This window comes from Callospermophilus lateralis, chromosome 4 (genome assembly GCF_048772815.1).
Source record: "Callospermophilus lateralis isolate mCalLat2 chromosome 4, mCalLat2.hap1, whole genome shotgun sequence".
NCBI classification, from domain to species: Eukaryota; Metazoa; Chordata; class Mammalia; order Rodentia; family Sciuridae; genus Callospermophilus; species Callospermophilus lateralis.
This window is the reverse complement of record NC_135308.1, coordinates 5557630-5627816: the sequence shown is the minus strand read 5'-3', so window position 1 is coordinate 5627816 and position 70187 is coordinate 5557630. Positions and strand designations below refer to the sequence as shown.

Here is a 70187-nt window from a genome sequence, read left to right as displayed (position 1 = left end):
CACACACACATACACACACACACACACACACACACACCGATACACATGGAGGAGAACTCCAGAAATGGCTGGAGAGGGGGAAGACTTCAGATTAGAGGTGCAACTACCATTTATATTTGGGTCTTCAGAATCATTCTGAGGGCCCTGAGTTCCTTGGCAAAGTTAATGATGATCTTGGAGGCAGAACATGGTGCCTTGCCCACTTACACAGCTCCAAATGTTCTGAGCCCTGCAGGGACCCCTGGGCTTCCCAGCCTCTGTGTTTCAGGACTGCTGGTTAGGCCTTCTGGCTAGGCCTCTTCCCTTCTCTGACCCCCGCCCCAGGCAACCCTTTTTAAAAAAAAAAAAAAAGTATCAGTGAAAAATAGGTAGGAGCAGAGCTGCCAGGGCATTGTGGGTCTGGTAGATTAGAATAGAAAACAAAAAGCTAGGCTGCCTCCTGCTCCTCCCATTTCCACTGCCTCCCTGAGTCACTCCTGTGCAGCTCCAACCACCGGCTCCCCAGTCTAGCTGCCAATATTTGAAGGTCCTACAACATGGCAGACATGGACAACAAAGAACGGTGTGGACTTGATCAAGATTTGGATGATGTTGAAGAAGTAGAAGAAGAAATGGGTGAAGAAACAAAAATCAAAGTGTGTCAACTGACTGTTCAGATGATGCAAAATCCTCAGATTCTTGCAGCTCTTTAAGGAAGACTCGATGGTCTGGTAGAAACACCAACAGGATCACTGAAAGCTTGCCTAGGGTGGTCAAAAGATGAGTGAGTGTTCTCAAAAACCTTCAAGTTAAATGTGCACAGATAGAAGCCAAATTCTATGAGGTAGTTCATGATCTTGAAAGAATACGCTGTTCTCTGTCAGCCTCTGTTTGATAAGCTATTTGAGATCATTAATGCAATCTATGAAACTCCAGAAGAAGAATCTGAATGGAAACCAGATGAAGAAGAGGAAATTTCAGAGGAGCTGAAAGAAAAGGCCAAGCTAGAAGACGAGAAAAAAGATGAAGAAAAAGAAGACCCTAAAGGAATTTCTGAATTTTGGTTGACTGTTTTTAAGAACATTGACTTTCTCAGTGACATGGTTCAGGAACATGATGAACTACTCTGAAGCACTTGAAAGATATTAAAGTGAAGTTCTCAGATGCTGGCCAGCCTGAGTTTTATCTTAGAATTTCACTTTGAATCCAATGAATATTTCACAATTGAAGTGTTGACAAAGACATACAGGATGAAGTCAGAACCAGGTGATTCTGATCCCTTTTCTTTTTTTTCCTATGTTAAAGTGCCGCAGTCTGGCTGGGCACAAAATCACGAGCCACTCACAGCCTTGTAGATTCAAACAGCAATTCTTTATTCCCAAACTCTCACCGGCACTCTACATGCATGTTCTGGGGAAAATCCACTGGCACTCTACATGCACGTTCTGGGAAAATCCAACACCTCCACTGGGCTCTGCATCCCAGATACTCTCTGAATCTCGTGAGAACTCGGCCGCCTGAGGCAGCAGGATACGCCCTATTCCCAGCAGGATCCACCTTAAACCTGGAACCACCCTATTCCCAGCAGGCTCCACACCCTAAACCTGGAACCGCCCTAAACCCGGATCAGCCCTGGTCCTTGAGCAGGGTCACCTTTCTCAAACATTCATGCAATGTCACTGCTAATGACCTGGGTCCTAGGCAAGCCCATTTCCACAATGGAGAGTCCTCCCTCTAAGCAACATGGGGTAGGCTGACAAGGAAATTGCCATGCGTCATTCCTACTTGGCTATGGCTCTCAGCATTAAAGTTTTATTTTTGACTGACACAATTGTTGCAGATATCTATGGAATACCATGTGATATTTTGATACATGTATACAACTGTGTAATGATCAAATTAGGGTAATTAGCTTATCCATCACTTTAAACATTTAATCATTTCTTTGTGATGAGAGAAATTAAAAATTAAAATCCTCTCTTCTAGCTATTTTGAAATAGATATATTATCATTAACTATAATCACCCAATTATACAATAAGACATCAGAATTTGTTCCTCCTACTTGACTGTAACATTGTATCCATTGACTAATCTCTTCCTATTCTCTCAGACTTTAATAACCGATATTCTCTTCTCAATTTCTATGAGATGAATGTTTTTATTTCACATGAGCTCATGATGCATTTGTCTTTCCATTCCTGGCTTATTTCTTTTAACACAATGTCTTCCAGGTTTGTCTATGTTAAATTGACAGCATATCATTATTTTTATAGATGAATAGCATTCCATTGTGTGGTCCATTTTCTCATCCACTGGAAATGCAGTCTGACTTCTTTATCCATTGATCCATTGAATAAATGTGAAATGCTTCATGAGTTTGTGTGTCACCTATTCTTCTCTGTACCAATTCAATTTTAGTATGCATGCATATTTGGGGATCCAGGTCACCATTGAGTATTAAGGTACATCTTGTATTAATTAGAATTAACTTAACTGGAGTACAAAAGTGATGGGTGGAGCCATAGCTTCTGGGGCTCCAAACCATTGCCACTGGAGCTACTGCAGTTTCCACCATGGGTGTGATGGGGTCACACTGATGCCACACTTTTAGTCCTGAAGCACCATGGGGATCTGAAAGATCACTGTAGTCTGGCATGGTAGTGCCATGACTTGTGACTTGGTCTTTTCCCTCGATGGGATAACCCTGATCCCTTTTCTTTTGATGGACCCAAAATTATGGGTTGCACAAGGTGCCAGATAGATTGGGGAAAAGGAAAGAATGTCACTTTGAAAACTATTAAGAAGAAGCAGAAACACAAGAGATATGGGACAGTTTGTACTGTGACTAAAACAGTTTCCAATGATTATTTCTTTAATTTTTTTGGCCCTCCTGAAGTTCCTGACAGTGGAGATCTGGATGATGATGCTGAAGCTATTCTTGCTGTAGACTTTGAAATTGGTCACTTTTTACGTGAGCGTATAATCCCAAGATCAGTGTTCTACTTCACTGGAGAAGCTATTGAAGAAGATGATGATGATTATGATGAAGAAGGTGAAGAAGCAGATGAGGAAGGGGAAGACGAAGGAGATGAGGAAAATAATCCAGACTATGACTCGAAAAGGATCAAAACCCAGCAGAGTGCAAGCAACAGTGAAGCAAGATGTATGTACCTTGAGGATAACCTGCACTGATCTACCTTCTGCTTTCCTGGAAAGGATCAATCTACATCATGTGATGAGCCTATTTCAAGTTTTTTGTTGTTTGTTTGCTTGTTTTTGTTTTTGCAGCCTAAAATAAAAATGTCAAATATTTTCCTAAAAAAAAGAAAACAAAAAGCTAGATAAAATAAGTCAAATATTTCAAACCTAATATAATTTTCAGATAATTCTGAGATCAGAGATAAACCAGTGGAAAAATGCAACATTTGTACAATTAATGTATTCATTAGATTGTTGGATCTGAGACATTGTTTCAAAGGCATTTGAATTTGTAAATTATTTCACTTGTGTAACAGAGCAAACTAAATGTAAATTTCAAAAGGAACTCATATGCAAGCTGTAATTGTGTACACTTTTATCTTGTTTTAATTGAGATATGACAATTGTTTCTACCTATAGTGTACTTTGCAATGTTTGATACTTGTACGTATTATGGACATCTACTGCCTCAAACGTCTATCATTTCATTTTGGTGAGAATATACGAACAACGTCTTCTTTCTATTTCAAGACATAGAAACATTATTGTTGTCACCTGGGTGGAACTAGAGGACATTGTATTTAGTGAAATAAGCTACATAAAATGGGAGTGATTTTGTTGTGTTAAAGCAGAGCCTCAGCTCTCCATCCTCACAGCACAGATGCTGGACCTGTGGAGTCCCAGAAGTTGGTTTCAAACCTATGTTTCAGTCCCCCTTGCAAATGGAAAGTCAAAATGGAATTTGTGCCTTCAATTCACAAAGAGTTTTCACTTACTGATTTCCACTGTGATGAGGCAGAATTCTTGACTCTAGTGACTCCATTTTGTGAAACAGTCATGACATGTAGAAAGGTCATGACTGGGGCAAGTTGTTTTTTTGTTGTTGTTGTTTGTTTCCCTTTTGTTGTAGAAACCCTCAAAACCATGGAACTATCTACATGGGCTCTGTTTCTGTAACTGGGGTAACTGGGCTTATTCTGATTGGTTAAGCCTCCTACCACCTGACTGCAGTCTCCCACTTCTGTAACTTGGCTGGCTTGCATTGGCTAGACCCCCTAAAATCCCTTTTGTGGTCTTTTTGGCTTAAATATGAGGCACCTCTCTGACTATCTCGCATTTAGAGAGTAGAGTGTTCACCTCTGGACAGCAATAAAGGCTTAATTGGAATGGCAATGTGTGGTCTGTGAGTTATTTGAGGGTTTTGGTATTGGTATAACACCCACTGTAAAAGTCATGCAAAAATAAAACCAATTCCAATGGCCAGAGACTCACATGGTTCTGATCCACCACCCATCCCTGACATCCAACTTTCCTGATTCCCCAGGCCTGTTGAACACTTCTCCACCTGCTCCCATACACAATACAGACTTCAAGAGTTTGAAATCTGTTAAGAAGAAAAATGTGTCTGCTAGGGTTGGGGTTGTGGCTCCACGGTAGAGCACTTGCCTGGCATGTGTGAGGCACTGGGTTTGATCCCCAGCACTGCACATAAAAAAATAAAATAAAGGTCCACCAATATCTAAAAACATATTTTAAGAAAATAAAATGTATCTTCTAAACACAGCACCAGTGGCCTCACAACACTCAGCTTTGACTTGAAGGATGAGCAACCTCCACATCCTTGGTCATTTTTATGTCTTCTTTTGGAAAGTGTTTATACATGTCATCCATACATTTTTATTACAATAAAGTTTGTGGTTTTGTGGTTATTAAGATTTTCTGTTTTCTCATATACCCTGAATATTAACACAGTCAGATGAAGGCTTGTTTAATATTTTCTCACATTCTGTAGGTTGTTTCTACACTGAGGATGTGGAGAAAATGAGACTTTTATTCACTGTTGGTGGGAATATAAATTAATTAAACCATTATGCCAAACATTATGGAGTTCCCTCAAATAGATGAAAATAGATATCCCATATGATCTGGGTACCCCGAGGTTGGGCATGAATCCATAGTAATACTCATCAACACATCAACAAGATACCTGAACATCCATGTTTATAGCACCTCAATCCCACTAGCTAAGACAAGAGATCAGCCCAGTTCCCACCAACAGAGGACTGGATACAGAAAATATGATGCATATACATAGTGGTGTAGTATTCAGCCATAGATAAGGAAAAAGAGCTGTCATACACAGCAAAAAGTGTGATCTGTAGGACATTATGTTAAGTTATATGATCCAGAAACGGCACTTCATGTTCTCTTTTCAAGTTCTGAGCTTCTCCTTTATAGAAAGACCAGTGATTATTAGTTATATAAGGGTTTGTGGGAGATGGTGGGAAGGGGTTTGGATTTGATGTGGGCACACCATGTGCATGTACAGTACAATCAAACAGAACCCATTAATACATACATTTAAGAAGAAGTATGTGAAAACATGCCAAAGACTTAAAGGCTTTTACTCTAACTGCTCTGAGTCATTCCTTCAGGCAACCCCTGGATTCCCGGAAGAGGTCTGATGGATAAACACCCTGGTGGTCCATACTACCACCAGGTGACAGTCCACTCCCAAGATAACCACCAAGCCATCTACCATTGGCCCAAGACTGCCTGACTGTGATTTTCTGTTCCCCTTGTCTACACTCCAGGAGCTCACATCAGCACCCCAAGACAAGGCTCAGAAAGTAAGCCCCCCATCTCCCTGCTCTGGGTGCACTGATGAAGGTCCTTTTCCTACTTTCCCCATGGCTGGATTCTTCAATTAGTCTTCTGGGACAGCAGCAGAACCTAGCTTAATGGCCCCCAGAGCCAGGGACTTCAGCCTAGCTCTCCGGGAACTTTGAAAAGTGTCCCTGAATAATGTTTTCACTTAACAGTAGACTAAGGCTTTTGAAAACTGTCTCAATTATGTCCAGACAACTTGAAGAAACCATGGCCTAAAAACTAAAGGAAAACCAGAAAAATGTTTTGTAAAGTGGAGAATTTCAATTTTAAAAAATTAAGATATAAAGTATAAAAATGGAATAAAACAAAAATTCTGGAACGGAGACTTTTAATAGCTAAAATGAAAAATTATTAGAGGATTCCAGTATCAAAATGGAGGAGGCAAAAGAAATCATCAGTGAGCATCAGAAAAATGAAATGAAATTTTCAGTAGAATTCTATCCACTGCTCACAGAGGTGCTGCATGTTCGGCCTAGGCTGCTTTCTTCCTCTGGGCAGACTAGGCCTATTATTGCCCAGGCTGCTGACTCTGAAAGGTGGCCTCCTGGGAGGCACTGCCCCTCATGGGCAACCTATTGGTAAACCCCTCCTACATCCCTGGTTCTGTGATTCTACCAACTTATGGACAATTTTCCTTGGAAACTCCCCAAGAGCCTTGGCTCAACGTTTCATCCTTAGGACAGGAGAGCCTCACACCAGAGAGAAAGCACATGGATAGCACCCATTTGGGAAAGTCTCCAGTCAGACTTCTACATTAGGACTCCCTACAGCTGCCCAGAATGAGTTCACAGCAGACCCTGTAGATGAGTCCCAGTAGGACACGAGCTCTTCTGAGAAGGGGGCAGTCCTAGAAGTCCCCAGAACTAGAACAAGCTCTGTTCCCAGCAGGCACCAGAATCAACAGGGGACACAGTACGGCAGGTGTGGACTCCTGGTAGAGCCAGCAGATAGGTCTCTAATTTGGCTGTGGACACTGATGTCACACTTGCACAATGCTAAAACCAATTAATGATGCATCTCTAAGCATGTAACACAGAACTACTGATTGATTTTCAGAGAGGGCATTATGGTTTAGATATGAGGTGACCTCCAAAAGCTCCCGTGTAAGACAATACAAGAACGTTTAGAGATGAAATGAGCAGATTATGAGAATTTTGACCTAAACAGTGCCTTGATACCATGGTAGGTATTAACTGGGTGAAACTGAAGCCAGGCAGGGTGTGGCCTAAAGAGGTGTGTCTTGGGTGTGCCTTTGGGTTGTGAGTGGAGTTCTGTGTCTGCTTCCTAATCACCATATCCTGAGCTGCTCTCCTTCACACCCTGCCACCAGGATGTTCTGCTCACCCTCGGGCCCAGGTCAATGCAGTCAGCTGTCTGTGGACTGAGACCTCTGAAACTGTGAGCTACAAATAATTTTCCTCCTCATTAGGTCTTTTGGCCACAGAGATGAGACAGCTGGCTAACACAGGATGTCTGTCCATGTTGCTTAGGCTGGCCCTGAAGTCCTGGACTCTAGTACTCCCCTGCCTCAGTCTCTCAAGTGACTACAACTTCAGGCACACCCTACCCATACATGTTGCTCTACAGCAGAAAGAACAGGCATGCTTATCCTCGGAGCTGAGTGAAAGGCGGGACTAGAGATACCTTCCACTACTCAGTGACTTTGGGAGACAGAGGCCCTCTAAGGAGAGTGGATCTTAATGGTTTAAAGAGGAAAGAGTAAGGGTTCAAACTTACCTCAGATCCCCCTCATTTACTTCAGAAGAAAGTGTGATTTTTCACTGATTGGTACTTACTGAGTTCTTAAGTTTCCATATAATAACGTTTGTTATGGTTCAGATGTGGTGTCCCCTTAAAGCTCATGTGCAAGAAGGTTCAGAGGAGAAATAATTGGGTTGTAAGAGTCTTAACCGCATCCCTGATTTAATCCCTAGACAGAGATTAACAGAGTGGAAACTGAAGTGGTAGAGTGTGCTGGAGGTGGTGGGCGTTGGAGCATGGCTTTGTGGTATACATGCTTATCTGGCCAGTAGAGTCTCTCTCTGCTTCCTGACAACCAGGTGAGCCATTTCCCTCTGCCACACCCTTCCTCCATGTTCTCCCTGCCTCCCCTAGAGCTCTGAGGAATGAAGCTGCTGTCCATGGATGGAGCCACTGGGACTGAGAACCCTAAAATGAACTTTTCCTCCTTACAGATGTTCTGGTTGAGTCCTTTGGTCACAGCAGAGAAATAGTTGACTACAATAATGTTGTGTCTTGATTTTTCCATTTTAAACCAGACAGATTCATTTGTCAACATGAGCAATTAGGATTTCATTCTCTTTCAGCGAACGTGACTGCCACGAGTACACAAGCATGCCTTCCACCCTTATCCCTCGATACCCGCATAGGTCAGTATTCAGGGGCCACCTTGTCATGGCTGCCGGGCCACTCACAGATGGCCTACTTAGCTCTATCCTTCCCAGTTTGATGTTTGCCCTGATGCTATTTTCTTCTTCTTAATATTCATCACTTTATATGTACTTACTTTTAATTCAACCATAAATCATCTACTATCTGAATCTCTACTTTAAAACTTCATTCTTGCTGAGAGCCATAGCCGAGTCAGAATGACACATGGCATTTTTGCCAGGCACCTTTGATACATCACTTTCTTTGATGACTTGCTCTTCAAGTAAAGGTTTTTGTTTCTTTTCCTTCTTCTTTCTTTCCCTAACAATACTTGAAGTTTCAACCACATTCAATGGAACAGGTACAACTTGCTCATCTTCTACAGCCAAAGCATCAGATAATTTAAAGTCTCGAGGTATACTTTCTGAATCAGATTCATGGAGGTTTCCATTCTGGATTTCTTTCTTTTTGTTTTTTTTTTCTTTTCTGCCTTCTTTTTATCTGTTTTTGTAGGAATAAGCTTTTGTTCTCTTTTCTGTTTTGCAAGAACTTCATCATATAATGTTTCTTTCATGAAAAGCCAGAAGAAGAGGAAAATTACAGTAATAACTATTGAAGGAATAAGGACAATAAAATATGTTGACTCATAAAACTCCATGGTTCTTTTATTAATATGAACCTATAAAACCTGTAGTAACACTGTATAATTCAAAAGGTGTAAAGCAAGTCTTATAAGCAACACAGGAAAAATTACTCTGCGCACTGGGGAAGGAAACCGGGAAGACACGGCGGTGCCAACACCACAGCCCGGGCCGCCCGTTCTGGAGCCCTTAGTTTGGGCAATGATTTAGCAGATAAAACTACACATGACATACATATTTTCTCCACAATAGAAGAAGCTATAAATTTTCATAAAAGGTTCCATGTCAATGCTAATACTTTACAAAAGCGCTTTAAAATAACTAAGGAACAAGGCAGACAAATAACAAAACAATGTCAAAATTGATTGACCTTTTTACCACAAGTTTATCTTGGAGTCAATCCTAGAGGACTGATACCTAAACATATTTGGCAGATGGATGTCACACACTTGCCACAACTTGGAAAATTAAAATATTTGCATGTTACAGTTGATACTTCTTCCAGATTTTTGATGGGCTCCCTTCATGCCGGAGAAAAATCTAAAGATATTATAGCTCATTGCTTACAAAATTTTGCCACTGTGGGCATTCCAAAACAGTTAAAAATGGATAATGGTCCTGGTTATACTTCTACCTCTTTTAAACAATTTTGCTCATCATTTGGCATTACTCATATAACAGGAATCCCATACAATTCACAGGGACAAGGCATAGTTGAAAGAGCTCATCAAACTATTAAAATGTACTTATTAAAGAAAAAAGAGGGAATTGGAAAGGGGAATATAACTCCAAAGATAAACTTAAAATAACCCTTTTTACTCTAAACTTTTTAAATTTGGATTCATCAGGGCTTAGTGCTGTGGAAAGGCATATGTGTCCAAAAAATGTACATAAGCCTCAGGTACTTTGGAAGGATATTCTAACAGGACAATGGAAAGGTCCTGACCCAGAGATTGTCTGGAGTAGGTGTTCTGTTTGTGTGTTTCCACAGGAAGAACAGCAGCTTTTCTGTAGAAAAGCGAGTTCTACAGACCAAAAAGAAGATGATTTGACTCAACTCCATAACAGCTGATATCCAGAGCTCCAGCTTGGCTATTGTTACATCTGCAACAGGGGTTCTCCCACACCTGGAGGCTAATAAATAATGAACACCATTAAAGCCTATTTCAAATGTAAAAAACCTTGGGGCTTGCTTGTGGGAATACCTTCAGACCCATTATACAAGTTACAGGAAAAAGGATGGGATACCCAAAAAAGAGTCAAAACCAGGTGGTAACCAGGATGCCTTTTTCAATATCTATTTTATTATTGCCTTTTCCCACATCTTAAAGTTCTATTTTATTTTTTGAGCTCATTAAGACCTAGGTTACTGTTTTTCTGACCAGTTTTATTTTTTGACTGTGGAGTTTTTAAACATTGCAAAGGAGATTTCACCTGTGTAAAGCTACAAGGCCTTTACTATTGTCTTATGTGTTGTATGTTATGTGTGCACACTTGTGTTTTGTGTTGTATGTCTGTATGTGCATATGTCCATAGATCACATATGAGGAGCGCTCATGAAAAAATGGATCCAAATGTTTTTATTATTCATGTGATTTAAATGGATTAATTTAAGTTGGGTAAACAGCTATTGAGGATTGTTTTAATATGTGAACAAATAAGGAGGTTAACAGATCTGTTTGTTTACTTTCATCTTTCCTTTTCATTATATTTAATAATTCTGTTCAGGATAATGTAAATTGTTCAGAAAATTGTTTTCTTAGTACCTGTTGGAATGTTACATATTATTTTTTTAGCCATCATTGCCAGAATTCCTATCTTCATCCCAGTGCCAGTGAAGACAAAGATAAAACCAAACTACAGCTTCTTCGATAGCTATCACAGTAAACTGTATAAACTGATGTATCAATGAATAATAACTCAACAAGTAATGCTCAATCAAGGAGTCAACTTACAGTGGGAGGAAATGGACATATTGATAGATTCCTCCGCTTTGAACTGCTTGCACAACTTGCCTGGAGTATGTATCACTTGTATACAGTGTGAACTATCTGTTGGTGCAGCAAATAGTGATAATACTGGAGTATCTTTGCTAATGGTGTCACCGGTGGTACAATTTTTCCAAAGGAGCCATCAATTGGCTTAGTAGCTTGGCATTTCTGTATCCTCCTCCCTTCTGCTAGTGATGGTCTAAAATTTGGGGGGCCAACAGAGGTGAGCAAAGAACCTCACCCCCCCACTGGTGCATAGGCCTATCCACAAGTATGGCTGTATGCTGGACCAGTAGTCAGTGACAGGTAAGATCCAATTGCAGTGGTACCAACCTAAGACAGGAGGCTGACGCCTTGAGGTCATCTCATCCAATGTCGGGTAAGGGCTATATGTAGTATTGGACAGCCTAACAGGCACGGTCCCTAAGCCACATGTTTGGTGTTTAATTAAACAGAAGGGGGGAGATGCTGAGAGCCATAGCTGAGTCAGAATGATGCCTGGCATTTTTGCCAGAACAGAGTGGTTGAGAGGTGATGCCAGCAATCCATTGAGATGATGATGGTAATGTTAAGCTGTGTATTCAATTGCATATTAGACCCCTGCTGTCCGCCTTGGCCTGCTACTTTGGAGTTCTCCAGGGGATTCCCGGAGAGTTCCCATTGGTTGGGGAAGTGCCGGAGGAGCCATTTTCAGAGGATGGATTCCCGTTGGGGTGTGGTGTGTTCCTAGAGAAGGCTGCGAGCGTGGTGTTCGCCAGAGTGCAGAGAATAAAGGAGTTCCTGTTCTGAACATACAAGGCTGTGTGGCAGCTCGGTTATTTTGTGCCCAGCCAGACTGCGGCAATTCTTACCCTGTGGTCTTCTCAGTCTCATTTTCCTGAGGAGAGTTTGCTGGGGCTTTCAAAACTGTCACACCCCCAGTTGCTGCCATCTCCTATAGTTTGAAACTCCTTTGAGTACCTCCCTCAAAGTTCCCATGCTGGATATCTGGCCCACAATATAATGGTACTGCTGTGGAGGGGCCATTAAGAGATGATGCGGTCATAAGGGACCACCCTTGGGAAGGATGGATGGAGTTTATGGGACAGAGTGAGTTCCTGTGAGCCAGGTTGTTATAAAAGAATAACCTGATCCCTCCCTGCTCTCTTGCTTTCTGGCTGCACACAAGACCCTCCTGCCCATAGGGGAACTTGTTCATTAAGTAGCAGTTGAAAAAATTGGGGTACTGGGTGAGGGCCAAGTTTCCTCTCTGCTCAGGGGAAGCTGGCAGCTGAAGTTAATCGCCCCCTTGCGGTGCCCAGAGCCAAGGAGAGGAGTAATGCAACCTCCTGCAGACCTGTCAGGATGGGTGCTCTTTTGAACTTTGCTGTAGTGTCCCCGTGGACCTAGTGAATTCCAGGGGGACACTACATCAGAACTCAGGGACAAGTGGGTTGAGGCCCATCTCTCAAGTAGCAACCAGGAAAGTTGAGGGGCTAGATGGGTGGTCCACCTCCTTAGGAGAACATGGAGGCTTGGTTTTTATTAAAAGTGTGAGTACAGGGAAGAAGTGAGATGATTGCCCCCCCCCATTCAGCTCACAGAGGACTCGTGACTGCCAGGCCCATTAACTCCCAGAGACAGTTGGGTTAGAAGCCAGGGCTCCAGGCAGTAGCTGGAAAAGCTGGAGCACGAGACATTTGGTCTAACTCCACCCAGAAAGAAGCCACAGTCTTGGTTTTATTGCTGGAGCAAGCTGGGGGAAGAAGCCACCAGAAGCACCCACATACCCATCCAAGATCCCAGAGAACTAATGATTGCCTGTCCCAGGTACAGGATAGATAGAAGCCAGACACTTGGCCAGTAGCTGGCAGAGTTGGGACATTAGGTGTGCAGTCTGACCCTCTCCAGGGAGAGGTGAGGAGCTGAACCTCACGGCCTCTTCACTCTGTTCTGAGCCAGTGGAGAGAGGCACAGGGAGTGCTGGCAGGCCCCTTTATAATCACCTCTGTGTTTGCATGGTCCAGGGGGACAAGTGAGGGTCAATTCCTGGCAACTTTCAGAGACAAGCAACCTAGGAGACAGGTCCTTGGGTAGCAACCATAGTGTAGGGGTACTAGCTGTGCAGTCCCACTGTCACTCTTCAGGGAGGAGAGTTAGAGGAGTGGGAAAGCTGACCAGTCCCAAAGCAACTGCAGTTCCTATCTATGTATCCCCGGCTCTAGGCATGGTGCTGCCCTCCCTTGTATCCTGGCACGCAGCCACTAAGGAGGAAGTGAGGGATAAAGTGTCCAGACCTCCTCTGTTGAGTCTTCCAAGTTCTGTCTTTGGGATCAGTCCACAGTGTGCCTGGGGCGTGTTCGGCCCTGGGGTTGACTGACAGAACTCCAGATTATCCAAATCTCGGAGGTCAAAGAGAAGATCCCAAGAGGTTTGCTCACACTGATATCACAGCTCCTTCCAGTGTATCTTCCCCTTTTTAATTTTTGTAGCTGGTGCTTAGCTTTTAATGTTTCTGTTTCTTTTTGCAGCAAAGAGGTGTTAATTCAGCTCTACAGCCCCCAATCTTTACTTCAAAGGAAAGGCATTCCGCTTCACAGCGACCGTTCAGTTTTGCACAGAGTTTTCTTCTACGAAATGCTCCCCCAGCTAAGTGAAGAAAGCAGTTAGTCTTCAATTATCTATACTTATTGACTGGAAGGAAAAATTGTCACTAAGCCAAATTCAGAATTCTTGATTACAAAGTCTCCTAGAGATAGAGTATGAATCTAAAGTTTGAAAAATTGGCTGTTACCTGAACACCCATGCCTGAGCTCAGAGCCCTGGGGCAGTACATGCAATGTCCTTATTAGATATTCAATTAGGAAGGACAAAAAATGTTCCCTCTGCCAAGATTATGCATAGCTTACCCAGAAACAAAAAGTCTTTTTTTTTCTAATTCCAATAAACAATTATTCCCAACAAGTTATTTTAATATCTCCAATTAATAGTGTCTGATACAGGGGGAAAGGCAGACTGTACTATTTGCAGAATCAGCAGCTTACTGATAGACCCTAATGTGCCTTGTCATGTGATCTTACAGTTTCATAGCTTTAAAGATAAAAGAAACATGGTGCTAGTCTTTCTCACTCTGTCCTGCAAAGAACAGGACTAGAAACTTGCAGTTAATTCTGGCACCCATATTTAGAGAGGATAGGCAAAAGAGTTCATCCAAAATAGGAATTTAGTAGAAAAGAATACAATTTATTTTTGAATGATTTTTTTAAAAATGGGAATATGAACACTCAGGAGAAAGGTTGAATGAATTGGCAGTTACTCTCGAAAGTAATGCTGATTCTTAGAAAGAGTAAATCAAGGGGAAAGGTTACATATTAACCACAATGTACATAAAATATGACCATGTTGGTAGTGCCCAAGTTAGGGTTGAGACCAATGTCAATCTGCTCAAAGTGGACTATTTTAAATAGTTCAATGTGCAACTGAGGATACAAACATCTGAACAGACGATTAACATGACATATGTATGAGGTGTTCAAACCCTGAATTGGGGCAGAGAATAAGAAAAAGTAACAATAGGGACAATAAAGCAATAGTAATTGCCAGCTGTAACAGCACAGGGTGTGTTCCTGGCCCTGTTCAAGCAGTTAAGTGAATATAGAGATTGTCCCCAAGCAGTCACCTTCCCAGTCAGGTGTTCAGTAACAGAATCTTTGGGTTTTGCTGGACACTGAGATACTGAGCTTAGAACGTCAGCTTAGAGCTTCATTTGTCAATATGGCCATGTTATTAAGTTGGGCCCAAAGAAGGAGGAGGGGAATGACAAGCACTGCCCCTGTTTAAACTTGTCCCTCGATGTCTCTACTGAGAGTTCATGCTCGCCTTTTAGAGCGTCTTTTGAACTTGATCAAACAGTGGCATGGTTAGGATGTCGAGGTTGAACTTCAGCCTAATCTCAGCATAACTTGATGGAGAGCCTCCAGCCCAACCTAGTTGAATTTTTGGGCTTTTTGGACTTTTGTATAAAAATAAGACAGATTTCCATGTTTTGTTAGTCACTCTATTTTTAAGTTTCCTTATTATAACAAGTCATCCTGTAATCAATGTAGCAAATTCCTTAATATTAAAAGAAATCCTATTATCACTTCCACTTATAGAGAGGAAACTGAAGTACAGAATTCAAACAGCTGATGGGGATTGAAATGGTGGTTTAACCTTGAGGAGCTGAAACTCCTGATCTCTGTCCCCTTATCTGACCATTAGATGCATGCTCATCTCTGAGACTCTTCACAGTTGTTGTGGTCGTAGAGTCATAATTTGGGCCCCCGTTGTGCTTGTTGTTGGGATTCAAGCACGCCCGGGCTCAGCTCTGGAGATAGCAAGCTCTTAAGAATCTCCTTCTACATACTGACGTGACTAATGTGGAGTCCTGGTTGTGGGTGGAGAGAACAGTTTAAAACGTATTTTCCTGGCTGGAATCCACCTTCTGACATCTGTGGAGAGAGGCTGGGAGCAGAAACTAAGGGGCTGATTCTGCAAGTGAGAACCTGGCATGAGGACGTTGCTCCTGGCTGCCCTTTGGTCTCACCCTACCTGCTTTCAAGAACGATCCTTTAGAAGAACCGAAGGCTCAAGAGCAAGTGAATCAAGATGTTTGTGGATTTAATGATACATTTTTAATCACTATGTGAGACTGAAAGAATGTCTGAAATAATCTAAGGACAGGAGAATTGGGCCAACTAAGGAAACACAGAAAACTGCCAGCTACAAGCTATTAACTTAGCTTAGACTACAAAGGCTTTATTTTCCTGAATTAACAATGTGTTTGGAGGGTACCTCTGGGACTTCCTCTTATATTAAGCAATCACTGTGGCCTGTGCTGAGGATCAGTTGAAGGCTACAAACTCGGAAAGAGATGTAAAAGTAAAAAGAAGCCCAAACCCCTTGTTAAAGGTTTTAGGGAAACAAATGAGATAACTCCTGGTGGGAGACGATCTGGGTCAGTGGGTCCCTTGGCTCTATTTCTGAGCACAGGACAGAATCCCAGGGACTAGTTTGGCCTGGGACCTTTATAGGACACAAGAATGAATGAGGCACTTTTGTAAAAAGCAGACCTTTCTTCTCCAAAGACAGATCCTGAACCAGTTGCCAATTCTGCCTCTCTAAGCACTTCCCTCTTACCTGGGAAAATTTGAGCAACAAGAATGAGGCCAGCAAAAATTAAGGAAAATGTTCTCATGGCTTCAGACACCTGTGGAGAGATGAAGAGGGAGGTGCAGTCGCTGGAGTCCAGCTCTTCAGTCAAGGGAAGTTGGCAAAGATTCACTCTACTGCTCTGAACTGGCTTTAAGTCAGCCTTGGTCTAAAATGCTCATTAGGAACACACTGTTTTCATGCTCCAGTGAGTAGCGTGTGGGAGGACAGGTCAGACTTTGCCTAGTCACATTATGAGAGTGTAAGAAGGAACCTTGTCTGGAATACTCTATTCTGTGACTCTGTCTAGACTTCTCCCACATTTCCTTCAACCCCCATCTGGAGGACCACCAGTTATTCCATAAGACCCAACTCATTTTCTTCTCATTTTAAGAGTCTACATATGACTTACTTTTCTTATTTTTTACATGTTAACTTTATTACAATTATTAGCATGTATCCAGTGAAGAAATGTGGGGTTCACCTCCATATCTGCACATACCTTGCGATGGGAATCCCATCCCCTTACTTCTGCCCCTCCCATCCCCTTTCTCTCCTGCCCCACCCCACTTCCCAGGGCCTTACCACTCCTCTTCTTTATGATCATTTTTCATTTATTTTTCTTTCATTATTGTTTAATTTTCAAGTATGAGAGAAAACACATGACACTTGTCTTTCTGTCTGGCTCATTTGATTAACATGCCATCTTCTAGTTCCATTCACTTTCCTTATTCTTTATGGCTGGGGAATACTCCATTGTATATATATGTAGGGATAGTCTCTTTCTCCATTCATATCTCTCTCTCTCTCTCTCTCTCTCTCTCTCTCTCTCTCTCTCTCTTTAGTATGTTTATTTTACTTATTTGTTTTTATGTGGTGCTGAGGACAGAACCCAGTGCCTCACATGTGCTAGGCAGGCCCTCTACCACTGGACTACCACCCCACCCCTCTATTTTTCTCTTGATAGGCACCAAGGCTGATTCCGTATCATGGCTATTGTGAAGAGAAGTACATTAAATACAGATATACATGTGCTGAGAGCCACAGCGGAGTCAGAATGGCCCCTGGCATTTTGCCAATAGTATTGGTTGAGAGGCAAGCCATTAAGATGATGCTGGATTGTTTCGGTTGTATATTAGACCTTTACTGTCAACCTTGCCTGCTACTTTGGAGTTCTCCCACTACTTTGGAGTTCTTATGGGGATTCCAGAGAGTTCCCATTGGTTGGGGAAGTGCGGGAAGAGGGATTTCCAGAGGAGGAATTTCTGGTTGGTGGTTCCTGGAGGAGCTGCGTGGCGTTCGGGGGAGTTCCCGGGAGTGTGTGTGGAGTGTGCTGGTGGAGTTCAGAAATAAAGTTTGTTCCTGCTTCAGTGGCTCGTGATTTGTGCCCAGCCAGACTGCGGCATTTGGGAACATCTGAAGCTCGGAGGTAAGTGAAATTGCTCGACCCTGAGGGAAGGAGAGAGAATGGGTGACCATTTCAAAAAACAATGTGGGCATGCACAGGGGGTACAGGGATGGCTCATAGAGCACTGTGAGCCTTGTGGCTCCGGAGCTATAGAGTCTTAAGGCAATTCCCACCTGCCTCGTTCTGCAGGTGACTCCTGTGCAAATGGCTCAAAACAGCTGCACTTCAGATGTGTTCTAAAGACCAGTTCCTCCAAGTAAGAGACCTGACTGTGGACTGGTGACACCCAGGCATGAGAAGAGTCCCCCCCAGTTAGTTCCACAGAAGGGACACGCACAGCTGAAGATGAGGCCTGGACAGGTGAGCGTGCAGAGGACAGCCACGACTGGAGTCCCCACTGCCTGTGGCTGGAGGAACCCAGGAGGAGACGGGAGACAGGAACAAGTCCTGGCTGGGGGGTGGGGGGCAGAAGCAGTTTCTCTGGGAAATGGAGGAGCCTGAGGGCAAAAGAGAGTGGGGGCGACGTGCCCTGAGTTCTGCCTCTCCCCACAACCACCTCCCCACTGACGCCCACGTTCACTGAAACCCCAGAGCTGGAGGCCTGGAGAGGGCAGTTCACAGAAGACAGAGCCCAAGCCACAGAGCAAAGTCGGGACGACAAGGAATGACCTGAGCAGAAAAAGACAAAAGGTCAAAAAATACTCAGGGAAACTGTTCTGACTCGCATGTTAAAACTGAGCAATCTCTCGAGTGCCATGGCTAATAATTGTGACCTTTATTTAGTGAAGTTACAAATTGTATCACACAGACTTTACACAGTCACTCATTTCCTTACATGCTGTGCTGAATGTTTCAAATCAATCTCTGACCACTTTCTTTCATAGGTAAGAACGAAAAAACAAAATTTGTGCCACTGGCATTAACTGAATAGATGGGAGTTGTTATAAAAATACACTTTAATACTAGAATCAATGAAGACCACATATTATAATACCAAAAAATGCAGTGGATAAAAGTAACTTATTATGTAGACTCATTACTCAATCACAGATGTGCATCTACTTCCATTTACCTATTAATTCTATGGAAACTGGACCATGTAGCTGGACATGCAGGACTTGACTGTTGTGCCCACATCATTTATTGACTCCCTGCTGTATCTCTGAGTGAATGACAACTCCCCTAGGTCTCAATTTCTTTAAATATAAATTATCATAATGAAAAATATTCTTCAACATAATCTTGACTCCAGTGAGAAAGTACAGAAAAATAATTCATGATACATTCCAGTGCCTGGTTCAGTGAGTAGCTATTCCTTATTCATTCATGTCTTGATTTTTCTGTGGGGTGGGGGATTAAATGCAGGGCCACCCAATCACTGAGCCACATCCCCAGACCTAATTTGTATTTTATTTAGAGAAACTTCTCACTGAGTTGCTTAGCGCTTTGCCATTGCTGAGGCTGGCTTTGGATGCATGATCCTCCTGCCTCAGCCTCCTGAGCTGCTGGGATTACAGGAGTGCACCATTATGCCTGGCTCATGTCTAGATTTTTTTTTTATAAAATATCTTCTGAAAACTAAACCTAGACAAGGAAACCAAAACAAAGAGAGAAAGAAATGAGCATGATCTTGAAACACTCACAATATGACTTGACTAAGCCTCATAGTTCTCTTGACCTTCCTTGAACATCCAACCTGTTCTGTTTCCAAGGCCCAGAGCCTGGTCTGCTATCTCAGGATCTTGGGTCGGCAACAGAAAAAGTTCAATCTGCAGTTTCCATAAATCTTCTCATCCTCCAGGCAAATCTTCCTGCATTTGCCACGACCAAGCCTGCAGGTCTCACAAACAGCAAACTCACCTGTGCCAAGAAAGAGTGGCTGAGAAGGCTTTCCTGGCCATCTGTGGAACAGGGAACAGGTCAAAGCCACCAAAAGGAGAGAGGGTTCAGATGTGTGGTCATAAGGCATATCTCCAAGACCTCGCCCAGATTCTTCAAAGAGCTCGTGTTCTCTGTAGTTTGGAGTAGGGAGGATTATAAGGAAGAGGAACCACGATCCCTCCTGTCCAAATATTTCCAGTCTTGTTCTCATCAAAAGGAAGCAATAGGCAAAGTGTTACAGACCTCGAAAACACCCACCTGAAACACTGAGAGTTTGCTAGGTGTAAATGGACGAGTATCTTGTGGTTGGGAAGGGTCTTTGAAAACAGAATGCAGAGTTTCCGGCTGGATTCTTGTTGGGGCTTCATAAAGGCAGAGCATCCTCAATAAGTGGTTCAACTGTCCTGCAGGCATTCTAGAAACACCTGTCTGCAGTTTTTATTTGTTTAGTGGTTAAATGAAATGAGTGATGTGAGAATGTTGGGTGGTGGTATGCCTGCCTCTGGGCTTGAGATTAAATGACACAATCCTTGTCACAACAGAGTGCCTGGCACCCGGACAGCCAGCACTCAGTGGGCAGCACCCTCAACACCTCTCACTCTGAAATGCCATCCAAACTCTTCTCACAGTTTCCCAGGAATACTCTTCAATTCTGCTCACAATGTGCTGTCCTCCTGTGTAAGACAACTCCCCAGGGAGAGGTCTGGGCTCCTCATTTTGAATGCTCTAGTAAGTGAGGGTCAGCTTTCACTGACCAGTCCTCTCTATCTATTCCATCTTCCATTCACCAGAAACATGTATTTGTGACAGTCCTTGTTAGATCTGGACTGTAGGAGATGAGCAGCCTGATCTCAGGCATGCTAATTGGCTGGTGTGGGATTGACCCATGGTCCAGGAGCATATGGGAAAAGGCCCTGGGTCCAAATCCTCATGGCCAAAGTAATATAGTCCAGAAACAGAGATATGGTTCTGTGAAATGGAAAAATCCAAATATGGTGCTGGGAACAAGAGGAAGAAATGATAGAATTGGAGGACTGGAATTCAGGCCCTTCTCTTCCACTCCTACATGGCTTCCTTGGTTTCTCAAGGCAGAGAGAGCTCCAGAGCCAGAGTTCTCAAGAGAAAAGGAGAAACTATACCCAAAGGATTTCACCTACCTGCAGGAAGTGACTTGTAATAATCAAGACCCGCTCGGCACCCTAAATTTAAAACAGAATACATATTAGAAACAAATATCAACACAGGAAGTAACATCACATAAAACTAGGTTCCCACCCTGGAGCCTGCACATCAGTGTCTACAGGTGACAAAGATGCAATCTGCATTTTGTTTTTTAGAACAAGAATTCCTGTAGCCAGTCAGACCAAGTTTCAAAAACAAAATCCAAACTGGCGCCAGGTGCACCTGGCTCTTAGATGATTTTAGGGTGGGACATAGAAGAATAATCAAGCTTTATGATCTGCCTCATCAAAATTCTATCCATTTTAATTTACCTGATGGAAACTGAGCCAAAACAAATAACAAAGCAATGACAAAATAAAACATCTTCCTGTGTGGAGCCATCTTTGAAGGGAGACTCCTCAGAACAGAGGTTCAAGGTTTCCTGGAGAGGACAAAAGACTCATTTATATTTTATGTAATGGAGTGTGCCCTTGGTCAATGAAGTGAATCAACAAAGAAAGCACAATTGTATGCTCCATTTGCCAGGATCAAGGCTGGACAGCATAGATAAAAATGCTGGCACCCATCAGCCTTCCACTGGGGGAGTCTGAAGGTCTGACCAGTGTTGTGGAGTGGACACCTGTCTAGGAATTGGAGCACCAGGGTCTGTCCCATTCCACTGCTATAACTTTCATATTCATCGCCATACCTTTGCCTAACTTTTTTTAAACACTTTTTTTAAAGTGCATTAATTCATAGTGAACCTTCCCTGACCTATAAATGGCACATGTGATGATATTTTTCTGTCTGCTGCTGTGGCTTGTAGCAGTTCATCTTCGGGAGCTGGGCTAGCACTTGTGTGCGTAGAAGATAAAGGCTTGAGCCAAAGGACTTCACCATTTAGATGTTTTTAATAACCTGGAGCAGTCTAAACTTCATGGGCATATGACCAAGTCACATAGTCCCCTGCCCACCCACTAGGACTTAATGCTCTGAAGCTGCTGTGTTGAAATTTATAGAAATTTGTCTTTAAACGTCTGAGGGGACAGTGCCACTGGACATTACATGCTCTCTTTGAAGAGAGATCTACAGGATAGGGGTTCAAGATTTCCTGGAGAGGACAAAAGAGAGGACTCATTTCTATTTTAACATAATGGGGAGAGCCCTTGGTCAATGTAGATAATCAACAAAGAACCTTTGTAAGGGTCTGCGATGGCCTCTGGTATTCCTTTGTCCAAGAAAACAAATAGCAAATAAATGATATTATGTCATATTGTAAGACCTGCGGAAAAAGTAAAAAGCTTTATATTTTGGTAGTTTAAAAAAATTATATTAGCATATGTCAATTGTGTAAAATAATGAGTTTGGTTGTGACATTTCCATATGAACATACAATATACTTTGACCATCATATCCACTCTCTCTTACCCTCTCCTGGCACCTCCCCTGGGTTTCTACTTCCCTAATAGCTCCTTCTTTTATATTGTCTTTATTTTATTTTATTTTTTTAGATTCCCCACATGAGAGAAAATATGCAATCTTTCTGAATCTGTCTTATTATATTTAACATGATAATATTAAGTTCCATCCATTTCTCAAAAATGATATGATTTCATTCTTTTTTTGGCTAAATAATAATTCATTGTGTGTATCTCCTTTTCTATATCCATTTTGGTAGATTTAAGATAATAATTTTCTGCATTTTTTGAACAAGGGATCATGCATTTTAATTTTTTAATAAGCCACATACATTCAAGCTGCTCTTAAACTGGAGTAAACATCCAGTTTTAGGAAAATAACATGGTGATTGACCCCTGTCATGATGGGGCAAAATTGTGATGTATGCAGTCAAGGGGAGGAATAAAGAATGTCCATGTGCTTCTGCCCCTTTCAATGCTTTATTCATTCAAATTACTCAATACAGCTTCACTCTATAGGTTCTTAATCAAGAAAATGACAATTCCTAATGCTAGGCACTGAAATAGACATAATCAATTCACAGCAAACAACTCTAGATTAATCAATTCACAGCAAACAATTCTAGATTAATTCTGAGCACTGCAAAACACACTTAATCAAGATAAGCTAATGACAGACATTCCCTCTGCATGCTAAGTTCAAAGATCTTAAGTCTTAGGCTTTGAGTCCAGCAGATGCACACTCACTCAGACCACACCACGGTGATCAGGTCTGGAAACAAGGCAGGCTTTTCCTGGCAGTGGAGTGGATGACTGGTTGAGAACAGGGTCATAAGGAGAAATTGTGGCTCTCACCAAGGTCTGGATGAGGCTGGTAGAGTTTGAGAGCAGTGAGGATCACTCAGAGGCTCAGGAAATGATGACAAGTGATGGGATGTCAGATCCTCATCAGGCTCTCCAGCTCGAGTGCACCCTTGTTTTGGCTGGCTGAATCCCTGTTCATCAGCTCTATGATTCATACTAAATTTTGGGGGGTTTGACCCTCCTTTCAATCCTTATCAGCTACCACCAGATTTCTGAGTGCCATCATTTACTCTGGGGTCAGAAACATCTGGTCTGGTGGTCTCCACCCTGTTCTTCTCGCCATTCCCTCTCATCAGGTGAGGACAGCCTGTCAGGGGCTTCACTCTGTTTATCAGGGTGAGGGGAAGTAACTTGTTTGAGGCCTTACTGGAAGGCTCTGTGGGTGTGCCTGGTGAGACTGCAGGTTTTAGACTGGAGTTTTTAAAATGGAGTAAGGCCATACTCACAACCCCCTTAGTGTTGCCTGAATGAAAGACTTGTCCTCACACTGGGAATGGCAGGGCCTCTTTGCTACTTCAGTGGGTCCAACGTGTGCCCTGTCTACTGTTCCCTGTAGCTTACAGCTTCCTGGCCCCAAATTCAAATTTTTGTCATCTCCAATTAGTTTAAATACAGCTCAAATAGGCATATAATCATCCCTTTAGAGCCTGCCAGCTTTACATACCCCCAAAACTGCATCCAACACATGAAAACCACACATTAGACAAACCCTGCAGCTACAAGACCCCATCCCCCTCCTTCAAAGACTCCCTGCTTTGCTGTTGAGTAGAAACATCTAGACACGTAAGCCCCTTGGATTCCCCTTTCCCTGGGGTATGGCCTTGCCCTCTTCCCCTTGGCGGTGATGACCTCACATCACTGTCTCCAGATAGTCTCCTGGGAGGGACACCCCTCTCATGCAACCTTGGTCAACCACTGCTCAACAAAGCAGGCTCTGTCACTCTTGGTGAATTAGACTCATTATTCTATTAGAAACAAAAACAAGTTATGAGACCAAGTATACAAACAAGATAGTATATAATTGAAAGTGGCTGAAAGTTTGTCTTTTCTTTATAAAGAAATCAAAAGGAAACAGAAGCAAGGTACAGAGACAGAATGGACCCTTGTCCAAGCTACCAGCTTATTTGTATCAACAGGTTACATTAGGTCACTGGCATCAGTAGTGCATTATTGTTCATCGTGACATTAGGCAGGTTACAGAGTTAGCAACATTATACAGCTTATTCCTCAGTTATATACTATATGTTCAATGTGCGATGTTAGGAGCCTGTGTAGCTCTCAAGAAAGTCCATTGTTTAAAGTGACTGTTATGGGGACAGGTTCAGGTGCAGTGGAGCTGGTGAAACATTGTGGCTGTCTGACAAGAGAGTTTCTTCATTTCCAGGAACTGAGAGCCTGAGATTAAGGTCAAGGCTAATAAGACTCTAGCACAAAGCCTCCTCATGCAGGGCATTGCACAGCAGCTAGGCATCCTGCATCTTTGCACAGAAGCTTTCCTAGCAGATAGACATCCTGTATTTTGCACAGATGCTTTCCCAGCCACCAAGCATGACACAACCATGAAGTATCTGAGACCGGAATTCCCAAACACAGAACCCTTACATTTCTCCTGGATTTAAGTTTTTTAAGTGAGGTTTGGAAAGAGATGGGGAAGATGTGCACTTGTTAATATGTTATCCCCAGCTAAATCATTCATAGAGTACAATCCATGCACACAAAATATAGCAAACCCACATAGCAAAGAATAAGTGGAAATACTGCATATTAGGTTCTTGAAATGAAATTTTATTTTTTTGGATTTACTGAAAAATTACAGAGAGTACAGAGTTTCCATATACCCTTCCCCAAACTATTCTTAGTGCTCACAATTGTTTTTGTTGTTGTTATTGTTTTGTTTTGTTTTGTTTTGTTTTTGGTCCTGGCAATTATCACTGAGGCACATTCCCAGCCTTTTTTATTAATTTTTTTAAGTTGCTTAGGCCATCACTAAGTTGTTGAGGCTGGCCTTGAACTTGCAATCTTCTTGCCTCAGCCTCCTTAGTCACTGGGAGCTAGTGCTAGCATCTTATAGAACCAGTGTTCTGCTGTGAAAACCAAGAAATGCAAACTGGTACACAACTACTAACTAAAATAACAAATTTAAATTTATCTGCTGTATTGAAGTGATTAACTGGGATTTGGGGTTTAGACTTTGGAAGAAGGGATCCAAAGGGCTGATGTGTCCTTTTACCATCAGTGATTTCAGGGTGTACCTGCAGTATATGATTTAACACTATTAGTGCTGACCTCAATCTTCTGGCTATGGTGCTATCTACACAGATTCTGTACAGTGTAAATAATCACTGTAGAATGATTATATTTTTTCCATATTTAATCATGTATTGATATCAATATGATATTAACAAACAGGTGATCTCACACAGATCGTGTATGAAAACTATACTTTCATCAACACAGCACTCATTTTTTTAAACAGAGAGAGAGAGAGAGAGAGAATTTTTTAATATTTATTTTTTTAGTTTTCAGCAGACACAACATCTTTGTTTATATGTGGTGCTGAGGATCGAACCTGGGCCGCACGCATGCCAGGCGAGCACGCTACCGCTTGAGCCACATCCCCAGCCCCACAGCACTCATTTGTTGCTTTTCAGAGTTTAGTATTTTAACAAATGCTTCCAAGGCATCCCAGCTTGTAGTAGCAGCCATAATAGGGTAAGAAGAAGCAGGATCATTTATCATCCTGATTTTATGTTCTCACACTCTCTCTCACAAAGGAGAAGAATTGGAATGCATAATTCAGGCCTTTCTCTGCATAACTTATAACTGATTTAATCCAAATTAAGGAAAGTAATTAATGGAATTGATGGGATCCTGTAATGTTGAGAGCCACAGCCGAGTCGGGATGACGCATGGCATTTTTGCCAGAAGCAGTGGTTGAGAAGTGATGCCAGCGAGTTCTCATGGAGTTCCCATTGAGTTCCAGTTGAGCTCTCGTGGGGATTCCCGGAGAGTTCCCATTGGTTGGGGAAGTGCCGGAGGAGGGATATTTCTGGTTGCTGGTTCTTGGATGAGCCGCGTGGCGTTCGAGAGAATTCCCGGGGAGCATGTGTGAAGTATGCTGGTGGAGTTCAGAAATAAAGTTTGTTCCTGCTTCAGTGGCTCGTGATTTGTGCCCAGCCAGACTGCGGCATTTGGCAGCCCATGCGGGGAATGCCTGAAGCTTGGGGGTAAGTGAAATTGCTCGGCCCTAAGGGAAGGCGAGAGAATGGGTGACCATTTCAGAAAACAATGTGTTCTTGTTTTGATTTGTTTTGTTTTTGTTTCAAGCTGCCTATCCCTAGAACTTTCTCAGGCAAACTGGGAAAAATAGTTGTCTCAAGGTTTCAAGTTGTTCGCCCCTGAGGAAGAGATAGAAATAGACCAGAAATGCACATGTCAAGAAAATAGGAAAATTGATACAACGATTTTTTGTTCCGTTTTTGTTTCATTCTGTTTTGGTTTTGTTTTGTGTTATCTTATTGGGTTGCATTATCTTTATAGTAGATTAGAAATTAGTAAAAAAACAAACTGAAAGAGTGTTAAGTAAATTGTTAGAGGTTCAGACCATGGAGAAAGACATTTTAGATCAAGCAAAAGAGAAGGTCTCTCAAGGTAGTCAGACAGAGGAAGAAAATTTAAAGGAAAAGGGGCTATTAGGAAAAAAGCTACAACAGGAGGCTGCTACTAAAACCATTCTATCACCAGAGGGCGTAATTCAACCAACAGCTTCACCTATAGAGATAGCTGAGTGGCCCTCAACCCCCGTAGTTGATAGATGGGATCCTGAGACAGGACCTCAAAGATTAGCATGCCCTGTACTTGAGCAGGCAGGAGGCCAGCGAATTCACCCTGCTTTAGATTTCAAAGCACTGAAGCAGTTAAAGGAGGCTGTAACAACCTATGGTCCTCAAGCACCCTTCACTGTAAGCATGGTCGAATTCATTACCAACTTGGACATGACGCCAGCAGATTGGGCTAGCATGTGTAAATCTGTGCTAAATGGAGGAAAATATTTGTTATGGAAGGTTGCCAATGAGGAATTTTGAATGGAGAGGGTTAGGCGAAATGCAACAGCCGGTTACCCTCAAAGAAATCTAGATATGTTGTTAGGAAAAAGATCTTATGAGGGTCAATGGCAACAAATTGAATATGATCCTGCTATATATGCACAAATTGCTGCAGATGCAGTTAGGGCATGAAAGTCTTTACAAGAACATGGAGTTTTACAAGGTCAATTATCTAAGATAATACAGGGAGCTAATGAACCTTACACTGAATTTGTAGATAGGCTTATTCAAACAGCTACCAGAGTTTTGGGGCATCCAGAACAAGCAATGCCATTAATTAAACAACTGGCTTATGAGCAAGCAAATCGTTGGTGCAGAGAGGTCATTAGACCGTGGAAACGTGGAGATTTAAACACGTATATTAAATTATGTAGAGACATTAATGAACAAGGGCAAGTCTTGGTAGCTGCAGTACAACAGGCTTTAGATGGCAGGCCAAAAACATGCTACAATTGTGAACAAACAGGACATTTTAAAAGGAATTGCCCCATAGGAGGAGGGATTAACAAAACTAGGTATCAAAGGAATAGAATACCGGGTATTTGCCCATGATGCCATAAAGGGAGACATTGGGATAATGAATGCCATTCTCAAACCACCATAGAGGGTATTCCATTATCAAAAAACAGACAAGGACCAGGTGTTTACCCACGATATTGTGGAGAAAGGCATCGGGCTCTATTGCCAAAAAATGGACAGGGGGCCCAATGCTCCGGGGCCCACAACCATAAATATATGGGGCACTGGAGGAACCCAGAAACACAATCAGGGTAGTGCCCAGGACACATTATCCATAAAATCTCTCATCAGACGAACCAGAGTTAGCGCAGGGTTGGACATCTGCACCTCCGCCAGAGCAGTACTAACTCCAGAGATGGGAGTTCAAATCATTCACACAGGAGTAAAAGGACCTCTTCCACAAGGTACAGTAGGCTTATTGTTGGGACACAGTTCTTCTACTCTAAAAGGACTTATGATAAGTCCTGGGGTAATTGATCTTGATTATGAAGGTGAAATAAAAATTATAGCTAGTTCTCCAAAGGGTATATCAGTAATTTCACCAGGAGATAGAATAGCACAGTTATTAATAATACCCAGCCTACATGATAAATTTTTCAGTAATAGTATAGAAAGAGGTTCCAGGGGATTAGGCTCCACAAGTGTAGATTGGGCTATGCTGTCTTTAAATTTAGATTCTCACCTCATGCTAAAACTAAATATTCAAGGACATGAATTTAATGGGCTATTTGATACAGGTGCAGACCTTAGCATAATTACAACAAGCCACTCAAACGCTTCGAGGCCTAGGAGTGGTGACTAATCCCCATAGAAGTACAATGGTATTAGATTGGAAGGATCCTGAAGGATGTGAAGGAACTATACAGCCCTATGTATTGGATCATCTTCCTATAAATTTATGGGGACGAGATGTCCTAGATCAATTAGGTTTTACATTAACAAATAACATCAATCCTAACGCGCCCACTACTAGGGCTAGACAAGGCTTTAGGAAAGAAAAAGATTAATAGAACAAGAACAAGGTATAACAGCACCAATTCAAATAGATCAAGGAATAAATAGACATGGATTGGGTTTTCAGAAAGGGCCACTGAGACAATCAAAATTACTTGAAAATCAGAAAGACCAATGTGGGTTCCTCAGTGGCCCCTGACTAAAGAAAAGATACAAGTAGCCCATGACCTGGTCAGACAACAATTAGCGGAGGGACATATACAACCTTTCATATCTCCCCATAATACTCCCATTTTTTTCATTAAAAAGAAATCTGGTAAATGGAGATTATTGCAAGATTTAAGAGCCATTAATAATGAGATGGTTATTATGGGACCTGCTCAATCAGGGATTCCCCAATTGTCTGCTTTGCCTAAAACCTGGTATGTTTTAGCTATAGATATTAAAGATTGGTTTTTTTCAATTCCAATTCATCCTGAGGATAGACCATATTTTGCATTTACTATCCCTGCACTAAATCATGAAGGTCCTGATCAGAGATATGAATGGAAAGTACTCCCTCAAGGGATGGCTAACAGTCCAACTATGTGTCAAATCTATGTTAACAAAGCAATCCAGTCACTTAGAAATCAAAATCCTGAACTACAAATATTTCACTATATGGATGATGTATTATTGGCACATAAATATAAAAACACATTGCTAGAATGTTATACCACACTTACAAATTTATTAAAAATTATAATCTAGAGATGGCAATAGATAAAGTACAATTAAATCTTCCAATTAATTATTTAGGAGTTCTATTATCCTCAACCATGGTCTGTCCACCAAAAATTCAAATACGACTAGATCAACTCAAATCACTTAACGACTTTCAAAAGTTATTGGGAGACATAAATTGGATAAGGCCTTATCTAGGCATACCAACAGGAGAGTTGGGACCTTTATTTGATATCCTAAAAGGTCCATCAGATCCAAATTCACCCCGCATGTTAAGCAAGAAAGGCATTAAAAATTATTGAAACATATATGGAAAATATGCATTTGGATAGAATTGATATAAGTATGCCTTTATTATTTATTGTAATACCAACAAAAAATATTCCTACAGGAGTATTTTGGCAAGAAGGTCCATTATTGTGGATACATTTATCTTATTCTCCTAACACTATTCTTAGTAGGTATCCTGAGGCTGTAGGACAATTAATATTCAAAGGAATAAGAGCAGCAAAGGGAGTGTTTGAGATTTCTCCCAATAAAATTATTACTCCATATACTATGGATCAAATTGATGAGTTAGCTAATGAATTAAATACTTGGGCAATAATCATGTGTAAATCTAATGTTTCATTTGATAATCACTTACCATCTAATCCTTTGTTGTCTTTTTGATCTTCGTATCCTGTAGTTTTTCCAAAAATGACAAAAAAAAAAACCCCTATCATGAATGCTCCAAATGTATTCACTGATGGGTCAAATAATGGTACAGCAGCAGTAGTTACCCCTGATCAAACTTTTACATTTTTAGTACCCAAACAATCAGCCAAAAGGTAGAGCTTAATGCAGTATTACAAGCTTTTGTGATGTTTAAAGATTCTGTATTTAATTTATTTTCTGATAGTCAGTATGTAGTTAATGCTATAGTATCCCTTGAAGATGCTGGTAGGATTTCCCCTTCCTCTACTGTTTTCTCTTTGTTTTCCACTATACAAAGTCTAATCTGGGACAGAAAAGATCCATTTTTATAGGACATATCAGAGCACATACAGGATTACCTGGAGCCCTTAGTTTGGGCAACAATTTAGCAGATAAAACTACACATGACATACATATTTTCTCTACACTAGAAGAAGCTACAAATTTTCATAAAAGGTTCCATGTCAATGCTAATACTTTACAAAAGCATTTTAAAATAACTAAGGGACAAGCTAGACAAATAATAAAACAATGTCAAAATTGTGTGACCTTTTTACCACAAGTTAATCTTGGAGTCAATCCTAGTGGACTGATACCTAACCATATTTGGCAGATGGATGTCACACACTTGCCAGAATTTGGAAAATTAAAATATTTGCATGTTACAGTTGATACTTCTTCCAGATTTTTGATGGGCTCCCTTCATGCCAGAGAAAAAAATAAAGATATTATAGCTCATTGCTTACAAAATTTTGCCACTGTGGGTGTTCCAAAACAGTTAAAAACGGATAATGGTCCTGGTTATACTTCTACCTCCTTTAGACAATTTTGCTCATCATTTGGCATTACTCACATAACAGGAATCCCATATAATCCACAGGGACAAGGCATAGTTGAAAGAGCTCATCAAACTATTAAAATATACTTATTAAAGAAAAAAGAGGGAATTGGAAAGGAGTATATATCCCCCAAAGATAAACTTAAAATAACCCTTTTTACTCTAAACTTTTAAAATTTGGATTCATCAGGGCTTAGTGCTGTGGAAAGGCATATGTGTCCAAAAAATGTACATAAGCCTCAGATACTTTGGAAGGATATTCTAACAGGACAATGGAAAGGTCCTGACCCAGTGATTGTCTGGAGTAGGGGTTCTGTTTGTGTGTTTCCACAGGGAGAAAAGCAGCCGATTTGAATTCCAGAGAGACTAACCAAAGCGATTTCTACAGACCAAAAAGAAGATGATTTGACTCAACTCCATAACAGCTGATATCCAGAGCTCCATCTTGGCTATTGTTACATCTGCAACAGGAGTTCTCCCACACCTGAAGGCTAATGAATAATGAACACCATTAAAGCCTATTTCAAATGTAAAAAACTTTGAGGCTTGCTTGCGGGAATACCTTCAGACCCATATGCAAGTTACAAAAAAAAAAAAAAAGGATGGGATATCCAAATAAGAGTCAAACCCAGGTGGTAACCAGGATGCCTTTTTAAATATCTATTTTATTATTGCCTTTTCCCATATCATAAAGTTCTATTTTATTTTTTGAGCTCATACAGATCTAGATTAATGTTTTTCTGACCAGTTTTATTTTTTGACTGTGGAGTTTTTAAACATTACAATGGAGATTTCACCTGTGTAAAGGTACAAGGCCTTTACTATTGTCTTATGTGTTGTATGTTATGTGTGCACACTTGTGTTTTGTGTTGTATGTCTGTGTGTGCGTATGTTCATATATCGTATATGAGGAGCGCTCATGAAAAAATGGATCCAAATTTTTTTTATTCACGTTACTTTAATGGTTTAATTTAAATTGGGTAAACAGCTGTTGAGGATTGTTTTAATATGTGAACAAATAAGGAGGTTAATAGATCTGTTTGTTTACTTTCACCTTTCCTTTTCAGTATATTTAATAATTCTGTTCAGGATAATGTAAATTGTTCAGAAAATTGTTTTTTTAGTTCCTGTTGGAATGTTACATAATTTTTTTAGCATCATTGCCAGAATTCCTATCTTCTTCCCAGTGCCAGTGAAGACAAAGATAAAACCAAACTAGAGCTTCTTCGATAGTTATCACAACAAACTCTATAAACTGATGCATCAGTGAATAATAACTCAACATGTAATGCTCAATCAAGGAGTCGATTTACTGTGGGAGGAAATGGACATATTGATGGATTCCTCTGCTTTGAACTGCTTGCAGAACTTGCCTGGACTATGTATCACTTGTATGCATTGTGAACTATCTGTTAGTGCAGCGAATTGTGGTAGTGCTGGCATATTTTTGCTGATGGTGTCACCGGTGATACAATTTTTCCAAAGGAGCCGTCAATTGTCTTGGTGTCGTAGCATTTCTGTATCCTCCTCCCTTCTGCTAGTGATAGTCTAAAATTTGGGGGCCAACCAAGGTGAGGCAACAAACCTCACCCCCCCACTGGCACCAAGATCAAATTTAGGGGCCAACAGATGTGAGGCAAAGAACCTCACCCCCCCACACTGGTGCAAAGGCCTATCCACAAGTATGGCTGTATGCTGGACCAGTAGTCAGTGATGGGTATGATCCAATTGCAGTGGTACCAACCTAAGATTGGAGGCTGACGCCTAGAGGTCAGCTCATCGGATGACGGGTAAGGACCATGTGTAGTATTGGACAGCCTAACAGGCACGGCCCCTAAGCCACATTGCTTGTTGTTTAATTAAACAGAAGGAGGGAGATGTTGAGGGCCACAGCCGAGTCAGGATGACGCATGGTATTATTGCCAGAAGTAGTGGTTGAGAGGTGACGCCAGCGAGTTCTCACGGAGTTCCCATTGAGTTCCAGTTGAGTTCTTGCGGGAATTCCCAGAGAGTTCCCATTGGTTGGAGAAGTGCTGGAGGACGGGTTTTCCGGTTGCTGGTTCCTGGACGAGCTGCATGGTGTTTGAGAGAATTCCCGAGGAGCATGTGTGGAGTGCGCTGGTGGAGTTCAGAAATAAAATTTGTTCCTGCTTCAGTGGCTCGTGATTTGTGCCCAGCCAGACTGCGGCACTGTAACATTTGGAGTGCTTTTCCTCATTGGAGATGATCTCACTGTTAAAGGCATTGTTTTTGCTTAATATTACTAAGGATATTGAGATTTCCATAAATATTTGGACAATTAAAATACTACACACACACACACACACACACACACACACACACACACACACATACACACACACATACACACACACACACACACAAAATCTTAGTCACATACCCAATAGTCTCAAAGTTGTCTGGGATTCATATAACATGTAAAATGGGAAGCACTCAGCAAGATCTACATTCCTAAACAATAATGAAGAATGTGCTTAGATCAGGCTCTTTGCCCAGTGCACAGAAACTGAGTCTGGACTTCACCAACACCAGCTCTTAGCTGAAGCCCCGCAGCACCCATTTCCCCGACCCCACACCTGCACGTGAAGCCATCAGGAGTACAGTCGGCATGGGAGCTGAATGTCCAGCCAAGGAGCTGTTGTGTTTCTGCCTCATGTATCTACACCTGGTCATCCACGTGTGCCTGCTCTGTTCTCGCCTCACCTCCATTTTCCCTTTTGGGAACTTCCCAGGGTCGGAGAAATGATGAGCTGCAGACTGACACCCACTGGTCTGTGGACTGCACCTGGCAGAGCACAGAGACGCCTGCTTCTGACAAGCCTCACTGATCAAGATGCCATTCGCTCTGGAGAAATGGATAAATGGGGGTGTTCGCTGCCCTTTTCTCGTGAACATCGTGCTGATCTCTCAACCCTCTCCAAGCCATGAAGACTGGCCTCTTTCTATTTGCTGCTCTCTTCTTTCTGGCTCCAGGTAAATGAGCATCTTTGGAGGGAATATGAGCAGAGGAGGTGGCTCTGACAGAGGGTCTCTGTGTGACCACCCAGGCTGATCACTGCTCAAATGCAAGGGCCCCTGTGGGCTGGTGGCCCTGCGTGGCAACACTTGCTGCAGAAGGCGATGCCTCCTTCTATAATTGCACCCTCTAAAAATCCTTTGCATTTTCCATTATTGTCCATGAAGTGTTGTCACAGGTTGGAATAAATTAAGGGAAGTCAGGAAAGATGCCTTTGGTTCACAATTCCATGCTAACAAACACAAAAATGTCTAAAAAAGATTTTAATACTCTGACCTTTTAAAACCTGGTTAGGCTATAAAATAAAATAGGAAAGAAAGAGAGCTAGAGAGAGGGAGAAATGGAAGAGGATAGGATTAGAAGCATGTATTCACATTCTGATGTCGTGGCATTAGAACAAACTGCACGGTGTAGGTTGCTGTCAGTTAACCTACTTTAGCAAACTACAAGCTGGACACCATGGTGAATGCTTCAATGACAAAACGTATGCAGTTCTCCAAAGCCAGTGACTTTAAGAAAAGTGCGACCCCACCTCTTACTCAATGGAATTCAGAGCTTTTATTTTGGGGGGGGTCTGTTTTACATATATTTTATAGACATAAATATGAACAAGGCAAAAATCATACATGTGTGCAGGAGGGAGCCAGGGTTGGAGCCTGGCTCTGTTTTGCCTCCATGAAAGACAGTTGTGATTTCCTCCCACTCCAAGGCTCACTGCCATGTTCTCCTGCTTCTGAGCAGCTGCAGTGGCTCCAGCTGTATCTCCCCAAAATCAGGGCACAAGGCTCAATTTGTATCAGGTAGAGCTTGTACCAGGGAGCTATATATCTTTATATCTTTGGCTTCTGGCACAAATTCAACTCACTGTGACGAAGTCACAAAATCAAAGATATATCCCCCATGTGCTCTGCTCAGAATTTTCATGCCAACTATTCCTGTGCCCCCTGGTTTGTATTGCAACAAACCTGGGCAAGTAGATTCTGTGTCAGGATGCGGGGACCTGGGCCTATAGGGGACCATGCCACACTCACTTCACTGGATTTGATGCACACAGTAGAGACGGATCAGAGGTATCCTTTTCAGGTCACGCAGACTTATTCCGTGACTAGTCAACACAATGCAAGGTTGCATAAAATAAAATTACCTAACATATCTAAATGAAATCAAATTTTTAACGCACTTTATGTGTTCATGCACACACAGGTTGCACTAAGTCCTACATGGCTATCTGTGATGGTCCATTAGAAGCCCTGTGGGCACAGATGCTCTCTCCCTCTGGAGGCTCCTGGGCCATTACTGTGAACTGGATTCAGCAGGAGGACTCTTTCAAAACAAAGTCCTCTATGTTTAGCCTGAGATGACCTTGCAGTATGAGAAGAGAATAGAATATATATGCCACTGTGGTGTCATCCAGAGTTCTCTGGGCTTTGAAACAGGGGCGGGGGGGCAGTATTTCTATTTGAGCAGATGTGTTGATGCTAGATAATGGTTGGTGCATGGGATGGCACTCATCCATCTAGATTTAAGCTTATCCTAATGTGAATTAGACACTTTAATATGTTGACATTAAATGTAATCTGCCTACATCTGACACTAACATTGCAAAGATCTCTATTAGTCAACTCTAAAATGTTAACCCAGATAAGATGAACTGTCTGTCCTTGAAGCAAGATGCTCTTACTGCTGCTATAAGTACTAAGGTAAGAACTGGAATCTATGCAAAATAACAGAGAAAGATTTAAGGAGCTGGGCACAGTGGTGCATGCCATAATCTCAGCAGCTCAGGAAGCTAAGGCAGAAGGATCACAAGTTCAAAATCAGCCTCAGCAACTTAGTAAGGTCCTGAGCAACTCAGAGAAATCTTGTCCCTACATACAAATATAAAAGGGGGATGTGGCTCAATGTTAAACACCCCTCTGTTGGGTCCCCATACTAAAGAGAGAGAGAGAGAGAGAGAGAGAGAGACTTAAGGAAACAGTATCAACACATTCCCTCTTCCTTCCCTAAGTGCCTGCTTTCCATGGTTGACTTATGGATGAGAAATCAGATTATGTCTTTGTTTGGTTTTTTGCTTGTTTGTTTTGTTTTGTACAAGGGATTGAACTCAAGGGCACTTAACCACAGAGCCACATTCCCAACCCTATTTTGTATTTTACATAGAGACAGGGTTTCACTGAGTTGTTCAGAGCTCTGGTAAGTTGCTGCGGCTGGCTCTGAACTCATGATCCTCCTGCCTCAGCCTCCTGAGCAGCTGGGATTACAGGCACGTACCACAGCGCCTGGCCCAGATCGAGTCTTTCTAAACAGCCACGTTACTCTATCTACCACAGTAAGCTTTAGGGGTTTTCTTTTGCTGTTTCTTTTCTTTCTTTCTATCCTTTTCTGCTCTAGTCTTGAGCCCTTTCTTCAACCTCAGGTCTTGCCATACTTTCACCAGGTAGCAATCTTTTGAGTGTATGAAGGAAACCCCTGACTCCAGAGAAGTTTATAGGAACAAGTTGCTTATTACTTTAATAGATTTGGATAAAAGAATGTTAGCATCTGTTTCCTGAAGACTCCACATAGCGTAACGCAAATGCTGCAAGACAAATGGATTCTTCCTGGTCGTTCACCCCATGTAAAAGACAGAAATAACATACAGAAAATAGTTCCCTGCCACCTCATCTCCTGGCAGGGTAAGGCGTTCTGACAATGGTGTAGAACTCTTGGCTGATGTCTGTGACTACCTGGTCACAGCTGAAAGAGAACTGACCCATGTGGCTCTTTCCCTTGTGTAGCCAAGAATGAGTTTTTTGATGAGAAATGCTACCAGCTTAAAGGGAAATGCATGCGTCATTGTCAGAAAAATGAAGAGCTTGTGGCTCTGTGCCAGAAGTCCCTGAAATGCTGTCTGACGCTCCAACCCTGTGGGAAGATTAGATTGGATGACTGAATCTGGAGACCTGGGCCTCTCGGAGGAGCACAGACGGCCCGGCTGCTGCTTTCACTCTTCATCAAAAATAAATGATTGCTTTGATCAGCTTGTTACGTGGTTCATTTGGAAGGGAAACCATGCCTAGCCGACTCTGCTGGTCTCCCCCTCCTGGCTTATTTTCCTGAAATTCTGTGGTAAGGACACCACCCTCAAAGCCATCCAATATCAATCTTACAGGCTGACCAAAAGAGACCAGCAACCACCCTCTGGCTTTCTCCCAGGCGGCAGAATCCATCCGGCATTAACTGAGGAAACAAAGAGGGAGAGAGAAAGAGGGAGGAGGAAGGGAGGGAAAGAGGAAAGAAATGGATAAGTAGAGAAATGAGCATGCTGCTGGATGAATTAGCTATTATTTATAACATTGATAACATTCACTATGATTTATCAGAGACTGTCGTAAATAGGTATTTATCAAGGACTTTCATGGGTCACCGCCTGCTAAATTAAGATATTCCATGAGATTGCCTGCTACCTATAACTCTGACACTGGTTTTGCAGACGGTTTAGAAACATCCCTGTGATTCTCAGGAGCCCCGTGACCTGGATCCTTTTCACAAACTCACTATCTACCATTTTTCTGGAACTAGCTGGCAAATGACCTTCTGAGTCTCAGCCTAAATGTCACTGCTCTTGTCTGAATGAGTGCCTCCAAAATTCATTTTGAAATCTGATCCCCACTGTGATGGTGTTCAGAGGTGATTCAGTCTTCAAGACTCTGCCCTGAGGAGTGGGATTCATTCCCTTGTAAAAGAGATGGAGAGGACACCTTTCCCTCCCTCACGTGAAAACAGCTTGCCATGCAAGGATTCATCTTAGAGCAGGGACCAGGCCCCCAACAGATACCCAATATGCTCATGCTTTGACCTTAGACCTCCTGCCCCCAAACCTGTGAGCAATAAATGCTTATTACCTGTAAATTAACCAGTCTGCAGTATTTTGTTACAGCAGCCTGAGCAGACTGACTATTTCCCATCATGTTCCTTACACTTAAAAACCAGCTTTGGATTCCTGTGGGTCCTAAATCTTATTTTACTTCTTCTCAATTCCCAAGGGCAATGCGCTTAATCATGTTGGAACCATTGACACTGTTATGAGAAGAGTTTTTTATTTGCACTTTGTTTTGAGATAACTGTAAATTTATATAAAGTTTTTAATAAAAATACCACAGATGTCTTTTATTCAATTTATCCTAATCATAGTGTTTTAGTCAGCCTTTTTTGCTGCTGTGACAAAAAAACCCCACCTGAACAATGGTAGAGGAGGAAATGTTTATTTAAGGGACCATGGTTTTAAACATCTCCATCCATAGGTGGCTGCCTCCATTCCTTGGGGCTCAAGGTGAGGCTCAACATCATGACAAAAGAGTGTGGCAAGGGAAAGCAGCTCACATGAGGATCAGGAAGCAGAGGAGCACTCTCCTCTTGGCAGACACAGAGACATACCCCCAAGCCACACCCCCAATGCCCACCAGCCAAACAGCATGTGGAGGTGCTCAAACAAACAGAGGATGATGGGAGGCGCCAAACACCACAAGAACCAGCAGAAAAGCTCCCAGTGGCCAAGACTGGGTTAACCCGGGCCAACAAGTCAATGAGATAACAGGGAATCCTAACCAAAATCAAACTTCCATTCTGATAAAATAGATAGATTTAGATAGATAGATAGATAGATAGATAGATAGATAGATAGATAAAGTAAATAAATAAGCCACTTAGGGAGAAAAGACAACTTTGCCATGCAGAAGAGCTCCAAATAGCTCCAGAAGGTGGCGCTGCTCACCACTCCTTACTGTGGGCTGGCTGTGACCTTCCCCATAGGAAGGGGAAAGAGTGACTGTGGAGGGGGACACTGGCACACTCTCCAACTGGCAAAGGAGGACAGCAACAGCCGTGGAGCTTTGTGGACAGCACCTTTGATGAACGACAGGAATGGCACCTCCCCTCCATGGCCTTTCTCCCCCACAGAATCCCAGTTAACCAGGAGAGAGTGTCGGAGTGGAGGCCAGGAGAGCCCTGCTGCTCCCTCCCAGGTGGCTCACGCTCAAGGCGGCTTCCTTTGCTTTACTGCCATGCTCATTCCTGAGAGACGTACCAGGAAAACTCAAAGCACTGTGAAAGGTTAAAGATGACACAAATACATGGAAGCACACAGCCACGTTTACGGACAGGAAGATCGGATGTGAAAAAATGTCAAAACGACCCTGTCCAAACTTCTCAAAATCAAACTCCAAACTAAGTTGCTTTGACCTCGAACTAACTTTAGGATTTTCTACATAGGTCCCTGGACGACCTTGAAGAACTTGTTTCATCTTTTTATCAAAAAAGAAATTAGCCTGGTACAGTCGCAATCCCAGAGGCTCCAGCAGCTGAGGCAGGAGGATTGCAAGTTCAAAGCCAGCCTCAGCAACTGAGCAAGGCCCTAAGCAATTTACCAAGACCCTGCCTCAAAATAAAAAATGAAAAGGGGCTGAGAATGTGGCTCAGTGGTTGAGCACTTATGGATTCAATCCTTGGTACTGAGAAAGAGAGTGAGAGAGAGACTAGACAGACAGACAGAGAAAGAGAGAGGGAGATTAAACTAATTGGACTTACCTGTTGGGTCAAACTGTATGGGAAACAGTGAAGAAGAGATGATGTGTCCTCTGGGCTATATTTGCATGGATACATATTACTAATAGGTGTTCTGGAAACTGCATGGAGTGTCTAGAAATCTGATATGTCTGGTTTTGATGTTACTAGTAATATCTATTATCCTCAATGTTTTAAAGCATACAGCAACCACATTTCCTTGTCAACTTCATTATAATGAACTGTGATCTGTTATTTAGTCCTGGCCATTTTAAGACTTTTTCATCCACAAAAGTTGTTTTACTCTAATGCTTTCTTGAAAGATTTCTCAAAGTCTTGCCTTGAAGGAAATTTGTGGAAAAGTACAAGTTTCTGATAACTTTAAAGATCATACCATTGGCTGAATTTTAAAAAAAATCAGGAATTTGGCAAAGTATGGTTTTCATAAACAAAACTGAGATTTTCTTATTTGCTTATAAATTGCCCTGTTTCTAGAGACTTATGATCTGAATCTTGATGATTTGAGATTCAGATCATAAGTCTCTAGGGGCTTCCCCCTGAAATGATCTCAAAAGGCTCCACTTTAACCAAGCAAATATTTTCTTTGCTTTATTACCACAGTCATCCTGTAAACGGTTTTCCCTGTGCCCCTTGGTGCAGCCCAGAAACACTTGTGGTCCATGAATTCCTGTCTGTGTGAGTAAACATTAAAATTTTAAGGACCTAAGTTGATATTCTGGCATTCCATTTACACCAGTTCTTAACGTCTTTCATTAAAGTTTTGATTTTTCTGCATATAGATTCTGGACATCTTTTGCAGAGTTATCCCTAAGAATTCAATGATGTTTACTGTTGTGATACTGTGTATTTTATATCAATTTTTCTCAAAGTATATAGAAAACTATATTTTTTTAAAAAATGATTTTTTAATTGTAGATGGACACAATACCTTTATTTTATTTTATGTTTTTTAATGTGGTGCCAAGGATAGAATCCAGTAACTCACGCATGCTAGGTAAGCGCTCTACCACTGAGCCACAACCCCAGCCCCAGGAAACTATCTTTTTAATTTTAACCTTGTATCTTACAATTTTTTTATACATGATTATTATTTCCAGGGTTTTTGTTTGTTTGCTTTGGCATTTTCTACATAGATCATCACGACATAAATGAACAGAGACACTTTCATTCCTTCCAAGTGTGTGTGCCTTTGATTTCCTTTTTGTGTTTTGCTGCACTTTCTGTAACTTCCACTTGAGGACTGATACCTAGATGGTGCTGTGTGATATTGGTATCTTAGGGGGAGTGAAATTTTAAAACTGTTCTCCCAACCCCTCTCTAAAATGGTAGTAGATAAAGAACATCCTTCTGATATCCAATAAGCATTAAACCAGAAAGTGCTGTCACCAAGGCACTGTGCCTGCAGGTGCACATGCAGAAAGGAATCTCCACTCCCTGCACGGCCCCACCACTCGCCCCATAGCCCCTGACTCTGGGGCTGTTGGTGAAGCTTTTTGGTGCTTCCAGAGGTCTGCTGTGGGACAGGGCCTGACAGTCCTCACCTGCTACACACTTCAACATGAGAATCGCTGTCACTCAGGGCTGCTTCCAGGGGGACAAGCACAACTGGGCGTAGGCTGGGCACGTCTGCAGATGTGGGACTGTCTGTGCTCTGGGTCCCCGTGGGCCGAGCTTGTGCCCACAGTCTGGGTCTCTTTTCTGCCAGTCCCAACCCTCCCACCAGTGGCACCTTGCACCGTGGCCTGAGGCTGCCCTGCCCAGTCTGGCTGCTTCCCTTTCTCTTTCACCAGCCTTTCCCCAAAGGGGTTTCCCTGTGTTGCTCCTGTGCTGTCTACTTCAGGAGGACCACATGGGCCCACTGGGGATCCCTGATTGTCCACCATGCTATTGTGTAAGGTATACTGGTTCTCAGTGGTTGCTCTGTAGGACACACTGAAGCTGAATTTTGCTTAAGCTGTGAGCCAAGCGCTGTCTAACCTGTACTCCAACACAAAAGTTGTGTATGTTCACTTTCTCCAGAAGTTTCCTTAAGTTTTCTTAAAGTAATCATCTAGTGTTTTGCCTAAGGGGCAGATAAATGACAGAAGCCCTGTGCCCTGTTCAGTCTGTTGGTGGAGGTGGGGTCAAGAGTCCAGGTTCTCCAGAAGGATTCAGAGTAAAACTGCAGGGTGTTTGGTGCCATTGGTACAAATAAACCAACTCAACAAATCCTCCATTTGACCTCTCTTCTTACTCTAGTTCTTTTCCCCGTGAACCCCAAGTTGGTCTGATGTTCTGCAGTCAGACACCAGGCCCTCTGAGGATCCCCATAAAGCTCACTGTCCTCCCACCTGCCCCTCCTCATGCAGACCTGTGCAGAGACCCCCGTGTGCGTTCACGCCTCTCGCATGCCATACCAGCCCTCTTCCTGACTTGCTACCATCATGTCTTCCTGTCTATTTGAGAGGGGTGCAGGGAGGGAAGGACATGCACCCCAGCCGCCTTTCTGAAATTTACCTGGAGCAATTTAATGCTAGTTTAAGTGCAGGACTGAAAGTGCCTTCACCAGCATCACGGGGTGCAGTGGCTGAAGGGACCTTAGAGGTCATCTCATGCACTGCTTCAGGTGGAGAAGCAAACGGAGCGCTCGGCTTTCCAAACCACAGTCACCACTTCCTCCAGCACAGCTTCGCTCTCCACTGTGTCTTGGAGAGGCCTCCAAGGAACACTGGCCTTGGACAAGCGTGGGTAACCAGGAGCCCGTCACCCATAATCAGAGCTGCCCCTGTGCCCCGGTGGCTCACTCTGCCTGTCCTGCTTCTCTCCAGCAACTGCAGACAAGGAGGACCTTGTGCTGCTCTTGGCCATTTCTCTCTTCCCTGACCAAGACCGTCCAGGTGAAGAGCCTCTGGGCTAGAATCACACAGCTGCAGAGGACGGGAGGTGGGGACCTTGCTGCAAACAGATTCTGAGGGACTCGCAACCTTCCTCAATCACAGTAGCGTCCTCTGCCTTCGCTGAACCCACAGTAGAGGACTGTGAATGGCACCTTCACCTACCCCTGGCAGCCATGCTCACCAGCTCAAGGAGAGAAACACAACAGAAAGGTAGGGATCAGGACTCACATGTGATGGACAGTCCCTAGCCTCCACCGTGGACATTCCCCTGGGACTCCTGGGTGAGGGCATCACTAACCATATTTACCAGGGCTCCTGCAATTATTCAGTGTTGATTGTGTGAGAGGAGATGCCTTCTTCCATCTGCCTCCTGAACAGCTTTGCTCATCATCACAGAAAGAGGACCTCCTCATCCTCCTAAATTAGACAACTTTTCCTACCAGGTCAGAATGTTAGGATTAAGATGAATGCCATACTTTCAGTAGGTTTAAAAAACAATTAATTTACTATAACTCAACAAGTTCAGCAGCCCTGGGGCCAAACCAACAGTGCCCACTCCTGGAACCCACTGACCCTCTCTTCCACGCTGCCCAGCTGAGTTCCCAGCCTCAGGAGGGTCCACAGCCTGCCCTCCCCACTTTCTAATGCTGTCCTTCTTCCTGGTCATTTCCAACAGATGCTCATATAAAATCCTGATATTACCATATTCTACGTCTGGTCAAAATATGAAAATAATGTATTAATCCAGAAGGAGGGGGAGGAGGAGGAGGAGAAAGAAAAGAAGAGGAGGAGGAAGAAGAAGAGGAAGGAGGAGGAGGAAGAGAAGAGGAGGAGGAAGAAGAAGAGGAAGGAGGAGGAAGAAGACGAGGAGGAATCAGTTTCCCCTCAATCTGTCACAAGATCTGGATCTGGTCTTGTCCTAAGGCCAAGACCCCATCCAGGGAGAAAACCCAGCTCAGGGACACCTCCAGGACCACAGCTGCACCTGCCAAGCTAGTGGCCATGCCTGTCCACTCTCAGGGCACATCCAGGGGGAAGCTGACAGGGAGGAGAGAGGCAGATGCAGTTAGGTGACAGTGGACTGCAGGGTGTGTCCACTGCCCCTAACCTCCTGCTCTTGCTGTGGGTGACTTTGACCTCCACACACATTCAGCCTCTTCCATTCCCACATAGTTGGGGGTGAGTGCCCAGGAGGGCAGCTGGTTACAGAAGAAAGAGACCAGGTGTGACCTGGTTTACCAGGTGTGCTCTGGTTTACCAGATGTGATCTGGCTCACCTGGTGTGATCTGGTTTACCAGGTATGAGCTGGTTTACCAGGTGTGACCTGGCTCACCTGGTGTGACCTGGTTTACCAGGTGTGACCTGGGTTACCAGGTGTGACCTGGATTGCCTGGTGTGATCTGGCTTACTTGGAGTACATTTGTCACTAGGATTCATTCACTGCCTGGTAGGTAGCTCCTGTTCTTGCTTTTGCATTCTGTCACCTCAGACTGGGTTTTTGTTGCAGCTTGAGCACTTATGTTGCTGTGTAATCTCGCACTGGGGGCTTTCCTTCTCTGGGCCCTAATTCCCATGGCCTGTGCAGGGAATTAGGTCTGGCAGTCTGCAGCCTGCTCTCTCTTTCTGGTCTGGCAATCTGCAGCCTGCTCTCTCTTTCTGGTCCACTCTGCTGCTGCCCCCCTCCCCAGCTGGCACGGCTACCTCCCTCCCCTCACTCCAGGAGTGCAGTGGCTGGCTCTGAGGCAGAACTGGGAGACAGCCTTCATGCAGTCACTCAGCACAGCACTGTGCCAGCTCCCTCATGCCCCTGTTTTGCCCTCTCTTCTGCCATGGGCTGCTTTGAGGGCCAGTCACAGCCACGGTGAAGTAGGCTCCTGTCACCAACTGCAGGGACGGCCAACCTGGGGCCTCGTCAAGATCAGGCAGCACAGGATTCCGCTGAATTGCTTCTTGGTTCCTACCGCACCCTGACCTGAGAACCCTGACACCAAAGCATTAGAAATAAGAGGGTTTTCTTCACCAGGACAAAGACAAACATAAAACCCTGCCCCAACCAGGCAGTCTGGGTGTTCCTGCCCCTTCTGCTTTGTGAAAATGGAGAGATGGGAAGGAGGGCACAGGACTCAGAGCAAACAGAGGTCCTTAGGGTCAGACCTCTGCCCTGACTGTGCCACCCAGACCCTTGGCTCCCGAGCACAAGGGCTCTTCCTCAGCAGACCTGGTCCCTGCAGGGTGCAGGGAGAGGCCTTTCTGTAGAAACCCCAGCCGCCCTCTGCAGAGGCCCTTTTTCTTCACTCTGTAGTCCCTCCTCCCCCACCAGCCCAGCTTTGGGGCTTGCCTGGTACTGCTCTAGGGTGACACCAGCTAGGCACAGGAGGCAACTGGGTTCAAAATTGCTTTCCAAATGGCACACACATGACCAGGCAACAAAACCCACCCTCCTGCACAGCTCTGGGAGGAGGGCCAAGGACCAGGATGCCCTCTGTCTCCATCTCCTTTACTCACACCTATCCCAGCCCATACATTCACTCACCAGGGACTTCATAGGCTAGGGATGGGGTGGACAGTGGCAAGCCCCCCACATATGGTCCCCATGCTCAGGGACCTGGCAGTTCAATTGAGAAGAATGAAAAAAGAAAAAAATGTATGCGACTCCAATTTGGCATGGATGGTGTTAAAGAATACAGGGAAGCCAGGCATGATGGCCCACACCTGTAACCCCAGCAACTGGGGAGGCCAAGGCAGGAGGATCACAAATCCAAAGCCAGTCTGAGCAACTTAGCAAGGCCCTAAGCAACTCTGCAAGATCCTGTCTCCAAATAAAATAGAAACAAAGGTTAGGAATGTGGCTCAGTGGGTAAGCACCCCTGGGGTCAATGCCCAGTAGCAAAAAAGGGAAAAAACAGGTGGGGAGAAAACTAGACTGGGGCATGGCCTATATCAGGAGGACGTGGGAAGTGCCCCACACTGGGATCTTTAGGTTCAGAGATGAAGCTCAGAGAGGTCACTCATGGGAAGGGGGAAAAGCAGCCCCAGTGAAGGGGGTGATAGCCCCAGAGGAGGCACCCAGAGAGCAAGGAGCTGGCGCACAGGTTGGGAGGGAGCCTTGCAGCAGGTCTGCAGAGGTGAGGCTACAGCAGAGCAGCATGGCTGGGGAGATGCGGCCCAGGACCAGATCAAGGAGACTCTGTGGAGCTGGTGAGGGGCTCTGTTACCTTTGGTCAAACTGTGATGTCAGCGGAGCTGCCAAGGGATTGTAAGAAGGGGCGGGACATGGACTGGTCTGTTTCTTAGAAAAGAAATCATGCTGGATGGGAGCAGATGTCCATCATTAGGACAGTGGATCGGGTAGGAGTGTTGGGGAGACCAGCCTGTGTCCACTCGGACCCCCTCCCTAGCAGTCTGTGCAATTCCTTGAAACCCTTTGCCCAGACCCCACTACAAGTCTGGCCTTTCCCTCCTGGAGCTCAGTAACCACAGTGTCTTCTCCTGATGTCCAGGGAGAAGTCACCTCGAGACAGACAGAATATGTGGCTATGGGACTGCTCGCTGCCGATGGAAATGTAAGACACAGGAACACGAAATTGGAAGGTGCCCCAACACCTCCACTTGCTGTTTGAAAACATGGAAACAAGGGTTGAATCCTCACCAAATACCAAGTTCTGAACCCAGTGCTGCTACCCACTAGTCGCCAGCAACAGAACCCCTGTGTCTTCCCTTCCTCAGCCCTGAAGCAAGGAGGTCCCCAGAAAGACCACAGACCCAGCCATCAAAGGAGGTTGCTGAGCTGCTGCCCAGGTCACAGCAGGGGAGGCAGGATGACAGGCTGAAAGCCCTCTGAACCCAGGGGCCCATCTGGTTGCAGTGAGGGGCTGTGGCAATGCAGGCTAACCATGAGTTTTGACACTTTAAATGCTGGACCAAATATATATACATGTTGTTATGTCATCAGCCATAAGCCTAAATAAAACATCACTTGTTTATTGTCATTTGAAATACGAATTTAAATGGAAAATACTATTCTTCTATTCCGATCAGAAAAGAAGTTATCTATCTATTGTTAATTGGGATAAAACCTAAATAAATATTAATTGAATCTCGTTTGGAATGTACTATATTTCAAAATGCAGACCTCTGGGGACAAAAACAAAAGAGACGAAAGGGCATGGGCAGCCTGAGGGACCCATGGTGAGCTGAGGGGCTGACCAGGTGGGCACCTGTGGGGTTCCACGTCCAGCAGAGGGCAGCAGAGAGCTCTGGGCTGCTTTCTGCTCCTGATCCTGAAAACTGGTGAAGAAAGCTGGTAGTGAAGCATGTGAACACATTTTCCTGTCCGAACTGTATTCCAGGGTAACAGATGGCATAGGAGGAAATGTTTTGCTCTACAAAGTCATTCAGCTAAGAAATAGGGTGCCACCATGCCAAACCATGTGATGATCCTTCAATGAATGTCAACCACCACTAAAATAAGGAAGAAAGAAAGTATGATGGCTCATGTCTCCTTACTGATGTGCACAGTGCCACGTGTGAGCCACCAGGCAAGGAACATGGCATGGGCCTCACATTTGAGGTGCAGAAACCAAGGCCAGATTGTGTCCCTTGTGCCCAAAACAGTACAGAGAAGCTTCACACAGCCTTTGTCCAGCTTCAGCAGGTGGTCAGCCTGTTTTGTTCCTTGGTCATCACCCTCTCCTAGATTACTTCGAAGAAGGAACAGTATTTCGTGGTTGTCCATATAAACATATTTTGGAACTTAGAATCAGAGAAAAGACTCTTTAGAAAATAGAACACTATTCTACTTATTACCAACAAAGGGGAAAAAAAAGTCAATACAATTTCTTTAATAAAATCTGATACCTGATCAGTGTTCAAATGGCCCTGGTTGTTTCACGAGTGTCTTTTAAGAGTTGGTTTCTTAGAAGATTCTGCAAGGTGCGCACACTGCACAGAGGTCTCCAAGGCCTCCCGCATGGTAGAGTTGTCTGTGGCTAGTCCCCCTGTAACACACTGTGCAAGACCAGCTGCACATTGGGATGAACCTCTGCACCTCACCTCCTCTGTGGTGCCAGGGGCACAGGAATCTGTTCATACCCAGAGAAGCCACACTCCAAAGTGGGGAGCAGAGTACGCTCCAGGACGGTGTAGCTTGTATTGGGTTGCCCCTCATGCTGTGTGGGGTCCCTTCATTATTCTCATACTTCCTGTTTTACACGGTGCTTTTCACATCAGTGATCTCTTCTAATCCTCACAATAAGCTTTTGAAAGAGACATGGAAAACGGCATCTTCTTCACCCTTCACATGTGGAGACTAAGGCTTTCCTCAAGTTCCCCAGACTATTGGGAAAGATCCGACCCAGACCCTGCACCTCCAGTGCAAATCAGAGGCAGCACAGCATGGGGTGTTCACAGGTCAGAAGCCCAGGGTCCCTGCCACTTGCTGTCACCTTGAGGAGGTTGCTTAACTGGCCTGCGCCTTGATTTCCGCATCTGCAGTCCGGCCTTCCTACTAAAGGGCAGATTCAAGCACAGACCCAGCGTCTGGCCCCACATCACAATTGCGCTTTGCCTCCTTTCTTGACTGCAATGTGATGCTTTCTAGAGAGAGGCCACCTCATCCTTCTCAGCATAACAGCACAGCAGAGCAAGGGACTTCTACAGACTTGAATCAGTGCCACCAGTAACAGTGGTGGGGTGACCCCAGGCAAAAAGAAAAACTAACTCATCACCAGGTAGACAGCATGAGCCTGTACCCTGAAGAGCCCAGGCTTTGCTCCCTGCCCCTTGTCCTCCCCCTCACTCTCTAAAGGGGCTAAACTCTGAAAGGCAACCTGTTGTACCAATGCTGTGTATGGCAGCGAACAAACTCACCCTCAGCACCAAGGGAACACCAAGTCACACCACTGGACTCTCTGCTGTGACTGTACAAGAACAAAGGCACGTCACCTATTTCTTTGTTTCCAGAAAAAAATTACCCTGGATAAGAATCACAGAAGAGGGAGACAAATATTCCCACGTGGATTTTCTCACTCTTCTATCTGGATTGTAATGTGCTAATGAGTTCACAGGTGCCAGGCGCTCATTTCCCTGGGCCCACGAGCTGTCTAGGACAGAGCAGGGAGGCCCCTGGTCTGGTCAGCACAGTAGGCTCAAAGCAGGTGTGGACAGGGTGGAGCTGCCTCAGGACTGAGTCCAAGAGAAAAAACTCATCCCCTGAGGACTGACAAGGGGCCAAAACACTTTTCAGTGCAGAGAATTTAGGCAAAAAGGATAAAAGCAACAGGCAGAGAGAAAAGGTACCACTCCTACAAAAACTTACGTTTGTTCCTGTGACCACCAAGAATTGCTACTGTTCTGTTTTTCAGTTGTCACCAAGTGGTATATGTTTAGATGGCACCAGTGATAATGGATGCACGCGTACAGTGTGTATCCTACAATCAGGATGTCAGCAGTGCCATCTCTTGCAACATCTATCCTCTCTTTGTGTTGGGACCCTGACACTCCTCTTGTCTATTTCTCGATAAAATATGTATGAATTCTTGTAAACCATAGTCTCCCTACAGCATGTGGTACCTAGGACTGGTTTCTCCTCCCTAGCTGTGTGCTCGCAGCCCTTATGCAACCTCTCTGTTCCCTGGCTCCCTCCCTCTATTCACCATCGGCTTCTTCCACTCTCTACTTCTGTGAGATCCTACTCTTTTCCAAATGAACTTGGTTCCTCTCCCTTCAGCCCTGAGCATCTCTTTATTTCCTTGGAATCCATTCCATCATGGTGGCAAGAGAAACTCAGGCTCAATTGTAAAACCGTTTCTTAGTAGAATCGAATTGGACCCAAAAGCATCACCAGGAGATGCCCAAAGAAAGGCGGGAATAAAAGGGGAAGGAACATGAGGAAGACTCAGTTAAACTAAAACAAAAGGAGGGAGGAGAAGAGAAGGGAAGGGAAGAGGACAAGAAAACAGAGAGCGCCGGGGAGGAGGAAGACCAGGCAGCAGAATTTCTACTATTTTTGAACAGCTCTAGAACCCAAGTCTAAGTTGCAGCTCCCACAGCCAGGTCACACCTGACATGCTTCATGTCCTCACACAGGATTCGCCACACTAAGGTAAGCAGGTGCCACAGACGCACAGAAGCAACATGGCGGCCTTGTTGTATCATTGTTTTAAAGAACTTCAGGGGCTGCAGAGCTAGTGGGAGACGGTGTTGGAATAACAGCATGTTTATTCCGCCTTTCCATGCCTTTCATCTCCTCCCACCTCTGTCCTTCTGTTCTAATTCACCAAACCCACCCAAGGTGAGGGGAGAACATAGGACTCAGTGTTTGTTCTGCGAATAGTGGGAATATGATGTGTCCTCTGTGCCCTTTGTGACTGAGGACTCCCGGCCCACTCACCCGGCCAGCTCTATAAAGGTACCCACTCGTCTGCCCACTCTGGGGCCCTCAGCTCGCAGTCCCCATGGCAGACATGGCTCAGCAATTCCACCCTGCCTTCATCAGCCTTCTCCTTGTGGCCCTGCTATTTCCAGGTAAAAGTGAAAGATGGCCTGGGAGCCAGGGCCTCCCGCAAAAGTCTTTGCTGAGGTCTGGAAGTCCAGGCTGGCCAGTGAGATCCTAAGTCCCAGGAGCACGTTTTCCTGATGGGACTTTTGGGCAGAAGTCTCTGAGATGGGTTCTCAGACACTTTGAATGTGCTGATGGCACTGATTTCCCAAGCAAGAAGTTCCTTCCTTTCACTTTGTTTTCTTATTTCTGGAACATTCCTCCACCCCTTACGGAGGAAGACATTAAGCCTTAGGGAATCTCGACAACTGCACTGGAGACGTCTCTGCACAAATAGCTTTTCACCACCATTCTTCTTTTCTTCCCCTCAACACACACCCATGCACATGTACACAAGTGTGCACAAGCTCAGGTAGCACCGGGCACTCTTCCACCTTACCCCATCCGATTGCCCACCATCCCTGCCCCTTAGAGGGGCCCTGTCCTCGTGGGTTGCTGAACGGAGAGCACTGAACCCCTCTGCATCTGCATTCTCACAGGCTCGCACAGAGCCCTCTCTGTGAACTCCTCAGGCACTGAGGTCCCCAGCGGCCCCCAGGAAGGAGCTCCTGGCCAAGGAGCAAACGGGTCTCCCATGGTGCATCACCAAGTAAGGCGTTACTTCCAACCGCGAACTCCCCCTTTTCTTGGTGAGTCAGGTGCCAACGTGTGTGACAAGTTCACCACTTAGGAAATTCTGAGTGAATGAGATGGGAAAGTGACTGTGTGGATGGGTCTGGGTGGACAGTAGTTGTTGTGTGTGTGGTTCAGGCTGCCCTACCTATCAGGAAGGACATGCAGGGTGTGTGTCGGGGGGAGTGTGGATTTGCACATTTGAGGCACTGGGGATTGAATCCAAGGGCACTCTGCCACTGAGCTGCATCCACCACAACCCTCCTTTTTTATTTTTTTGAGACACAGTCTGGCTAAGTGCCATGCCTGTTTTCAAACTTGCAACCCTCCTGCCTTGGCCTCTGAGGTTGCAGGGATTATAGGCAGGCACCACCCTGCACAGTGGGCTGTGGAGGTCTTACAGCCTCTTCTGGGGTGATCACTGAGGGCCTCATGAAATATGGACATACTGTGGGACCAGGAGGTGAATTCTCTAAGGCTCTTCTGTAGTGTCTGAGTTCATGCAATACAGTAGCCAGAGGAGGCACTATTGATTGATCACTCTCCTCCTTCCAGGAGACTTCAGAGGTCATTCACTGCACAGGAATTTACTGGACACCTCTAAGCGCCAGGTGTGAAGTGAGTTCAGGGACTGATTCCTGGGGATGGGACACAGCACACACTGTATGCCATCTCCTTGAGTGAGGAGGAAACAGGGAGTGGCATGGAACCACAGCCCAGGCCACCCTTTTGGACTCTCAGGACAGCCCTGGTCAGTCTCCAGGGCTCTCCCTTCCCAGGACCACTTGCATATCCAAAGGCCTGGAGGAAACACTAGTTTCTGGGCTACTCTTATTCCCAGATTCATTGCTGACCCTGAAACAGGAAAAACCAGATGAGCAGCTCAGTGGAGGAGGACAGGAGGGTGTTGTCAGACTTCTGGTAAATTCAGCATTAAGGTCCCACCAGCTTTAATTTCTGCTTTATCCTCACCTCAGTTGCTCTGGAAGTGGCCTCCAATTTCAAAGGACTTACTGGACTGACTCTCCTCCCAAGGGAAGGGAAAGGAGACAAGCACAAATACACACGAGTGCAATTCCAGGCATTTAGCTAGCAGGGCTTCACGTAACAGGACCGTTCCTCCTACTTGGCTAACGAGAGAGCTGAGGAGACCCAGAAGGGTCTGGAGCAACAGGTCTGGAGAGTCTACAGTTCAGAACATGAAAGTGTGATGGCAGGAAGACGTTTTATACCCATTGCCATCTCCCACCCTGTCCTTAAGAGCTAACATGGCCACTGTTCAATTCCTGAGACAACCTTAAGAGGCTGACTTTGATGTTTTTTATGCAGAACCTGAACCAGCTCTGAAAGTTGTCAATTGCAAGAAAGCTGAAGGTCTCTGTCAAGAATATTGTAATTATCTGGAAACACAAGTCGGCTACTGCTCTAAAAAGAAAGATGCCTGCTGTTTACCCAGGAACTGATGTCACCAAAGCAGAAACAGGGATGCTCTGTGCACCTGTCTGCCCTCTGGGCCATGAGGTCAATACAGATGCAGGTTTTTCTTGGAGAAGTGTCTCAGCAGACAGGATCTGAGGCATTGCCATGAACAACAAACCAGCTAAACATTTTCTTGTAGCAAAATAGATGCCAAAAGATAACCTTACAGAAGGTGACAGCCTGAGATAAGCAACATGTTCAAAATCACAATTTATGTGCTGGTGGGTGGGGAGGTAATAAAGTTTCATGGAAAAGCTTCAAGCAATGTGTTCTTTTATTTAATAAGTATTTGCTGAGTAGTTACTTTGCTTTAGGCACTGAGAAATGTTGTAAATTAGGAACCTGAAGAAGATGTGGAGAAACAAATTCCTAAATACATAAAAACAATAAAATGCTGCATATGTTATCATGTGGATGAAGGCCAAGAAAAACATGCAGCAGACAAATATAAGAGACTCAAGAAAGGGTTCCTGGGATTTGAGAAGAACTTGCACATGATTGGGAATTTATTAATTTGGCAGAGGAAGGCAGAGATCTCCAAGCAGAGGGTACAGTTTATAGAAAGCTCTGAGATGTGGGAGTGTGGAGTAAATGGGGAGAAGACCAACAGAGTTGCAAAGAGAGAGGTTGATTCATAGCAGCAGCTGAGGCTTGTGTAGGAGATGCTGTGACATTTTCAAGGCAAGCTGATAGGACACTGAAGAGCCCTGCATAAGAGAAGGCTGTCAGGTGCTGGAGGAGAGCAACATGGCTCAATTTTAAGTTTTTGAATATTCATTCTAACAACAGATTTTGGGCTAGAAATGCATAAGATTAGAGGCAGAAATACCAGGTAAGAGATGGTCTTATCTGGAGTTCACGGAGACCCAATGTGCCAAAGTAGAAATAGTAGATTATAGGAAAACACCATGAGGGGACATTCTAGAGAGGAGGTGTTTATAGGTCTGGTGACAAAGAAAGAATGGCAAATGGGACGTCAAAGACTGTGAGCAAGGCTACCCCAGAAAGCAAGGAGGAGCATAGAGTCAGGTTGGCTCAGATGCGTTGAAATGGAAGGACTTCACACAAGTTCAGTGAGAGCTGAACAGAAGTATATGAATCCCAGGAGAGAAGAGAGTGAGACAGACAGGTAGAGGCCATTCACTTGTGGATGGTAACAATCCATCATGAGAGATAAATCTCTAAGGGAGAAGAGAGACTATGGTGAGGGGTGCTAACTTTTAAGAGGGGTAGAGAGAATGGGGATACATGGAGGGAGATGGAGTAGGAGAGACCAGAAATGATGCCATTCCAGAAAATGAGGATGGAGAGAGTTTGGGGCAGTGGAAGGAAGTCCTGGAAGAGGAGACACCTGAGCCAACAGGAGGTAGTTCTGGAGAACAGATGGACGAAGGACGCCCCACCTGTCGCCCCATTTCCCTCAGCCATAGCACCAAGATACAGGGCACCAGGCTTCTAGACTGAGTTCCATTATCCACATGGCCTTGGGTATTTAGTTCCAGGGTGTCAGCATCCCTTAGGTGACAAGAACAAAAAGTTACTGAAGGAAGCTTTTTGTTTGTTTACGGAGTGAGAGTTAAATAGTGATGAGGCATGGGAGCAGAGTGGGTGAATAAGGGTCTCTGGGAGGAGAAGTGTTCAAAGGAAGAATAAAGTTCAGATGACTGAGAGACATGGAGAAAAAAGAAAGCAAGCATGTCACCATTATCCTTGAATCCAGTCACATCTCTGCTCTCCTTCACATACTCATTCATTGATTCAAAAAATGCTAGCAAGCATCTTCCTACCCCAGGTATTATTCTATGTACAAATATTCAATAACACGTAAAGTCTTTGCCCTCATGGAGCCCACATTCTGTTGGGAAGTCAGACCATAAGCAAAGTATGAAAATAAAATACATGGTAAGTTAGAAAAGAAAATCAGGGGAGGGAATGCAAATTGTCAGGCAGAGGGTTGATATTTCAGTGGCCCAAAATCTCACTGAGAAGGTAGCTACTGGGTAAGGACCTGGAGGGGGTTACAGAGAGACCTGTCACTGTCTGGTGAGCCATGGGCATTCCGAGGGGACAGCAGCACATGGTGATGTCCCAAGGCATGTGTGTGTTTGGTATATTTAAGAAACAGTAAGAAGAGCCCCCCCCCCATGCCTGAAGCAAAGGGAAGAAGGGCAGAGTGGAGTACAAGGCCTAACCAATGAGGTTTAGGCCCAACGGAGATGGGACTAAGCAGTGCAGAATAGAGAATTTCCTCTCCCTGGACTTTGGAAAGAAGGCCTCACTGTGTCCTTGTTGGACTCGAGTCTCTTTGATGGACAGGAGAGGAAAGGGGGCGCCAGATAGTGAGAGCCCCCTGGCCTGCTCTTCTTCCCAACCAGGCAATTTTCAATCCACTGCCTTCTAACTGTCTCCCCCAACCTCCCAAGCCGTGGCTGATACAGAAGGGAAGAGGATGGAATGCCACAGAGTGGGCTGGACACCAACCCACTGTATGCAGCTCTACCATTTTTAACACCTACACAAAATCCATTGAATGGATTCGTGCAACTACCTCATCTCCCCTGTTGGCACAGGGCTACTCTCATCTTTTAATGTTAAAAGCAATTCAATAGACATTTTCTTCAATAATCTGTAAGAAAATGTTCCAGATACTGAGGATTGATATTGTTAAAGAATATGAGTAATTAAAATCTTAACACATATGCAAAGGGTCCTTTATGTTTTTTAATTTTTTTAGATGTTGATGGACCTTTATTTATTATTTTATTCATTTATTTATACGTGGTGCTGAGAATTGAACCCAGCACCTCACATACACTAGGCAAGCACTCTACCACTGAGCCCCAGCCCCGGCCCCGCCAATGGACCTTTAAAGAGAGGATTCCTATTTTTATACTCTCATCAGTAGTATATTAAAATATATAATTCTCCACTCCCTTTCCAACCCCAGGAATTATTAAAAGTTAAAGAACTCTCCAGGCAAAAAAATAACTCACTTCTTCGGTAACATGTCATTTTTTCCTTTTTTCTTATTCTATACATTTAAGGCATAGAAGGTGACGTTTGGACATGCATATACCTAGAGAAATGATTACCATAGTCAAGCAAATTAATATACCATTACCTCATATAATGTGTACCATTTTTAATATACCATAAGGATAGCAAGCTGTACTAATCGGCATACGTAAGTGTACAGTGTGATTAATGAAAACTCTTGGGCTCTGCATTCAGTCATCCTGTCCCTCTGTCCCCTTTGACCTACCTCTTCTCATTCCCGCCTCCATTGCACCCTTTTACTCACTGCTTCTGTGTATCTCATTTTCTTTTAAATTTAACATGTTAGTGAAACATGAATGGCTAGTTTCACTTATCGCAATGACCCCTAATTTCTTCTAGGTCAGGCCGAATGGAAGGATTTTCTTCCCACCACTGCATACTATTCCATCACTTTTTATCTGTAGACAGTCAGGTGTTTCCCCATCTTGCCATGACAAGAGACAACGGGTTACAGAAATGGCAAGAGCTTCTTCTTCTTTTTTCTTCTATCATTACTGTTTTTTTTCCACCAGTGTTTTACACGTTAGTGAAATGAGGGAAAAGAAACAACACATTCCAACATGCAAAACTTACCAGAATAGCTTCAGCTGAAAGTCTTTCTCCTTCAAAAGGCTCAGCTCTGACTCGGCCTGGCTTCAGGCTCAGGCACCCTGGCAGGCGCCTTTTTCCAGGGGATCTACTAGTTTTTAGTGATGACTTTTGCCAGAAGCTTTTGCTTTCTTTTGTAGAGGCATTTTTGCCTGCAGCTGCTCCAAAATCTGCTTTTAGTCTCAGAGGCCATGGCAGGGACCCCAGTTTGTCCCTGCCATGCTGATGTCGGCCTTACTTTCTGTGTTGACTCTGTGTTCCTGTTGACTTGGAGTGCCATGACTTCCTTCTCACCAGGGAGCAGCTCACGGGAGTTGGGGGGGAAGCGGGGCACCAGAGTCTGGAGTGATCCAGGGATCCGGAGCTCCCCAGAGGTCACCAGGCCTTCCTCCAGAGCAGGCAGGGAGGAGCCGACCCAGGTAGGTGGAAACCCGTGGTCACCACGTGCATGCGTGTGCGAGATACACACACACACACACACACACACACACACACACTTTATATGCTTGCCCTCTTTTAATTTAATCGTTTTTGCTATTGAGTCCTATGAGTTCTTTACATATTTTGGATATCAACCTACGATCAGATACAGGGTTCACAGAAATTTTTTCCCGGTTTGCAGGCTGCTTTTCACTTTTTTGTTGTTTCCTTTTCTGCGCATAATCCTTTTCATCTGACAAGGCCCTACTTGTTTGTTTTGCTTCTGTTGCTGAGTCTGGGTGTGACATCCAGAAGCCATGGCCACAGCCAATGTTGAGGGTCCTTGCCCCCAGAATTTTTCTTTTTTCAGTCTATGGTTCCATCTGTCACCTTCATAGCAGATTTTTGTGTATGATATAAGGATTTAATTTCATCCTTATACACATGGATACCCAGTTTTCCCAAAGCACTTACTGAGAAGACACCCCTCTGCCCAACATGTTCTCTGGAGCCTTTATTGAATACGAGCTGACCGCACGCATACGCTTCAGGGTATCTGTGGGCTCTCTGCTTGGTTCCAGTGGTCTGTGTGTCTGGTTTTGCCTTTATGCCTTTTGGTTCACTTCCTTGTCTGCTCTTGCTAGTATTTTTAGAACTATGTTGAATAAAAGTGACAACAGTGGGCGTCCTTGTCTTTTACTGGTCATTAGAGGAACAGTTTCCACTTTTCACCATCCATCATGATTCTTGGTGGGCAGGTTTTCTCCGTCGTCTTTCTTCTCTCCTCCTCCTCTTCCTCCTCCTCCTTTTCTTTCAATAATTTGAATACCTCACCCCACTCCCTTTCTGTCCTGCAAGATTTCTGCAATAAATATGCTGATAATGCTGTGGAAGTTTCTATGTGGGTCACAAGCCACCTTCTCACAGCCTTCAAAACCCTTTCTTTCTTCTTTAACTTTCAGTCATCATCTCTGGTGGGCCTCTGGGTTCTCTGGTTCAGGCTGCACATTCTGCCATCTGTTGTTTGGCCCATCATCACCCTCGGGGTCCTAGAAGATATGCCAGCTCCACTCGCTCCTGGAGACAGGTAAGTCAGCCAGAGGCGGGCCCGCTCTGAAGTGAGACAGCAGGAGTGGTGGAAGGTGCCATACACTTGTTCAGACTCCCGGGGGACTTCCAGTTGTCTGCTTTGTTGGTCCCAGATGCAGGCTGACTAAACCTTGACCCATTGGCAGCAGATGGAAAAGTCAGGGTGATAAGCATGCATTCAAACCTCTTCCAGGAAGCTTGAATATTTAGGGAGTTGAAAATTTTTACCTGATCATTTGCACTGAGGCCATGAATGGGGAGGAGAAGGTCAGCCCTAGAAACATTCACGTATTGGTTTAAGATGACTTTTTTGTTTTCTGTGGTCCAGAGGCACATCCAGTTCCAGAGCTAGTCAGGAGCCAGTCTCTCAAGCGGAAGCTGCAGAAGTTGGGGTGATTGGTATGTTCTCAAATCCCTTCCAGAGAGAATTTGGAGACCTAGTTTTATTGCTGGAGCAAGACAGATAGGAGAACACAATGGGAATGTCCACTTTCCACCTGGACTCCTAGAGGCCAGCTGCTTACCGGCCACAGCAGCTTCTAGAGGCAGACTAACTAGAGGCCCACCCTCCGGCAGCAGTGGGAGACTGGGAGATGAATTCCTTCCAGGGATAACCTGAGAGCTGAGACATGCCCTTTCTCTCTGCAGGGCTCAGGGTGGTAGCTGCTGGAAATGTCTGTCAGCCTGCCTGACACCTGGCTTGGCCTTAGAGCCTTAGGAAGGCCTGGGAATGCTCAGCCCCGTCCAGTCCCAGAGCAAGATGACTTAGAAACCAGGTCCTCTGGTGGAGCCACAGTGGTCAGGGTGCCCTGTGTGTATCCAAGTCTCCTGCTTCTCTGGGAGATGCAGGGCCTGGTCATGCCTTCTCAACTGTAAGCACTTGTCTGGGGCAGGCCTGGGGTGGGGTTTGCAGCAGGACTGCGCCCCATCTTTTCCCACTGGCTCTGATGTGGTATTTTCTCAGTTGCTGGACATGTAGGCATGACAAGGAAGGACTGATCCGTGTGTGGAGGTTTCAGGATAAGTCCTGGAGAGACAGAAAGTCAGGAGGCTCTTATTCCCTGGTCCTGCTGACATCAGTCTGGCACATCCTGGCTACGTGCCATGGAGCACTCTCTCCTTCTCCTCCTGTGCTAGCTTTGGTGATCTTATCAGGCTCCTGGCTGATCCTTACATAGGCTCCTTTGTATGTCCAGCTTCACAGGTTGCTTCTTCCATAGGCACCTTCTAATTTTCCTGGAATGCTACTGTTCAAACACCAGTCACCCGCAAATGTCCTCTGTTCTCTTTCATTGGTACTTTCCCAATCTTTTCCTTTTGCTCTCTACTTGTCAGATATTTCTTTTTAGACCACCTGTTACTCTTTCTTTAATGTTCTATGGTGGGTTGTTGTTTTGTTTTTTTGTTTTGTTTTGTTTTGTTTTCGCTATTTTTTAAATTTTTTCAAGTTTATGTAATAGTTTTTTTTTATTTATCTTTAGATTTCTTATTTTTACTAATAGCCTTTTTTTTTCCTTTCTGAAAGTGTGCCTTTCTCATGGAATCTAGTTCTCATTATGTTGGCCAAACTGTGCCCATGTTCTCATTAAAAAGAAATTTTAAAATTCTTGGTATTTTCTCCATCACCCATTCCAGTTCAGCTTAGTCTCTTCCACTTTCCAAAGCGCCCATTGCACTCCCACCTTAGCAGTTTATGTTGACTGCTAACTCGGGCTGTTTCAGTCAGATTTTTCACTGCTGTGACTAAAGGACTCAACCAGAACAACTGTAGAGGAGGAAAGGTTTATTTAAGGGCTCAAGGTTTCAAAGGTTTCAGTCCATAGACAGCTGGCTCCATTCCTCAGGGCTTTCCAAGGTAGCCATCATGGACCAGTTTCTAACTCACTGTGAGACAGATTAAAGGCGGAGAGTTGAAGAGCTCCAGCAATGTTTGCACTGGTGTTGTAACTCCTGGTGAGCATGTGTGCATGGATGCATGCTGCACCTTGGGAGCAAGCAGCGGGGCCACAGCCGGGGAGACCCAAGGACGGAGGTGTCCCCAAGGCCTGGGCACTCAGCAGCCTGGACACAGGAACATGGCGTAGAGAGCTCAGGACCCCCTCCTGATATATCATGTTGATTATGGATAAAAAGAAGAACTGTGAGCAACAGGAGAGGAATTTGATGTCGAGCTATGGCAAAACAGCACACCGTTGCCCCAACCTTCTCCCTGGCTCATCCAAGGGTCTGCAGAGGGATTGTTAGCTGGGCAGGGACCATCACCGAGGACTGCGGGGAGTTCCTGAAGGATCCAGTTTGGGGGGTGGAAAAAACCCCAGGGAGCTCCCAGAGCTAATGCAAATGAAAAAGAGGCTGACTGGTTACACCAACTACTCATGGTGTGTGTGTGTGTGTGTGTGTGTGTGTGTGTGTGTGTGAGAGAGAGAGAGAGAGAGAGAGAGAGAGAGGGAGAAGATACAGGAATAAAAGCAGATGCGAAGAATGAACCCATGTGGATTCTGGGATAAGAGGCAGCCAGTGGGAAGATCATTTCCAGAGGACATGCTCTTAAGAAGGAAAGCTGCCCCCTGGTGGTGGAGACCCAGGATATTATTTCCTTCCTCTGAAACCAAGAGCTGTGTTGATGGCATTCGGATAGCTGGGCACCAAGCACTTAATGTAAACCTCTGATGACTAATGGAAATGCCTTTATTATAGCAAGAGTCTCTGATGACTTTTAGGAGAATATGAGATAATCAGATGGGGTAATAAAGGCTGAAAATTCTGCTTCTGTCTTCAGGAAGGAATGTGGTAAGAAAAGAAATACCTCATTAAAAAGAAAGCCACTCGGGCTCATGAAACATAGTAGGAAATAGACTGAGGAGGGGTGGATGGATTTCACCAGCCAGGACATGCTTTTCCCGATAGATGTGGCTTCAGGAACCAATGGAATGTCAACCAATTTTTTTGTCCTTGGAATGATGTGCAACCTTGGTAAAGGGGACATAAGAAAATGGGTCACACATCACAAATTGAAGGGAAGAAATTAGCAGCCAGCATTTTTGCTTGAAATGAAAAGGCAATGTAGTATTTTAAAAAATAAATTGTATTATGGCTTTATTTTATTTTATTTTATTTTTATACTGGGGATTGAACTCAGGGGCACTCAACCCCTGAGTCAGATCCTCAGCCTTATTTTATGTTTTATTTAGAGACAGAGTCTCACTGAGTTGCTTAGTACCTCGCTGTTGCTGAGGCTGGCTTTGAACTCTCGATCCTTCTGTCTCAGCCTCCCAAGCCGCTGGGATTACAGGCATGTTCCACCGTGCCCAGCTTTTATTATGCTTTTAAAATGCCATTTGGATGAAATGTGTTCTGAATCCTTCAAACATGATTGCCCTCTTTGAAATGCAAGCATGCCATTTGTCCCCCAGTATTCAATGCAGCAAGTAAGTGAAACACAAAACTAGAGAGTTTCTGGTCTTTTCTAGGATACCTGAACTTTGTAGGTCTCCCCCTCTTCCTCCTCTTGTTAAACATGTCCTACGATAATTATCATCTTACTGATTCTATATGAAAATTAGTAAGCCCGGTTAACTGGGGCCTATTCTAAATAAAATTCTAAATTCACAAATGATTGCAATAATCGAAAGTTCTGGTTGTGCTCAGGGATGCCAAAGCCTTTGGTTAGTGTGCTTTCCTCTGACTTTGCATCTGATCTGCTTTAATAGCTCTCTCTTGGAATACCTCCTCTGGATGCCATTGGAAGCTGGACACTCACCTAAACATCCATTTTCCAAGGTCTTAACGTTCCCTTGCTATCATGAACTTTCCTTTACTCTTCCAATTCCTTGTCTTGCTGTTCCATTTCACCTTGTTTTGTTATTATGGACACTTACTACTAATTAGATGGTGCTTGTTTTAGTGTGGGAGATAAAATTGTCTTCTGATTTCTGCAGTGAACCTTTTCCTAGGACAGTCTTCTTGTTGAGTCTTTCCAATAATATCCCCTTATCTTTATTTTGTGTTTATTCACGACCTCTGTGTTGATTTAAGTTCTATCTTTGTAGGCAAATAAGTTGGTTGGTTCATTCAGCAGATGTTTACTAAATAGCTACTACTTGCCAAGCACTATTCTAGGTGCTAAAGATACAGAAAAGAACCAAATAGACAAAATCTCTGCCACATGGAACTTAGTCTCTAGTAGAATACATAAACAAGGAAGAAAAAATAAATAACTACAATCACCATTTTTTGAGAGTAGTACAATCTTGTTAGAATTAGTCCAATTCTAACTATATCTAGCCATTCACTTAATGAAATTGGTTAGATTAACCTTGGGAATAAAACTATATTAAATATTTGGGCAGGAGCAGTACAACCTCAGAATTCTTCCAGCAGAACATACTAAAACCTGAGTGAAGACATTGTCTCACCTTGTGGCACAAAATACTGCCATGTTTCAGCCCTCAGGGCCTCCATTGCCTCTGCATGATCTTTTGAAAGCCTAGAGTGGGGCTGCAGTTGACCAAGCTGTCCCAAAGAGATGGCCATCACTTACAAAATACACCTTAACTGCAAATGTAGTGCTTGGGACTTACCATTCCTTGAGATAATCCTTCTTGATCCTTATTAACCAGATACAGGAAATAAAGTAAAATTAATAGGTAAATCAATGCTCGGGTACTTAATGAATGGTAAACTTCTTGACAATAAAGTGGCAGAGGCCAGGCTACATTTTAACTGTCAATAACAGGACAATGGGAGAACTGGGAACTTGGGCTCTGCAAGCTGCTTTTGCCTCTGAACCAAAATAAACATGCACGTGCATGTTTTTATAGTCCAACCTAACCCTAATCCTTAATGAAGCATAGACTGTTGATATCCACTATCTAGTGATACATTGTCTCATGCAGAGGAGTTCCTAGATGCTTGTCTATCAGCAAGTTGATAGTCATCTTTGTGTTGGGACAAGCTGAGCTTTAGTTCTTTTCAACTCTGCAATTACATGAACCTAGGAACGTACAACCAGATATTAATGAAATTAGTCAATAAGCTTGATTTTCTAGTTTGTCTTCTTTGATATGCCATGCCTAATCTCCAAAACTATTTATAAAATTCTTTCTTGGGAATTGCTTTCTGAGTCTGTGACTTGGACACAGATCCAAGTCTGGAGGAAAGAGTGAATGGTAAAACTTGTGACTATTAATTCATTTCTCCCCAAATTAGCTTATTTTCCAGCCTAGCTCATGAGGTTTCCCAATTATACAGAAAATATCTAAACCATAATTTCACAACTATTTTATTAGTGGCTACATTGGTAGAAAAAAAATAACATCCACCTGTACCTTAACCTTTTCTAAATAAGCTGTACTCTGGGCAGAAAGAATAAACATGTAGTATAAAACGGGCATTTCATTGTCTCCTCTACCAAGGTGACTTGTTGAAAAGTAACTTGTATGTTTGGGTATTTACATCTCATGCTTTTAACAAATGAGAACTCTTTGTCTCTTATGGCTACACACTGTTCATGCACAGGGACACGTGCCTGTCTTAGAACCCCTGAACCAGGGGTTGGTCTAGAAGTTTGTATCCCAAGGGCCATATGGAATTGATTGTGCATTTTTTTTTAAAGGGAGATCTGAGATGTGTCCAAAAGAAATGTTCCAAGGAGAAAGGATTTCAAATTTTAATGAATTTGTCATTTACTGTTTTATCCTCACACATATACATACATATTTTATTTATTTTTTTCATATTCTTAGGCAGTTAATTATTATTATTTTATTATTATTATTATTCTTTATTAGCTACGCATGACATTACAATGATCTTGGCAATTCATACATTTTAATCAATTGGGGTATAATTTCTCAATTTTCTGATTGTACAGATTGCAGAATCACACTGGTCATAGAGTCACCTATACATATTTTATATATTGTTCAATCATTAGTTCCTCATTACCATTTACAGTAAACTTGTATTTTGTTCCGTGTGTGTGTGTGTGTGTGTGTGTGTGTGTGTATGTGTGTGTGTGTGCATGCGCATGTGCTCACTTGCATGTTTATTTTTGTTCAGAGGCAAAAGCAGCTTGCAGAGCCCAAGTTCCCCTGAAGTCTCATTTTCTGAGGTGAATTTACATGAAGGGCTGTGAATCGGGCATCTGTTGCTAGACTCTGCCATCTTGGCTCTTCACTCCAGACTGGAAACTTCCAGATGCACACTGGGCCTGCCCATCTTTTAAATGATCTCATTGACCAGAGCACTGGGTCTGGGGTCATGCTCGACATCAGTTTTTCAAAATCCACCAGGTACGCAAGACCCAAAGTCAAATATGCTTGTTGTAGACTTGGTTAAATGGGGTAGAAGAGAGACGCGTCACTGAGGTTTGGAGACCCAGGAGGAAGAAGACTTGCCTTTCTCTTTCCACTCTTCTTAAGAGAAACCAATTTTAAGAGCAACCAACCAATATCAAGCAGGGGCTGGGTGTCTCAGCATCACCCTTCTAGAAACTTCGGTGAAGATCTGGCTGCCCTCCTTGTGAGATCTGCCTTACACGCGCCACCTCCATTCTGCACCCACAGGGCCTGCAGAGCACCCCTGCAGAGCCCTGTGGCCCCGAGGCTCCTGTCCTTCACTAGATGACCTCTCCTCTAAGGGAACTTGGTCAAGTGAAAGCCGCAACAGCATGGTTTGGTGTAAGCGGTTCGCTGTGCACTTCAGGGGGTGACATGCTTTGCCATAGCTGGCTTCTGTCTTCACTCAGCAGGTCCGTGACAGGCGTCTGTGCCGTGTGCATCGACCCTTGCTGCTGTTGCGTTTTCCCCTCGTCACAGCCGGGTGGGCTGTGTTATTTGTTCCATGTGGTCCTAAGAGGCTGCAAAGTGAGTTCTGTTGACTGTGATGAACATTCTCCTGCATGTCACTTGGGGCCTGTAGCCTTGTTCCTGTGGTGGACACCTGGGGGTGCATGTCTGGTTATGGACTCTCCATGCTGGACTGTGGTGGACACTGCCCAACTGAAAGCGTTTGGAAAGCAGGAAGGTGACTTACAGAGCACCTCTCTATGGCCCACAGACAGCACTTGTTGCAAAGCAACTCTTTCCTCTTTCACCTCCATCCACTGACTCATTGGACAAGCCCTGCTTCTGGGAATGCCAAAAGGCCTGTCTATTTTTAGGCAGAAAAGAAAGACTACCCAGTACCTTCTGCCCACAGCCTTACTCAGTAGAGCAGATCAATATGCTCAACGCTGATGACGGTTCTCGGAAACCTATAAAGGCCCCGCTTTCCTTGCTCTCCCTCCATTCCACCGTCAGACTTGCTTTCCTGCACGGAGGGCAGGGAGGCCCGCGGGAACCATAAATCATGAGGGTTCCCTTTCTTTTTGCTGTCTTCTTCTGTTTGGTCCACACGAACTCAGGTAACTGACTCCTGGCGGCCCTGGGGAAAGCAGTGCAGGGATGCCATTTATGTGTGCGGCAGCATGTGCAGCGTGGGCAGGATGCCCCGTGGTGTCAGTGGGTACAGGGGAGCCACTCGGGGCTCAGGTCCAGGCCACCATGGCCTCCTTTGTGAAGAGGTTATTTAAGGTAGATAAAGGTTAGAAGAGTCATACACAAAAAGGGCAGGTGTATTAAGTGCTCACTTCAGTCTGAGAAAAAATTCCGAAGGAAATCATGGTTACACACGTGTCAGAGCAGGAAGGGAGCCCAGTGCTGTATGGTAGCCCTGCAGTCCACAAGGGGAAGCCAGGGTCAGGCCATGAACAATTACAGTCGTGGGAGGTCTTCACACTTACAATACCTGCCCCATACATAGCCTAGTTTCTTTTTCTCTTTTTGATACTGAGGATTGAACCCAGAGGTGCTTTATTTATGAGATACATGCCCAGCCCCTAATTTTAGAATTTTGAGATGATCTCTAAGTTGCTGAGGCTGGTCTCAAACTTGAGCTTCTCCTGTCTCAGTCTCCAAAGTTGCTGGATCTATGAGTGTAAGCCACCACACTTGGATTCCCTAGATTCTTTAAAAGGAGACTGACGCCTTAATGTTGGACTTTCTTTTTTTCTTTCTTTCTTTCTTTTTTCGGTGGTGGTACTGAAGATTGAACCCAGGGGAGCTTCGCTCCTGGACTGCATCCCCAGCTCTTTTTATTTTTTATTTTGAAACAGAGTCTTGCTAGGTTGCTGAGGCTGCCCTCAAACTTGCAATTCTCCTGCTTCTGTCTCCCGAGTCACAGGGATGATAGGCAGGCACAAGCATACCTGGCTTAACCTATTTCATAGATGAGAAAACTATGATGTGGCCATTTTAATGAGTTTTGGGAAGAAGTGAGTCTAGACTCCAGCTCCTCCAAGCCCGAGGCTGGTGGCGTCTCTGTCTGCTGAAGGGGAGATCCACACCTTCACCTGGCTCTCCCCTCCACACGGCGGCAAGGCTGACGTGGTCCTGGATCACAGTCCCATTGAGAGCTGAGGCACTGTGACGCTTTTAGACCACCCAGACCATTTTCATGACCCTGTGAGACCAGCACTATCATCGCTCCTGTTGTTAAGAACCTTTCTTATGGGAACGTTAGGTGACTGTTCTCGACCTGCAAGCCCTCTAGCCAAGGTTTCATTTCCTTCTTCTCACTGTGAGTATAAAACTGGACATTGGGCCACAAGCTGAGAATTAGAATTTTTTCCAGTCTCCTAGATACCAAGACCTGCCTCCCACCTTATTCATCTTTGTTTTCTAAAACCCGCTTCTCCTCCTGCAAAGCACATCTTCCTCAGGTTTTTGGAGGGCACTGATACGATAGGTAGCCTCTCCCCAGGGCCTGCTGTGGGTCAGGTGGCCACACACACACACACACACACACACACGCACACACAGAGGCACACACATGCCACGTGACCCTCCTACAAGCTTGTGAGATAGGGATGGCTGTCTGCTTTGGGGCTCAGAGAGCAAAGCTCGGTGAACCTGGGACTTGTCCAAAGACGCTGAGTTTTGCAAGCACTTGGAAAACCCCTGGAGTTGGGCTGTGGGCTGGGCCATTCTTGACTGAACTCCATGGACTAAATATGAACCTGTTTTTGTTGGCTCCGCAGGGGACATCCCTCCTGGAATTAGAAACACTATCTGCCTCCTGCAACACGGGAAGTGCAGACTATTTTTTTGCTATGCTGGTGAGAAAAAGGGTGATATTTGCTCTGATCCCTGGAATAGGTGCTGTGTACCAAATCCCAGCGAAGAAGGGAAATGGAAGGTGGCAAATCTGGAACCTAAAACACAAGCTCCTGTAAGGCCGAAAACTCTGAACATCACAAAGAATTAAAAGAATTTGTGGCTAACAGTCGGTGCTCAATAAACACTGGTCGACTGAATCTAGCACTGCAGTGAAGGTCTGGTGACAGCATTTTCTTGAGAGCTTCCTTACTTTGCCATTTTCTTTTTTTGTTCAAGTAGTTCCGGGATTTTGTGATATTTCATCTCTTTTCACTCTTCCCTCCTTTTCTTATTCCAGAGAGAGAGAGAGAGCAGAGTAGAAAGCAAACTGCATTTCACATGGCACAGAAATGCAGCCCACATAATGGCCTCGCTTCCACCTAAAGAACCCTGCACTAGCCTTCTTGCACTTAGTCACACAGACTGCAAGGGGCCTCCTCAGCCATAATAGCAATAGGTCACACTTACATAGAATTGTATTGTTTTCAGAAATTTACTCTTAGGTTATCTCAACTGAATGAAACAACAATCTTAGGGAGTGTGTAATAAGTATAAGCATTTCCACTTTAAGGATGGAAGAAAAAAGAAGATAACAATTTCAATCAAATTAAGTCAGCATTCACAGACAGGATTCTTGAATCACCTCATCAACCAAGGGTTCATTCTTTGCTGCTTCTAATGACATGTTCCTGAGCAGTTAAAGTAAGCAGGGTCCTGTCCATGAAGACTCCTTAACACTTAACCACTGTCCTTTACCCTCCTGTGGATCCTGCTCACAGTGTTATCCATACCAAGCTTCGAGCCCATCATCTCAAGGACAGTGAATATTAATTACAGGTAAGGTAAGGAACTTAAGAAATAATTAAGGCGACTGAGCCAGTATGTGATAGCCCTGTGCCAAGCTATCTCTGGAGCAACAGGGCTTGATATCTTGTTTTCATTTCAGTTCATGACCTGAATCCAGTTTGCTAATGAATCAGCTGAGTGCACTTAATATAACTCATATGTTCTTTTAGCTTCCTGTCTCCATCGTTTAGGTTCCTGTCACCTCCAGTTGCAATGAATATTTGACATAATGCCTTGGGGCTCTCCCCAGCTTCTTCTAAACACTCCTGCATTTTATTTTCTAAAAACAATCAGGCAGACACCTTAGATTCAGAGTGGAGCCTCTCTCAGACACAGACGACTCAGCAGGGTCCTCTCTCACCCCCTGGAGGGCGGAATACCTCCCCATACTTGGTCTGGATGCCTGCCTGGGGAAGGTGCTGGCCCCTGGGTCAGCCTTTGCTCTTGAGTGAAACACGGTCAATCTCTCTGCCTCCAGAGGGCAGACACACTCTCAGCCAGGAGTGTGACCACTCTGAACCCAACAGATCTGAGATATGCCATGAAAAGATGGCCGGTGCCCAATACCTGGGCTGGAGCCTAGTTCCACATTCTCCACTGAGCGTGAGACCTGAGCCGCAGTCCCTGACCGGGCCTCATGTTCCTCAAGAATTAAGTGAAACTCCTGGGCTAGAGCCCGCCACAGCTCACCGCCTGAGGGTACACAGTCACTCCACCTCTGTGGCCCTGGTAGGTCACCATCAAGTGAAGTGACAAGAAGGACCCACCCCATCACCTTCCCCCCGTTGCACTGTTGGGTGAAAGCTGACAAGGCCAGGATCAGACAGTGCAGATTTGCACCAGGCCCTATGCTATAGGCACAATGTATGGTTTAATATTCTTAAGATGGAAACTGGGCCTATTTGTGGGGAAATGTTATCTTGAGCAAATGTGAAATTTCTCTCCATCATCTGTGTGCCTCAGTCATATGTGGTAGAAAAGAGGCACCTGTGGGCTTGCCACAGAACAGGCTCCAGGAGTCCTGGCTGAGGTTCTCCAGAGGCAAACAAGGAGCCAAGGTAAGGGAGAACAGGGCGTCTTTGGCAGAAGGCTTTGGAGCTGATCTCATGCTTTATTTTATCCTATGAAAAATGCCTCTGGGTCAGGCTCATTCACAACCTGAATGAGCCCCAAGGACCAGATATAGGGTCTTGTTCTGCCCCTCTGGGGGTATTGGTAAAGTTAGCTTAACTCCATAAAATCCGTTTCCCGGTATGCAAAATTAAAAGATTGCTCTGAGTCCTAAAATGTCCTGGAGTGGTTCCAAGAAGATATGAATCCCCAAGTTCATTTTCCAACCCAGAAACATCCATGGCCAGGGAACAGCCGCCAATACCAACGCTTGCCGCCAGAGGGCGCGCGGCCACCGCCAACGCCGGCACAGGCCGTGGCCGCGCTGTGCTGAGCTGGCCCAATTGGCAGGAAAGCCCCGCTGGGAGGGCGGCAGAAAGCCAGAACCATCTCAGCCTCTCGCCCGATTCCTTGGATAAGAACAGTAGTGACTCGTTCATCTCTGCCCTGCACAGAGTAGCAAAGCCCTGCAGTTTGTGGAAATGAGTTCAGTTCAGACGGAGACCAGCAGGATTTAAAGCATCTGTGCGCTACTCTTACTGGCGCAGCAGGGCCCAGGCAGCGGAAGAAAGCAGACGCTCCCCCTCCCCTGTTTTCTGGAGTTGTGACCCCGTGCGCTGAGCATCCTCAGACACCAGGAGTCAGCTTGAGGGCAGCAGAAGCACTGCAGGATCTGTGGGTGCTCACCAGGCCTGGTCTGCCCTTGGTTGTGGGCGTGAACTGCCTCTGCGGTCTGTGCCAGAGATCCAGATAAGATCAGGAGTTGTGTAGGGAGAGAAGGCCTGGGCTGTTCACCCAGCCGCCCTCAGCCCCAGGTCCACCTTCAGCTTGGGGACTTTCCTGGCTCTAAGCACTTTGAGCAGTGGCCAGGCATCTAGGAAGAGCTGCAGGGAAAGTGGGGCTTTGCAAGCCTCCTCTTTAACACACTACTGCCACCTTTCTGATCGAAGGACTGGGCAACCCAGGGACATTCCCCTGAGACTGGCCACATGCTGGTCAAAGCCCAAAGCCCAAATCCCTGTCTTTTGTCTCATAACCTCCAGACTTTGCTGATCCCCTTCCTCCTCTGTCCCCTTCCCCTTCCCCACTTGGAGTTCCCTGTAAAATCCAGCCAGCAGATGGACAAAGCCCTGAGCAACTCCCCCCGTCATGCGACCTCACAGTGCAGCCTGCAGATTCTCAATGGAGCACATGATCCATGCATATCCAGGGGTAATGGAGGCAGCAGAATTAAAGAACAAGGATCGAGAAGCTGAAAAGTGCCCACCTGTATCCCCAGCCTCTGATGGAGCACCTGCCTCTTGCAGTGTCATCCCCTGGCAGGTCCCCGATAGGCAGCACAGTGCTGTTCAAAGAGCCTGACCAGGGATCAGAACACCCAAGTCCCTCCTGAAGCCACAGTCCTCTTTGCCACCAGGAGCCTCACAGGCCTCCTCTGTAACTTGAGCAAAACTGTTGAGCTTGTTGATTTCAAAGGACAAAGCATAAGGGAGACTGATGGTGAATGATGGGGGGAGCACCGGGTGGAAGATACGGATGACTCTGTTACCCAGTGTTGGAACCTTCTTAAATCAGATGAGACACAGCGAAAGTGATTTGGAATCATTTTTAAAGGTGGAAAAAGCATATCTCCCATTTGAATACCATATGTAGAGTGATTTAGTGGTTAAATACACACACGCATACACATGTACACCTTTACACGGGGAGATTCACTATGCAAGGGTGACCTGAGTGGATCTTTAAACCACCCACATGTGAAACAGACCCCCATTGAAACTCAATGTCTGTAACCTTTGAGACTAAAGCTGAATTCTGCAGACCAGGGCAGCTGCACCTGTCTTCTTGGAATCTTTAATAGACCAGAAATGCAGAAATGTAATGGGCTTGTCCCATCACCTCCCTGAGAATGATACATGTCACCTGATCCCAACCCATGTTAATGCTGTGGGCAGAGAAGCAGCTAATCTGGTGCAGACTCCTCCAAGCCACAAGCAGACAGAGTCAGGCAGCCTAGCCTCCCCTGAGCCCATCCAGAGTCAGCCCAGCCAGAGATGGCACCGGTCCTGTGGAGGCACTGCAGTGACAAATGGACGAGATGTTTTTACAGAGGGAAATACTCCTCTCAAGAGACCATAGTTCATAC

General features: G+C 44.4%; 5 protein-coding genes and 1 pseudogene across 5 annotated transcripts; 4 read left to right on the top strand and 2 right to left on the bottom strand.

Annotated features, from left to right (window-relative positions):
- The first annotated feature begins 536 nt into the window (after positions 1-536).
- On the top strand, positions 537-3136 carry LOC143396390 (nucleosome assembly protein 1-like 1; annotated as a pseudogene).
- Positions 3137-13357: 10221 nt separating this feature from the next.
- On the bottom strand, positions 13358-16087 carry LOC143396389 (beta-defensin 13-like). Its single transcript, XM_076852246.2, has 2 exons — positions 16030-16087; positions 13358-13500 (listed from the first exon to the last, which is right to left on the bottom strand). The coding sequence occupies exons 1-2, from the start codon at positions 16085-16087 to the stop codon at positions 13358-13360; spliced, it is 201 nt and encodes a 66-aa protein (XP_076708361.2).
- A 3091-nt stretch (positions 16088-19178) lies between these two features.
- On the bottom strand, positions 19179-20893 carry LOC143397387 (beta-defensin 105-like). The gene is made up of 3 exons (XM_076853442.1): positions 20824-20893; positions 20488-20529; positions 19179-19309 (listed from the first exon to the last, which is right to left on the bottom strand). Exons 1-3 carry the CDS (start codon positions 20891-20893, stop codon positions 19179-19181), a joined length of 243 nt encoding a protein of 80 aa, XP_076709557.1.
- Positions 20894-33554: 12661 nt separating this feature from the next.
- Positions 33555-36578, top strand: LOC143396388 (beta-defensin 106A-like). Its single transcript, XM_076852245.1, has 2 exons — positions 33555-33603; positions 36424-36578. The coding sequence occupies exons 1-2, from the start codon at positions 33555-33557 to the stop codon at positions 36576-36578; spliced, it is 204 nt and encodes a 67-aa protein (XP_076708360.1).
- A 1325-nt stretch (positions 36579-37903) lies between these two features.
- LOC143397386 (beta-defensin 104A-like) lies at positions 37904-45773 on the top strand. Its single transcript, XM_077109232.1, has 3 exons — positions 37904-37958; positions 42016-42084; positions 45586-45773. Exons 1-3 carry the CDS (start codon positions 37904-37906, stop codon positions 45771-45773), a joined length of 312 nt encoding a protein of 103 aa, XP_076965347.1.
- A 3775-nt stretch (positions 45774-49548) lies between these two features.
- Positions 49549-51718, top strand: LOC143397385 (sperm-associated antigen 11B-like). Its single transcript, XM_076853440.1, has 3 exons — positions 49549-49609; positions 50123-50272; positions 51585-51718. Exons 1-3 carry the CDS (start codon positions 49549-49551, stop codon positions 51716-51718), a joined length of 345 nt encoding a protein of 114 aa, XP_076709555.1.
- The last annotated feature ends 18469 nt before the right edge of the window (positions 51719-70187 follow it).

Excerpts from the sequence above, each read along its gene's own strand:
- LOC143396389 (XM_076852246.2), bottom strand. The coding sequence starts at position 16,087 with ATGAGAACATTTTCCTTAATTTTTGCTGGCCTCATTCTTGTTGCTCAA. Across the intron at positions 13,501-16,029 it reads TGTTGCTCAAATTTTCCCAG|CTGGGGGAGCATTTCGTAGA; the intron begins GTAAGAGGGAAG and ends TTCTTCACTTAG.
- LOC143397386 (XM_077109232.1), top strand. The coding sequence starts at position 37,904 with ATGGTTTTAAACATCTCCATCCATAGGTGGCTGCCTCCATTCCTTGGG. Across the intron at positions 37,959-42,015 it reads TCCATTCCTTGGGGCTCAAG|CAACTGCAGACAAGGAGGAC; the intron begins GTGAGGCTCAAC and ends GCTTCTCTCCAG. Across the intron at positions 42,085-45,585 it reads CCCTGACCAAGACCGTCCAG|GGAGAAGTCACCTCGAGACA; the intron begins GTGAAGAGCCTC and ends CCTGATGTCCAG.
- LOC143396388 (XM_076852245.1), top strand. The coding sequence starts at position 33,555 with ATGAAGACTGGCCTCTTTCTATTTGCTGCTCTCTTCTTTCTGGCTCCA. Across the intron at positions 33,604-36,423 it reads TCTCTTCTTTCTGGCTCCAG|CCAAGAATGAGTTTTTTGAT; the intron begins GTAAATGAGCAT and ends TCCCTTGTGTAG.
- LOC143397387 (XM_076853442.1), bottom strand. The coding sequence starts at position 20,893 with ATGGCTCCACACAGGAAGATGTTTTATTTTGTCATTGCTTTGTTATTT. Across the intron at positions 20,530-20,823 it reads TTTGGCTCAGTTTCCATCAG|GGTGCCGAGCGGGTCTTGAT; the intron begins GTAAATTAAAAT and ends TTTTAAATTTAG. Across the intron at positions 19,310-20,487 it reads TTACAAGTCACTTCCTGCAG|GTGAGTTTGCTGTTTGTGAG; the intron begins GTAGGTGAAATC and ends TTCTTGGCACAG.
- LOC143397385 (XM_076853440.1), top strand. The coding sequence starts at position 49,549 with ATGGCTCAGCAATTCCACCCTGCCTTCATCAGCCTTCTCCTTGTGGCC. Across the intron at positions 49,610-50,122 it reads TGTGGCCCTGCTATTTCCAG|GCTCGCACAGAGCCCTCTCT; the intron begins GTAAAAGTGAAA and ends GCATTCTCACAG. Across the intron at positions 50,273-51,584 it reads GCGAACTCCCCCTTTTCTTG|AACCTGAACCAGCTCTGAAA; the intron begins GTGAGTCAGGTG and ends TTTTTTATGCAG.